This window comes from Trichosurus vulpecula, chromosome 1, assembly GCF_011100635.1.
Source record: "Trichosurus vulpecula isolate mTriVul1 chromosome 1, mTriVul1.pri, whole genome shotgun sequence".
Taxonomy (NCBI): domain Eukaryota; kingdom Metazoa; phylum Chordata; class Mammalia; order Diprotodontia; family Phalangeridae; genus Trichosurus; species Trichosurus vulpecula.
In genome coordinates, this window is record NC_050573.1 from 206,903,604 (window position 1) to 206,968,971 (window position 65,368).

At 36.3% G+C, this 65,368-nt stretch overlaps 2 pseudogenes; both read right to left on the reverse strand.

Annotated features, from left to right (window-relative positions):
- Window positions 1–18,893: 18,893 nt before the first annotated feature.
- Window positions 18,894–41,167, reverse strand: LOC118835780 (annotated as a pseudogene).
- Window positions 41,168–49,450: 8,283 nt separating this feature from the next.
- Window positions 49,451–50,670, reverse strand: LOC118833580 (annotated as a pseudogene).
- Window positions 50,671–65,368: the final 14,698 nt, after the last annotated feature.

The window sequence follows — 65,368 nt, forward strand, 5'->3', positions numbered from 1 at the left end:
AAATTCAAAGGTGTACAATCTGGCATCACCTTACCTTTCCAAATGTCTCTAATAATACTTTCTGCCATGCATTCTTTGTTCTTTGAAGTCTCTCTAGTGCCCTACGCCTCTATGACCATACTTGGAATGTATTCTTTCATCTTTAATCACCAATAGAATTCCTACTTGTCCTTCAAAGTTTAACTCAGTGCAGAGTAGGATTCAGCAAATATTTTTTTAAAATGAAAAAAGCACCCCCAATTGTTGTAATCCTTTCCCCTATAAACCTTCCTTTCTCTACATCTTCCCTAAGTCTTTGCCATGAGCTACTTTTTAACTTTGAAAATAATAAACCTCTATCAATTTGTAAGCTTCAGAAGAATAGGAAATGTGTCTTAACTTTTTTTCTCTGCCCAGTAGAATTTAACATATGACCTTTGTACATAATTGGTGTTCACAAAATAGAATAAAGTCACAATTAAAAGCAAAACAAATTGATATGTTATTTGGTTTTATAGCTATTTATCACATATATTTTTGTTGGTGATAATCATAGTGATGTTAGAAATATAGAAAGCTAAGAGTATTTGTCACAGAAAAATACATGTTTTCTTTGTTTTAATGACAAAGGAGCCATAGAGTTGGTAATTGTACGTGAGACAACTACGGGAAAAGAATTGAATAAAATACAGTTTGATTTGTAAAAAAAAAAATCAAGGCTGAGTTAATAAAAAATCCAAAGAAACTAAAGACTTAATTCTTCTTTAGACAAAATTCTTCTTTATGTCAAAGTTCCAAATGCTCACCAAGGGACACTTGAGCACTGATAATATTATTTAAATAAGAGAAAGACTAAAATGCAAGTAAAATAAAACTTCTCTTATGTGACTGTGGAATAACTTTGTTTCCATATGGCCATAAATCAGCTTCAAAGTAGATTATAATGGCTAGAATCATAGATATAGATCTTAGGTACCATCCAGTCCAGATTTTTTATTTTGCGTATAAGGAAACTGAGGCTTAGAGAAAATGAGTTATGTTAGGAAATGACTAAAGCAGGACTTGAACTAACTTAAACCTGATTCTAAGGCTACCATACCACTTGAATATTTTATAGAGTGAGAAGCACAATTTGTTAGTGCAAGAATGTCATTGGGTACTGTTGAGGTGGGGTGGGGGGTATTGATAGAGGCAGAGTTCCAGTGTACTGGATTTATACAACTATAGAATATCTGTAATTCCTAATACCATAATTTATGGCAAGAGTTAAAATCAGATGTTAATCTTGTTATGCCTAAGCAATCCTAAGGCGATTGGAGACCAAATCTATTGCCTATCACTAAGCTGACAAAACCATTTTCTTGAGTGGGGCTTTGCTAGTGTTAGTTTGCAGAAAGAGATGGTTTTGTCTTAAAGGAAATGGGCTCTCCTGTATTGTCAGACACATTTTTTAGTATAAATTGAAATTTGAGTAATTGTTCTTTTCTGTAGGACTCAGTAATCTAACTTTTTAAATACTTAGAAAGTTTGTAAATTTAATCCTCTGGGAAAATAGTTTACATATTATCAACAATGATAAGGTATGCAGATTTTTTGAGAGAAAAGACTCTGAGACACACTGCCTGGAGACTATTTTTTTGAAACAACATTTGATTTATGTACTGGAAATATTTCAAGGAAATTTTAGTTTTCAATTTCATTATGGTATTTTAAGTAGCACAAAATGAACTTTCCTTAATGAGTTCTACAGTATTTTAGATTGTGTAAAACATTGGGAAGCACCCAAAAGATATTTTCTGTGACTCTGGCATGCACACATACTTCCATACTTGAAGGATCGATAATTTAATCTATGTGGATACACCCTCTATCCAAGCAGATCCTAGGTCTGCTAAAGCTTATAGTCTTTTGCTCCAAAAATTGCTTTGACTCCAAACATTCATCATTTAATGACTAGCCTTCTGTGATGTATTACACCATAAAACAACTTTTACTATTAAATGTAGCTGAGCATGGTGGCACGTAACTGGGATTCCAGCTACTGAGAGACTGAAGCAGATTGATCATTGGAGCTTGAACTAATTCTGAGCTGAAATGAATTCAGCCTCAAAATACCGAGCCTCTGGGAGATGATGGTGGGACCAGTTGTTTGGGGAGGAGTGAGCTGGAACAAGTCAGAAAGTATGTCAAATCCCTATGCTTATCAGAATATGACCCCATCTATTAGTAACCCCCAAATTTCTCAGCCTTGGCAAGATAGAGTCATATGTATGTATGCATATATGTATGTATGTATCTATGCATGCATTTTGTGTATCTGCATTGTGTCTATATGCATTGTATACGTAAGTTGTGTAATGCATGCATATATGTGTGTAATAATGCATGTATTCCAAAAGTCTTAATGTATTATATATGTATACACATATATGCATACTTGTATTAAATGCATATGAAATGATATTTTATGACTGAATGACTATAGTAGTTTATATTTCTGAAAAGTAATATAACTGCCACAAAATATTATCTGCAGGGAACACAGAGAAAGGTGAATGATATAGTAATAATATTAACCTGAAGACTGAGTAGAAAGTTATTACAAAAATATGAGGCTAGTATAACACTTACCAATGGTTGTTCAAGGTCGTTTGGAGGAATTTTGTTTTTAGAACACCATTTTTTGATTCCCCAATAAAAACAAACAATATAATAATGGTGCATATTCTTATATTTCTTTAAAAGGTTGAAGTGTTTTTGAATGTTGTCTCCACAACAACCTTGTGTAAAAAAATAAACTTTCATTTTAAGAAAACTGTCCAGGCCAGCCACTTTCATTCCTTCATTCTTTTCCAGGTTATTCTCTTGACTCAAGTAACTTTTTCCATCATACCCCAACTCTTGTCTTTCCAAATTATAATGTAAGCTTCTCAAGGTCTTTCTTTTTGTTTGTATCTTTATTCACAGTACTTAGCACAGTGCCCAGCACATAGCAATCCCTGAAGAAATGCTTGCTCATTTGATTTTAGATAGATGAAGTGAATTATATATTGTAATAAAGTTAGTAAGTATCAAAGCTGGGACTCAAATCCAGGTCTTTAGCTTCTATGATTATTAAAACACACTGACTTCTAGGCTAATAGAGAGGAACAGACTAGGCAATAGAAGAACCAGATCATTGTATTTGTCCTGTAAATTGTGTGGCCTTGGGCAACTCCATCATTTCTTTGTTTCTCAGTCTCAGAATTACATAGCACAGAATGTTAAAGTTGGATGAGTCCTTAAAAATCATGTTGCCCAGTCTCTTCTTTTAGAACTACACCATGTTTAATAGTAGTCAGCCAACATTCACTTTTCTTTTTAGTAATATAAGACATACATAGAGGAGGAGCTTAAAAAGGAAATTAAATCATTGTTGACTGTAACTATTTTGGTTTTTCTTTAGCTGCCTTGCTATGATTCTCCTTTTGTCTCTCTTTACTATGAACAAAATTAAAGATGTATACCTTGTCATCACCATTTCTTACAGAAGTTAAGAAAATTAGATAGCTAAAGGCCAGACTATATTTCCATGATTACCCTATCAAGGTGAAATGCATACCCTGTTGGAGTATCTAGTCACTTGGATCTAACCATTTTTTACCTGTCCCTGTCTTTCTATTTGTCTCTGACTTTGTTTCTCAGTCTATCTCTGTCTCTGTTTCTCTCTGTCTCTCCCTCTCCTTCTCTCTCTCTCTCCATATTTCCACTCACTCTCCAATCTTTTAAAAAACCAGGATTCTCAGTATTTATCACTTAAAGAGCAAAGAGATATGGAAACTGTGATTCCACTTCTTATTTCTTTATGCTATTCATCTCATCTCAATGGACTGCTTATTTTTTTCTATATCAATTTTTTGGGTAAAATGGGATTAATAACACAGACCTTTTATGTTGGAGAGTTTAATGAAATTCAAATGAAGAATAATTTTCAAAGATTTTGTTTATTTTTAATTTTAATTACAATAATCATCGAATTCAGTCCTTTTTTAAAAAGTAATTTAAAGAATCTATAATTCCTCGCTAGTCCCATATAAGAGATGCTCAATAAGTACTGATTGAATTAAATTATTTGAGGTATTTTTCCTTACTCATAAAATACATGTCATTTCTTATTCCTATTGCTTTTATTATTGAATATTTGTCTTAATCTTTGCTCTGAGCAAATTGTACCACTCTCAAATTGGCTTTCGTGCTCCTTTATAGCTTTTCAGGAGGTAAGGTGAAGAATGTCACACTTCCCTGCAGGCATAGGCAGAATAATTCATCCCCAGGGCCCTTTTAACTGGGCATAATTCCTGAGATTTAGCCCTTAAAATGAATGAGCCCTCTCAGGTTGGGTGGTGCCTCAGCAAAGCTCAGTAGGAAATAACCTGTTCCTGTTACTTTTCAGCTAAATATGTGCCCTTCTTGCTCTATGCTGTGGCCCATCTGTGATATTTTCATTGTGCACCTCTGAATTTATCATAATGTTATTGTCTTCAGTGAGGTGTAAGCCTGTTTACTCTCAGAAACCTTCTGGAGTGCTGGAAGGAGGTTACTCTCTTGTGCCTTGAAGAGCGTACAGCAAATTTTCTGGAGACAAAGGAGAGCAGTCCCATAGTTTCCCAAGTTATTGTCACTCCTTACTTTATTATGAGCTTTATTTTATTTCCTAAATGAGCTAAATGATAAATAAAGTTACAGAAGTATTATGGTGTTTTGGATAAAACACTAGATTTGGAGTCAAAGAAATCTTCTCAGACTATTACTAACTGGGAAGCCTTTTCAAATATTTAGGTAAAATTTTCTTCATCTGTAAAATGAGTGACTTGGACACAATAGCTTCCAAGGTTCATTCCAGAGCTAAATGTATCCCATGAAAATAAATGATGGTCTCTTCCTTCTTCCTTTCTTTTCCTCTTCTTCTTCCTGGATCTCTCTATCTCACTCAGGCTGGAAGTACAATTGGTAACTACTGGGCCTGGCCTGGGCTGGTTCATTCTTGGAGTTCACCATATTGGTGTAAGACTGAGTGGGGTACCCCATCAACTTTGGCCTTACTGCTAAGAACTCATGAACTCAAAAAACATATCTGCCTCAGTCATTCCAGTAGCAAGGACTACAGGCATGTAATTTTACACCCAGCTCCAGATGCTATTTTGCACTTAACTCAAATGAGGAGAGCTGTTCAAACTAAAGATTCAAATGATCTAAGCCATTCTTTTGCTCAGGGAATACACCAGGTATAGATGAACATCAAGTCCTTCGCCTTTACTTAGAGGGATCCTGCCCTTTGGTCCTTCTTTGTTGCTCTAGCCAAGTATTTTTTGCCTTGAGCCAACACAGATTTTTCCTATGTTTTGCCTTCAGTTTCCAGATATAGGTAGGTGGTATCTTTGATCTGTTCTCCACAGCCTCCTGCTGGTTCTGTCTGGAATGGCCTCAAGTTATTATTCTCTTGGTTGCCTTTGTCTGTTTCCTGGGAAATCAAAAGTAGCAGGTCCAAGGTGGGTGTGGATGAAGCAATGCAGTACATGGTTACTCGAATGAATATTTTCTAAAGGCAGCTCTTGACTTGTACTTTGCAGTTCCCTAGCTCCTGAGAAATTAAAGATATATTTATTTTTTCTGGCACCTACATTTATCGAGTTCTCCACAAGTCTTTAAACACAAGTGAAGCTTGTACTATATAGTATCCCAACATGTTCTCTCTTAGTGTAGGTAGCGTACCTGCATGAAAGGGAATAAAACAGCATCATGCTTTTCTGTGTTAGACATGGCAGTCTTACAAATGGTATTGCTTATAGGGAAAGCTAACTTCTTATGGGAATAAATTTTAATTTTTTTACTCTTTTGTATCTGTTAAGAGTTTTCTCAAAAAGGTAATGATCATGGACATTTTTGGGGAAAGCATTATTTTACTTCTTACTAGAATTGCCATTCAGAACAAAAGAGAAACTGAGTAAAGGATGATTTCAGGGTATATCTAAAGGAATTAGCTTATGACCTTTGCATATATTCTCATTGTTGGAGTAGGAAGAATGCTGGACTTAGAGTCAGAAGGACCTGGATTCATATTCTATCTCTAGTACTTACTAGCTGTGTGACTCTGGGCAAGTGACTAAGCTTTTCTGGGCCTCAATTTCTTCATCATCATAGTGAAGGAGTTGGGATCAATGATGTTTAAGGTAACTTCCAATAAAGCTCCTATGATACTATAGAAAAATTAAACACAATATTCCTATAACTCATAATGATATTTACAGATTTATCATTATTTAAAATTTATCATTTTTTTTTAGCAAACTGAAGATCTACAGAGCTGTTGTGCTGATTTCATTATTGTATGCCTGTGAAACCTGGACAGTATACCAGTACTGTGTCAGGAAACTGAATTGCTTTCATTTGAATTGTCTTAGGAAGATTCTGTAGATCATCTGACAGGATAAGGTACTGGACACTGAGGTCCTTTCTTGAACTAAACTGCCAAGCATTCAAACTCTGCTTTAGAGAGTGTAACTCTGGTGTGCTGGCCATGTTGTTCAAATGCCAAATGCGTGTTTGCCTAAAAGACTATCTCATGGTGAACTTACACAAGGTAAGTGTTCACATACTGGTCAGAAAAAGAGATACAAGGGTATTCAAGGTCTCTCTTAAGAACTTTGGAAATGATTGTGTGACATGGAGACACTGGCACAGAACCACCCAGCATGACATACCCTCATCAGAGAATGCGCTGTACTCTATGAGCAAAGTAGAATCAAAGTAGCTCAAAAGAAACATGAGATGTGCAAATTTAGAGAATCCAAATGTTCACATGTGTTGTTTGTGCCTGACCTGTGGTAGAGCATTCTGATCTTGTACTGGTTTGATCAGTCACAGTCTGACACACTATAACTCAATTCTAACATAGTGGTGTCATTTTGGTCTCTTCAAGAATGAAGGACAAAAACCATTATCCTCAGCTCTAGGCCCTGAGAATCAGAGTTCTTTTTTTCCCTCCACTTCATTTCTTTTTAATGTATTTTTTTATTTTAGTTTACAACACTCAGTTCCACAAGTTTTTGAGTTCCAAAATTTTCTCCCCCTCCTCCTCCCCCCTCTCCCCTAAGACAACATGTATTCTGATATAGGTTCTTCATATACTTTCACATTAAATTTATTTACACAATAGTCAAGTTGAAAAGAAGAATTATACCCAATGGAATGAATCACAAGGAAGAAGAAACAAAACCAAAAAAGTATTGCTGAGAAGAGCCAAGTCTATCAAAGTTAGTCATCACAGAGACCATGTGTCTGTAATCATGTATAATGTTCTCCTGGTTCTGCTCCCTTCACTCAGCATCAGATCATGTAGGTCTTTCCAGGTTGCAAATCAGAGTTCTTCCTGTGGTAGCATCTTGCTGTCAGTTCCAGTGGTAATCTTGCCCTTATTAGCTAGAGTTCTGTCACCCCCAAGAGGGGTGTGTGTGTGTATGTGTGTGTTCCTGTGTATCAATCTCTTTAATTATACTTTTTTTTGAGATTCAAAAAATATTTGTTAATCATCTCAGTAGGTAAGGCACTCACTCTCTTAGGTACGGGGGAGAGGGATACACAGATTGAATAAGACACAGAATTTACAATCTAGTAATGGAATGTGATAGGTTGCACTGCTATATTTGGGTGGGGCCAGGAAATTCAGACTGCCTATGAATTTAGTCAACTACCAGCTAATTAGCCACTGGTTCACCTTCTTCCCTCCACCTGCTCTTCTTAATGTTTCATCTTCTGAATCTATCCAGTTCTCCACAAATACACAGAGATCAAAGGGGATACTTCAGGTAAATTTTGGTGCTTTTAGGGGTGACGGTGGGGATGGCAGTAAAGCATCCACAGTTATCCAGATATCCAGACATATCTTTTCTGAACCAATGCATAAGGCTCTGGCTAGAAGGAAAACATATACAATCACAATCCTAGGTAAAGAAAGATTAGCCAATAGGTTTTACTAGGTAAAATTTTCTGAGAAAATGAATCTTTCAACCACTGGCATTTATGTAGTACTTTAAAGTATTTTAAAGTGTATAAAAGTGTATAAAATACTTTGCAAATGAAACCTGTAATAGAGAGGATAGGTTTTATATGAAGTCCTACATTTCTATTCTTAATTGTATATGGAAATGATCATGCTTGTTAACTAAGTGTTCCAAGTTCATTATGTTGTTTGAAAGTCAAAAGACTTGGGAAGTGGCTAAGGATAAGGATTAGAGTTGTGATTTTTTTGATGTAGGAAATTCCAAAATGAATGTAAACTCCATCTATGGATGAAGTACCTCCTCCGGGAAATAGTATTAGAGAATTATCTTGAAAACTGAGAGATTAAACAATATGTCTAAGGTGATAGAGTCAGTACTTGGCAGAGGAAACTTGAATCTAGGTCTTCTTGGCTCTAAAGCCAGAACTCATACAATAAATAACACCTTCCCCATTTTTGCAGATGAGGAAACCAAAGCTCAAAGAGCTTGTGTTTTACCCAAGGTTGTACTCTTGGTAAATGTCAGAGATATATATTTAAACCATAGTCTTCCTTAATCCTGCATTCAGTCCTTTTTCTACTCTACTGCACTGACCTACTAAAAGATAGTCAGCAGTTATGTTGGAGAATATCCAATGAATCAATAAGAAATAACAGATTCTGTCTAGATTTATAGATGTGAATACACCAACCACACCTGGATGAGTAAGAATACACTTCATCTAAAATGGTTGTTATAGTGAGTGATGTTTACAGGCTCTATGTTTTTACATAGGCCTCGGAGAGCTCACAAGCACTGACGATCTTTGGGACCTGGGAAAGTCCAGAACAATAAACAGATCATTTCTGTAATTAAGTTTATAGTGTAATAAATGCTATTGGGACTATAATTCCCAACAGGCACTTGACTGTATGCTTATTGCTTTTCTAACCAATCTAAAATTTCAGAGGAAAACTCTACACATATTTGATATAATCAATTTAAGAAGGCAATTAAAATAAAGATTAAAATTGGTTCAGACCAATAATCTATTCTGTTGGAAGTTATATCTCTGACAGGAGTAGGAAACAGAGGCTATCTCCAAATTTAAACTGGAGAAATCCTAATTCTACTTCAATAAAAAACTTCCTCAGTTTCTCTATCTTTACAACATAAAGAGGGAGAAGGAAAAGGAGGAGGATAATTTCTTGGTTTTTAGACTAGCTAGCTTTGAAATAACTGAATTATTGTACCTTCTACTTGTGCCAATTATCAAAATCTTCTATCCTTTTTTTTGAAATTTCCTGACCCCCAAACCCACCCAAATCACTTTATTTTCCTTCTATATGGTCTTCCGGGGGGTTACCTTGAGAATGTATTCTTTTAAATTTCCCATTAAAAAGTTAGGGTCCACGTAACAGCTGGTGTACTTCAACTAGGGTTGGTCCTATTTCACTGGCTACAACACTTTCACTTACCTCAAAAATGCCCATGCATGCCAAGCATAATGAATTCATATGCCTAAAATGCTTTATGAAGCTTAAAGAAAATGTGCTATAGAAAAACTAATTATAGTTGCATTTTAAATGGAAGGTATAGTTCACAATGGAATATATCCTATAACTTTGAACATTCTATATGTAGAAAGAGGAAGATATTTAAAAAAACTGAATGCAGATAACATGCTTTTCTAACTACTAAGTTGTGAGTTAGAAAGAAGCAAAAATGAAGTCAGATTATAAAGGTCCACCACATTTAATTTCTGAAGGGAAAGAAAATTAAAGGCAGAATATTGGACCAGATGTTAAAGGTGTTTATGATCTTTGTAACAGCAAACATTTTGGGGCTTATGAGAACTGTGACTTTGTTTCAGATGCAACTGTTGATTTATGGATTTTTTTGGTGGGGTGAGTTGAAGGGGAGAGGAAAGTTAGAAAATAGTGGATTTTTTTTTATTTTCACTACCTGCACATATAATTGTATTTATTAGAGCTCTACAGTAGCCTTGTTCCAAGGCAGTTCACAAAGATTTTCAGACTTACAATATTTGGTGCTGCAAAGCTGGAAATGAGAAAAAAATATGGAAAGAAAGGTTTAGGGTAGAGTAAACACCAGGAAACTCAGATCTAGGGAAAATAATGTCTGGACCTAGGTTTTGGAAGATGCTATTTGTGATGAAGTAGAAAGAACAAACATTCATCTAACTCCTTTGCTTTTGACAATTCTACTCACAATACATGCAAACAGAGTGGTCAACAGACAGGTCATAGTATCTTACATTTAGAGCTAGAAAGGGAAGTTGTCAAGTCTAATACCCTGATTAAAGTAAGTGAAGATTCAGAGTGTTTAAGTACTTTGGCCAAGGCCACAAAGATAATAAGTAGCAAATCTGGGATTTGGAATCAAATCCTCTGATCTCAAATTCAGCACACTTTATCCTTATACTCTGCCTCTTATAAACTGCTTCTTAATGTAATAGGAAGCTTAATTCTCTTACAAATATTTGATCTTGTAATTTTGGTGTCACCGAAATAGAGATCCCAGACATAGAGGATACTGTGGCAATTCATTTGCATAAACTGTAGTGTGTTACATAAAGAATCAAGCAGCTAATTTGAGTTTTATATCACCTCTTTGTGATCTCCTTCTAAGTCTAAACTCTCTACTTTGAGACTTCAAGTTTTAATGTGTAGAGAATAGTTTGGATGCATAGATTCTACTTTGGCTCTATTACTATGAGGGACAAGTTATGTCTCCCTCACTAGGTTTGTTTCCTCACTGGCTAAAAGTCACATGACACGCCATATTATGAACTAAATACCAGAGATGCATTGGGATAGAGTAGATGAAAGCATTGGACTTGGACCGAGAACACTTGGTTTTGAACCCCACCTTTGAGATTTAAATGGCTGTGTTACACTGGCTAAGTCACTTCATCTCTCTTAGCCCATTTCCTAATTTGTAAAATGGGAGAACAATACCTTCAGTAACTACCTCACAGAGTTGTGAGGCTCAAAAGAAATAATGATAAGTGCTTAATAAATGTCAGCTAATATTAAGGAATTTCTAGAAATCCTGTAGGAATATTTATGATAATATTTATAAAAGATACCCAAGTTGGTGGCAATTAGAAACTCGAGCAATGTGGCATATAATCACCAATCTTTGAAATGCCTATAGTACTATTTTAATATAATTAAATAATTAATCTCTCTCATTTATTTTTTGTCATTTTTTTGTATAATGGAAGGTTCATAGTCACTGGCTGGTGTCTGTCTCTGTGTTCTGTCTAGCACCATTGTCTGTGAATAAGTGCATAATAGCATGTTTTGGTTTTTTTTTGTCATGTGAATGAGGTCTGGATTTGGAGGTAGATGAGCTGGCTTCCAATCTCATATCTTCAATTTCATAATTATCAGGTCTATGCTGATGATTTTTCAGCTCTACTTATCCATCCCTAATCTTTTTTCTGCTGACCTCTAGACTCAGATGCCTATCAGACATCTTAAGTAGATATCTCACAGATATTTTAAAATCTAGATGTTTAAAACTGAACTTACTATCTTTCACCAAAATTCCTTTCATCAAGGCAGTTAATTGGCATAGTGGAACAGAGCACTGAGGCTAAAGTCATAAAAACTTCGTTCAAGTCTGGCCTCAGACACTTGCTAGTTGTGTGATCCTGGGAAAGTCACTTGCCTTCTTCCTCAGTTTCCTCAATAGTGATATAGGAATAATAATAGCCTCTACTTCACAAGGTTGTTGTGAGGATGAAATTATTATTGGGATATTATTGACATTATTGATATTATAAGATATTATTGGGAAAGTGCTTAGCCAAATATCTAGCACACAACAAGAGCTCAATAAATGCATATTCTTCATGTCCTTCCCCTCTATCTAGCTTCCATCTTATTTGCAGGGCACCATAATCCTCCCAGTCACCCAAGGGTCCCAATCTAAGTGTTACACTCAACTCTTCACTTTCTTTCAGTTCTACCTCTCTCCACCCCCAAACCCATATCCAATCTGTGACCAGGTTCTGTTGATTTTACCTCAGTAGCATCTCTCACATATGCCTCTTCTTTTCTCTGACACTGCCATCAGCATGCACCTCATCACCTTATGCCTGAACTACTATAAGTGCCTACTGGTAGGTCTGCTTGCCACAAGTCTCTCTCCACTCCAATCCATCTTCCATAGGAGGACAATCTGCCCCATTCTACATTCCCAGTATTATACCTTAGACCTCTCTCCCATACGTACCCTTAAGTCTTTTTTTTTTTAATTTTTATTTTTAGCTTACAACACACGGCTCTACATAATTTTGAGTTCCAGATTTTCTCCCCTCCCTCGCCACCTCCTCCCAAGGACATGGAATTTCATATAACTACCATGTATAACTTTGCATTGAATTAATTTATATACTAGTCAAATTGTGGAGAAGAATTATGACCAATTAAATGAATCATGAGGAAGAAGAAACAGAACCAAAAAAAAAACCCAACCCCAAAACAAAAACAAAAGAGAAGGAAAAAAAGGCGAGCATGTAGTGTGCCTCGATCTGCATTCAAACTTCACAGTTCTTTCTCTGGATGTAGATAGCATTCTCCATTGTGAGTCCCTTGCACCTTGTGTTGCTGAGAAGAGCGAAGTCTGGCAGGGTTGGTCCTCACAGAATCCATATATCTGTGGTTGTGTACAATGTTCTCCTGGCTCTGCTCTGCTCACTCAGCATTATGTCATGTAGGTTTTTCCAGGTTGTTACAAAGTCCGTATCATCCCCATTTCTTATGGAACAATAGTATTCCATTACCTTCATATACCACAGCTTGTACAGCCATTCCCCAATTGATGGGCATCCCTTTGATTTCCAATTCTTGGCTACCACAAAAAGAGCTGCTATAAATATTTTTGTACATATGGGTCCCTTTCCCTTTTCTGTGATTTCTTTGGGATACAACCCTAGAAGTGGTATTGCTGGGTCAAAGGGTATGAACAGTCCTATGGCCCTTTGGGCATAGTTCCAAATTACTCTCCAAAATGGCTGGATCATCTCACAACTCCACCAGCAATGTAACAATGTTCCAATTTTCCCACATCCTCTCCAGCATTTATCATCCTCCTGCTTTGTTATTTTAGCCAATCTGACAGGAGAGATGTGGTATCTAAGAGTTGTTTTGATTTGCATTTCTCTAATCAGTAGTGATCCAGAGCATTTTTTCATATGCTTATAGATAGCTTTAATTTCTTCCTCTGAAAACTGCCTGTTCATATCCTTTGACCATTTCTCAATTGGGGAATGGCTTGTATTCCTATATATTTGGCTCAGTTCCCTGTATATTTTAGAAATGAGGCCTTTATCAGAGATACTAGTTGTAAAGATTTTCTCCCAATTTTCTGCTTCCTTCCTAATTTTTGTTGCATTGGCCTTTTTTGTACAAAAACATTTCAGTTTAACATAATCAAAATTATCCATTTTGCATTTGCATTGTACCCTTAAGTCTTATGACATTGGCCTCCTTGATCCTCAAACAAGATATATCTGATTCCAGGGCCTGTCTTTTTTTCCAATAATGTTCTACCTCCTCATCTTTCCCCTAGCTTTCCTGGCTTCTTTCAAGTCCCAGAAAATTCAACCTCATACACACACACACACACACACACACACACACACACACACACAAACCTTCCCTTTTCCCTCTCTGTTCTATGTCCTTACCTCTTGATCGTTTCAAATCTATCTTGAATATATCTTTTTTATTTGTACATAGTTGTTTGCATATTGTGACCCCCCACATTTGACTGTGAGATTCTTGAGAGCAAGGACTATATTTTATGTTTTGTTTTTTTTTTTTCTGTACCAAGTACTTAGCATAGTGCCTGACATATAGGAAGAACTTAATACATGTTTATTGGCTTACTAGGTAATTACTGTGTGAAACTGTACACCTTGCTTCTCTGACCTATAAAATTTGGGATGTTGGACCAGATTTTCTCCCATTTTCCTTTGAGCTTTAAATCTATGATCCTAAATTCCTATGATCCTAACAAGGGCCTATGCTCCTGATGATTTTAAAAATGTGGCCAGCTCCCTAAGGTCACATCCTATTTGCAGACTCTTGAGGGTTTGAATCAGGGAAGTTGCTGATTTTTATCATCTGGGTAGAATTTAGCACACCTAATGTAGAAGTGGGTTTTTTTGTATTTTTACAAGTAGCACTTTTGTGAGATTTTGTTGTCTTTAACTTGCACTAGCTCTATGAAAAAAAATCTATAATCCTAGAGAGATCAATAAATAATTCCCTTAATAGCTTTTGTAGTCACCTGCCACAATTCTGTAATTATTTCACAAATATGCATTTGCTTTTGAGAATCAATTGCCTGTTGATTAAATTTTGCAGACCGTGCCGTTGGACTGCCTATAGCTATTTCAAGTTGTTTTTTTTTTTTTTTTTAGGGATTTTACTATTTTTTTCTCAAGTTTTTCTGTCAGATATTATTGATGGCCTACAGGAAATGAGGCCAACTACATGTATTTTAGATTTAATTCCCACTTGGCTACAGAAGAAGACTTTTCTGGTTATGGGTACAATAATTCAGGGAATAATTCCTGTGTCCTTGGAACTGGGAATTGTTCCATTAGATGTCAAAGAAGTCTTAAATAACTCCTATTGGTAAAATGGCTTTATTGATGTTTCCAAGCTGTTTTTAATAGATTCATCAGCATGTTTGAAAAGTATCAGATTACAAATTTGATTTTCATGCATTAGCTATCAATAAAATTTTAAAAAGTCATTATACTGTGTAATAGCATTTGTATAACATTTCAATTTACAAAGGCCTTCCACATTCATTTTCTCATTTGAAGTACCCAACAGTTCTTTGGTGTAGTTAGGTAGGTAGGAAGGGCATAACTCAATGTGGTATTTGAGTATAGGAACCAGTGCAAAGAATTTGAAACTATTCAATGGGATAAAATTAAGCAGCTTTAACTCTAACTGGTAGGGCTCTGGCTATTGAATCAAGGCGGAATAAAGTTATGAATAAGTTATGAATTTGGAGTCAAAGAATATATGTTGGATTCTAATCCTAGCTCAAATGCTTCCCACCAGTGTGACTTTTATATATGACCTTAGATTTAAAATAATCTTAAAGTGACCTATACAGTCTTGTCTAGCTCTAAATAAATGAGGCATTTTTAAGGTAACTGAATCGATGACTTTAGGCATTTGAAAAGTGTTTCATTTACAAACATAGTGTTATAGTACAAAGAGTGTCTCATAATTGCTAATACTAAATTGAATTTGCCATTTCTTGAACCATTCTGTAATATCTGAAACTGTCAATCACAAACTCCGCTGAGGATATGTCCTCCTTCATTTTCAGTTATTCTCATATGTCCCTAGATGGGTTTCCCTGAGGTTAATGGAGCACAAGAGAACATTGAGTTACAGCATAGCATTGGTGTCTTCTGTACAAACTCATGCCCCAATTTCATTGACATGACATTTTATTCCTAATTTTTGATGACAATTGTTTATGGACTATTTGGACATGGTGTTATAGACTATTTTGATACCTCTTCTCTTTCAAATATTGCATTACTTTCATTTTAATCTAAAACAAGAACGTAAAGCTTTTCCTTCTTTGAACTATTTCTACAGTAATACAGCACAAAGTTATAACAAATCATTTTCTTTTATTTCCCAATTTTTATTTTAACTAGCTGCGCACAGGGAACCAGTCTTTTTGCATTATCTAACCTTAACAATGAATTCTAATTTTAGTTTTCATTATTATTTCTAGGTGTTGACAATATCAAAATTATGGACATATATGATTTGTGGATTTTTATCCTGACTACAAAAGGTCATCCCATTTTTTTTAAGTGAAGAGAGTCATATCAAGTACTTTTTACTGACACTGCTCACGAGAGAATTCTTAAGCAAGCAAGGGATAAAAGGGACCCTAAAAGCCAATTTGTACGTTTTTCACAGGATATCAGTGATTAGGCAAAATATTATCACAAAAATATCTGAAATAATAGTACATATATATATATGAAATTAACATAAATATATGATAAAAATCCATTGTCCAGGACACTTCAAAGGATATTGGATAGAAGTTCTCAAAAGAACAAATAAAAACTTTAAAATCCATATGAAAGATGCTCAAAAGCACTAATGATGAACAGAAATAAAAATAAATTATATTTTAATTTTTACCCACCAGAAACTGAAATAATATTGAGGCAGTTATGGTAAAATAGCCACACTGATTAACTGTTACTAGAATCATTAATTTGTTCTTCCTGGAAAACTATTTTAATTGTATATTTTTATAAAAATGAATAGTCATATGTATTTACCTAGGAATTCTATTCTTATACATATACCCAAAGTGTGTTAAAGGAAGAAAAAGTTCCTTTGTATTACAAAATATTCATAGCAATACTTTTTTTATTATAGCAAAGAACTGGGAGGAGGGAGAGAAAAGCTACATGTAGTTTGGGGAATGGCTAAAACATTGTGGAATATGAATGTAATAAAATAGTGTGCTATAAGAAACAATAAATATGAAAAATACAGAGAAACTTTATATATTTCAACCACATAAAGTGAAGTAAGTAGAACCAGCAACACACACACACACACACACACACACACACACACACACACAACAAAAACAAAAACAAAAAAACAAAAAACAAACCTGAAACTAAATGTTACGCAATTATAATGACTAAGGTTGTTCTCTGGAGAAGACATGAGGAAATGTAATTTCTCTTCTCAGAGGCAGATAATAATGAATGTAGCATATTGCATATATTACCAGACATCATTGATCTATTGGTTAATTTGATTGCTTGTCCCCCTCTTTTCTTTTTTCATTCATTGATACAAGGGATGGTTCACTGGCTGCAGGAGAAATAGATTTCACAAAATGACATAAAATTAAAAGACATTAAAATTAAAGCAAAATTTGACTTCTATATCCAGTTGAAAGTCAAAAATCCAACCAACTGACATTTTAAACTTCTTCTTTTATATTTTTCTTTCTTTTTAACCATAAGACATCATAAAAGCTAACTAGATTGATTTTTTTTTATTTTTCCCACAGAGTTGACTACTTGTATTTGGTATCCTGGGCAAATGTAATATTATTAGTTAACAGCATTTTCACTCTGGAGATTTCACTTGACCACATGCCAGTTACTGATTCTGTCCTCAAACATTAAAAACACAGGTGTGAGACTGTCAGTGGTTATATATTTTTGATTGATTACTACATTACAATTTCATTGTATAGGAAATATCTCTAGACAGGCCATTGCCTTGCCAGATGGATTTAGAATCATGAGTGATTTTTTTTTCTTTTTTTTACCTCCAGTCTGAAGGGAGGGGTGACAGTGATGGTGGTGTTGGTAGCCATTATTCTTTATTACTTGAGGTTTTCTTTACTACAGTTTTATAATTTCTTCAAGGACTACTCTGCACACAATTTCTTGTTCTACTCAGTGTTTTATTCTCATCTTAGAATATTGTTGCTGGCTTCCTAAATGTTTTGCATTGATTAGCTCTTTCCTTCTACCTTCATGTTTGACTGCCCAATGTTCTTCTTTTCATTCCACTTTCACTTTCCCTCAGACTCAGAATGGGTTACCTGATTTTCCTAAGCAATTCTTTTTTTGTGTGCTGGCTCTTTTAGCTCTGAATCTGTTATTCACCATTTTTAAAATCCAAAGTTTTATACTAATTGTTTCTTAAAAATCTTTGTGAAATCTGACTTTAACTTTTTTTTTCTCCAAATACCTCTTAAAGTAACTGTGAAATGCTTCAGCATCTTATTATCATGGAATCCTCTTCTTTTTGGCCCATAATGGAATAGACCAGACTATTAATGTTCATGCTCTCTAATTGCAACTTGCTACTTGCATGTGATAGCTACTACATAGTCTTGCTCTTTCTGCCTCGTTAATTTCCTAGATCATGCCCTACTGAGTCTGTTCTAAAGCTTGTCTTCTCTGTTTAACCTCTTAATCTTTCCCATTTATTCCTTTTAGCCCCGATTCCAAGCTTCAGTGATTAGGTCTATATGGATTATCCCCCAATTTGCATCACTAGTCCTAACCTTATCCTCTCTCTAAGCTTAATATTCAATCTTTTAATAGCCTATCTGAATATACTAGTAATACCTAATGTTGAATGTCTGTCATTCTTCTCATGTGGCAGGCTAACAGCCATTGAGTGGTCTGCTATTCCTCTTATTCCAGTCAGTAACCAAACAAAGGCTTAACAGCTCTTCCACCAAAAATTCTCCTAGTATTGAATCTTCTTTTTGATTCTCATTGCCAACACACAATTCAAACCTTAATTAACAAGAAACTCCTGGCAGGTTGTAGGAACATAAATAACAAGATGGTGGACTCCAGGCCTCACTAACTATGCCCAAACTCTCGCATTGGAATTATGTGCTAGAGGAAGTACAATTATCGCTCAGCCTACAGGATGAAAAAGCAAAAGAGCAGAACTTAGGGGTGAGAAAGCTGTGGCCTCGAGGCCACATGTGGCCCTCTAGGTCCTCAAGTGCAGACATTTGACTGAATCCTAACTTCAGAAAACAAATCCCTACCCCCACTTTTTTCCATGTAAAAACTGTATTTCTTTATTCTGCACACTTTAATTTCAGAACAAAATAAACATTAACAGCCCACAATACACAACATCCTACAGGGACCCTGTAAGCCCTTCCCTAATACACTGGAAAACAGGAGGAAAAAAAAATACTAGACATTGGCAGATAGAGCCAGGCAAGGACAGGACCTCTACTGCTGCTGTGGGAAAACATACAGAACTATATAGAGTGTGGGGGTCTGGTGCAGAAGTTCATCTAATCCACCTCCTCCATGAGGGATGCATCTTCATCTCCTTCAAAAAAGGGGATCTTATCAGGAACAGCAGCACTGGGTTCTTCTGCTATCACCTAATCCTCATCAATGCCAAGACTTAGCTTAATCATATGGTAAATTTGATTTGAGTGAGTCTGGGGATCTTCAAGGGATTACCCCAAAGATAGCAAAGCTGTTTCAAAAAGCAGCACTACCAGGCCTTTCACAGCCTTGTTCTTCTTTCAGCCTCAGCCTTCTGCCTGAAAGTCTCCACAATGGGGTTATCTGGGTTTATTTCCAGGTGCTTCTTGGCCATCATGTAACCCTTTGTAGAGTTGTCTCTCAATAACTGGGCCTTCATGATGCATTGCAACAGGATGAGGATACCAGCTAATTGGAGATTGTCACTTTCTCGACCTTCTTATCCAGAATTTCCTTCATTAGCTTGCACAAGTTCTCAAATTTTGCCTTGCTCTCCTCCATCTTTTTCTTTTCTTCTTCATCCTCTGGAAGTTCTAACCCTTCCTTAGTAACAGAGAAAATGGTCTTCCCATTGAATTCCTTTAGCTGCTGCATGCAGTACTCATCAATGGGCTCTGTCATGTCTAGTACTTCAAAACCGCATTTCTGTACCTATTCCACAAAAGCAGAGTTGGCCACTTGCTCTTTGTTCTCACCAGTGATATAGTAGATGAATTTCTGGGTTTCCTTCATTCTAGACACATATTCAGACAGGGAAGTAATCTCCTCTCTTGCCTGAGACGTGTGATAATGTAACAGTTCAGATAGATGGCACCTGTTGGCTGAGTCCTCATGGATTCCAAGCTTCAGGTTTTTTGAAAAGGCCCCAGAGAACTTTTTGTAATTCTCTTTGTCTTCTCCCACTTCAGAGAAGAGCTCTAGACACTTAATGACAATGTTCTTATGGATGACCTTCAAGATCTTACTCTGCTGTAGCATCTCTCTGGAAATATTGAGGGGCAGATCCTCAGAGTCTACCACACCTTGGATAAAATTAAGACACTCAGGAATAAGCTCATCACAACTTTCCATGATGAATACATACCACACATACAGTTTAATGTTGTTCTTCTTTTTGTTTTCAAAGGGATCAAAAGGAGCCTGGTGAGGGATGAAGAGCAGAGCTCTGAATTCCAACTGACCTTCCACAGAGAAATGCTTTATTGCCAAGTGATCTTCCCAATCATTGGTGAGACTCTTATAGAACTTGCCATATTCCTCTTGGCTGATGTCATCAGGGTTACATGTCCAGATGAGCTTGGTTTTGTTCAGCCCTTCCTGATCAATGTATTTCTCCTTGATCTTCTTGGTTTTCTTCTTTTTGTCCTTGCCTTCATCTTTTTCATCAGATACTACATCTTCAATCTTGGGTTTCTCCTCATCTTTAGCTGGATCTTCCTCTTCTTTCTCTTTGTCTTCCTTTGTCTCATCATCACTGATGTCCTTCTCTCCTTTTTTCTCCAAATAAAGTGTGATGGGATAGCCAATTAATTAAGAGTGTTTCTTTACACCCTCCTTGACCCACCTCTCTTCCAGATATTCTGTCTGGTCTTCTTTCAGACATAAGATCATTTTGGTTTCCCTGCCAATATGCTCACCATGGTCAGCACAGACTGTGAAAGAGTCACCAGCAGAAGACTTCCAGTCATACTGTTCATCATGATTGTGCTTGGTGATGACAACTACCTTCTCTACCACCAAGTAAGCAAAATAGAAACCTACACCAAACTGGAGAGATCTGTTCCAGCTTGCAAATTCTCCATAGAAGTCTTGGTGCCAGACTTAGCAATGGTTCTCAAGTTATTGATCAAATCAGCTTTTGTCATGCCAATGCTAGTGTTCACTAAAGTCAGAGTACCTTCCTGAGGGTTGAGGATGATGTCAATCTTTAGCTCTTTACCACTGTTCAATTTAGAATGATCTGTCAGACTGTCATAGCAGACATTGCTCAGGGCATCAGAGCCATTGGAAATGATCTCTGGAAGGAAGATTCCCTTATTAGAATAAAAGGTGTTGATAATCAAGAACATAAGCTGGGCAATCTCTGACTGGAAGGCAAACTGCCCAAGCAATATGAGGCCTAGTGCTGAGTAATTTAGGGAACTGCAAGGCTAAAGAATATCCTTCACATCTTCCCCTAACACTGCAAAATATAACAAAAGACAGGGATGGAAAGAATTAGAAATAGGAATGGAAATGGGGAGGTTCAGTATGAGTTGCTGTACTGGCAAAATGGAAAGAAGACTAAAATCTGACTGGGGCTGGGTCTCCTTCTTCTACCACCCAGCCCCCTTATGTATGGTGAAATGTGAGTAAGGTTGGTGAAAAATTTGTTCCTCAACATTGGGAAGATGCTGAGGCAGTGTTGCTAGGAAGCCTTGAGAGAGGGAAGATATATGCGAAGATAAAGGGGGAGGAATGAGGAAATGAATAGAAGTGAAATGTAGGGGGCGGAGCCAAGATGGCGGCTGGTAAGCACGGACTAGAGTGAGCTCCGTACCCGAGTCCCTCCAAAAACCTATAAAAATGGCTCTGAACCAATTCTAGAACGGCAGAACCCACAGAACAGCAGAGGGAAGCAGGGCTCCAGCCCAGGACAGCCTGGATGGTCTCTGGGTGAGGTCTATTCCATACAGAGCTGGGAGGTGGGAGCTGGGAACGGAGTGGAGCAGAGCCCAGCCTGAGCGGCGTGGACGATCCAGACCAGAAGCCGGGCAGAGGGGGCCCTAGCGCCCTGATTCAGTGAGCTGCAGCAGTTACGAGACTTCTCAACCCACAAACACCAAAAACAGTGAAGGTTAGTGGGAAAAGCTGCGGGAGTGGAAGGAGTTCGGGGTTCGGCTTCCAGCCCCGGGGGCAGCGGAGGTGGGGCAGCTACAGCTGTTGTTACTTCTGGCTCCAGGCCCACCTGGTGGGAGGAATTAAGTGGCGGATCAGAGCAGGAGTGCAACAGCCTGCTGAAGATCTGAGCCCAGTCTGGACTGGGGGTCCTTGGGGAAGGAGGAGTGCGGCTCTGACAGAGCTGGCACCTCCCCCCCAAACGTAGAACATAGAACTCGTTAGTCTACAAGCAGTCATACCCCGCTGAAAAACTCAAGGGTCAAGTTAGTTGGTTGGGAATATGGCCAGGCAGCGAAAACGCTGCCCAGATTCAGTCTCAGACTTTGGATTCTTTCTTTGGTGACAAAGAAGACCAAAACATACAGCCTAAAGAAGACAACAAAGTCATAGAGCCTACAACCAAAGCCTCCAAGAAAAACATGAACTGGCCCCAGGCCGTAGAAGAACTCAAAAAGGATTTGGAAAAGCAAGTTAGAGAAGTAGAGGAAAAATTGGGAAGAGAAATGAGAAGGATGCGAGAAAACCATGAAAAACAAGTCAATGACTTGCTAAAGGAGACCCAAAAAAATACTGAAAAATACACTGAAGAAAACAACACCTTAAAAAACAGACTAACTCAAATGGCAAAAGAGCTCCGAAAAGCCAATGAGGAGAAGAATGCCTTGAAAGGCAGAATTAGCCAAATGGAAAAGGAGGTCCAAAAGACCACTGAAGAAAATACTACTTTAAAAATTAGATTGGAGCAAGTGGAAGCTAGTGACTTTATGAGAAATCAGGATATTATAAAACAGAACCAGAGGAATGAAAAAATGGAAGACGATGTGAAATATCTCCTTGGAAAAACCACTGACCTGGAAAATAGATCCAGGAGAGATAATTTAAAAATTATTGGACTACCTGAAAGCCATGATCAAAAAAAGAGCCTAGATACCATCTTTCAGGAAATTATCAAGGAGAACTGCCCTGATATTCTACAGCCACAGGGCAAAATAGAAATTGAAAGAATCCATCGATCGCCTCCTCAAATAGATCCCAAAAAGAAATCTCCTAGGAATATTGTTGCCAAATTCCAGAGCTCCCAGATCAAGGAGAAAATACTGCAAGCAGCCAGAAAGAAACAATTTGAGTATTGTGGAAACCCAATCAGAATAACCCAAGATCTGGCAGCTTCTACATTAAGAGATTGAAGGGCTTGGAATGCGATATTCCGGAGGTCAATGGAGCTAGGATTAAAACCTAGAATCACCCACCCAGCAAAACTGAGTATCATGTTCCAAGGCAAAATATGGAGTTTCAATAAAATAGAGGACTTTCAAGCTTTCTCAGTGAAAAGACCAGAACTGAATAGAAAATTTGACTTTCAAACACAGGTATCAAGAGAAGCATGAAAAGGTAATCAAGAAACGGAAATTGCAAGGGACTTACTAAAGTTGAACTGTTCTGTTTACATTCCTACATGGAAAGATGATGAGTATGATTCATGAGACCTCAATATTAGGGTAGTTGAAGGGAATATGCATATATATATATATATATATAACATATATATATATATGTTTATGTATATATATAAGTGAATGTGTTGCTATGTATGTATCTATGTGTATATGTATGTATGTGTATGTATATGTATATATGTATATATGTTATATATATGTGTATATATATATATATATATGTAAAAGAGAGAGAGCAGACACAGGGTGAGTTGAAGATGAAGGGAAGATATCTAAAAGAAATAAAATGAAATTAAGGGATGAGAGAGTAACATACTGAGAGAGGGAGATAGGGAGAGATAGAATGGGGTGGATTATCTCCCATAAAGGTGGCAAGAGGAAGCAGTTCTATGGGAGGAGGGGAGAGGGCAGGTGAGGGGGGAATGAGTGAACCTTGCTCTCATCAGATTTGGCCTGAGGGGGAATACCATACATACTCAGTTGGGTATCTTACCCCACAGGAAAGAAGAGGGAGGAAGATAAAAAAAAAATAAAAGGGGGGGGGTGATGGAGGGGAGGGCAGATGGGGGTGGAGGTAATAAAAACAAACACTTTGGAAAGGGGACAGGGTCAAGGGAGAAAATTCAATAAAGCGGAATGGGTTGGGAAGGAGCAAAATGTAGTTAGCCTTTCACAACATGAGTATTGTGGAAGGGTTATACATAATAATACATGTGTGGCCTAGGTTGAATTGCTCAACTTCTTAGGGAGGGTGGGTGGGAAGGGAAGAGGGAAGAGAATTTAGAACTCAAAGTTTTAAAATCAGATGTTCAAAAACAAAAAAAGTTTTTGTATGCAACTAAAAAATAAGATACACAGGCAATGGGGCGTAGAAATTTATCTTGCCCTACAAGAAAGGAAGGGAAAAGGGGATGAGAGGGGAGGGGGGTGATAGAGGGGAGGGCTGACTGGGGAACAGGGCAACCAGAATATAAGCCATCTTGGAGTGGGGGGGAGGGTAGAAATGGGGAGAAAATTTGTAATTCAAAATATTGTGAAAATCAATGCTGAAAACCAAATATGTTAAATAAATAAATTGCATTTAAAAAAAATAAAACAAATGTATAACATGAAAAAAAAAAAGAAGTGAAATGTAAGGGGGGGAAAAAGGCTAAAAGCACCTTAGATCTTAAGGGGAAGAAAATTTGGTCCAAAATCTAGAGCATGATTAAAACATCATGGACTAAAGTCCACAGTCTTCCAATTGGTGCATCAATGTATTTTCTATGAAAAAAAAAATGAAGTTCATGAGTGGAAAATTAAAGGACGGTAAATTTAGTCTCTCAACAAGAAGAGAAACTATTGGAGAATGAAAGAAGTCAAGGAAGAAAAGGATTGATACAAAGGGGAATGAAAGACAAATCCAAATGGACAAATATTTCCAATTGGAGAGTAGTCCCATGTAAGAAGAGTAATGTATCTATAACTGGAGATGGGGACGTTGAAGGAAATGCATTATAGGAAGACCCCTTCCTCTGAAAAAAGGTTGTTCTCCAGTAACAATATTTCCAAGAAAAGGGAAATTGGAGCTCCTAGGGGCAACTGACACCCAGAATGGTAGAACATGGATGAAGAGATAATGCTGTACAACAAAAGCAAAGAGAATTGCCACGCAGAAGGCACAGTATGGAACTGGACATCATATGCGACACACTATAATTTTTATGTTGGAGCAATGACTTTTTTCTTCAGTTTTTCCTCATGAAGTGACATTAATAAGGGTGAGACATAACATAAAACAGTGATAATAGGGGAAGATATACGTAGTAAATAACATGGAAATTGGTTGGCAGAGGGATCTTAAACTTGGTTCTTTAGAAGCTTTAATTTCCATGAGAATCACAAAGAGATTAAAGTAAAAAAAATAAACAAGTATATAAAAATGAATTAAAGAATTGAAACTTCAGAATTATAAGAAAAGGAAAATTAATGAAAAAGCAAGGTAAAGACGTCATCCTTGGAAAAAAAGCAGAGATAAAGAAAAAACAATTTAAAAAGAGTGGAAAGGTGGTAGGTGGTGTGCAATTTTGAGCCAAACATTTAATTAAGAGCAGAAAAAAACCAAGGGAAAAAATCTCTTAAAATTAGAAACCAAATAAAAGAAATAAAAAAAAATAAACCATTACATAAAGAAAAACTCTAAAATTATGAAAGGTTTTGACAAATAACAGGTATGAGAGGGGAAAGAGCCTATGGCAATGTCTTAGGAATCAAGATAGGCTCTTAGCACTTATTCAACCAAGTGCCCTTGAAGAGTTTGGCCTTTGTTTGCTTGATTAAATTGAGTCCTTGATGACCTCCTTGCCTCAAGGGAAAGCCTAGTTTACATGGGTTTGAGTGACATGTTTGTGACATCAGAGGCTTTTAGACTGCATGGGTTTAAGTCCCATTTTTGTGATGAATTTAGGTCATGTGGGTGAATTGCATGCGTGACTCACTTTCAGCCTTGAACAAGATATATAAACCCAGAGGCTGGCTTTCTCTTTTGGAGCTCTGAGCCGCAGCAGGAGTGGTGCATGACTCTAGGCCAGCTGTTGTTATGAGCTCCCTGGCTTTGATATTGATGTTTCTCTGGTAACTGTATATTGTGATTTTGTCAGACAGAAGTCTGTCTGTTGATTTGTCTATATTTGCTCTGTTTGTATTTGCTCTGAAGGTCAGGGTGCTGGCTTTCCCCCTGAGCTGAGTGAATGACATTTGTATGTTGGATTAAAGTAAGATGGTTAACCCCTTAACATTGCTCTCCTTAGTAAAGCAGATTAAAAGAACTTGGGCTTGCAGCATTCTTGTTGTTGGGCTTGTGTTGGTTTTTCACCCTCACAGCAGCTGCTAGCCAAATTGTTGAAACAGGCAATAGGGTGATGGCAAAGTCAATGAAGTAAAGCTAATTATAGAGGCAAAATACTGACTTGAAAAAGGAGACATCTAAAATGCAAAAAAAATCATATATACAAACATGTATAAATGCATATGTATATATGAAATATGTATGTGTATGCACACGTATAATATAGCTCCAAATAAAGTTAAGCTTAAATCTAACTGATAAATTTAATATAAATGGATTAAACAATCCAATAAAACAAAAATAAGTGCAAGAATGAAATAGAAAGCAAAACTCCCAAAATATGTTGTTCACAAGAAACAAACCCAAAAGGCAAAGAAATATATAGAATAAATATGAAAGGGTAGAACAGAATTGATTTTTATTGGGTAACTAAGAAATGATGGAGTTGCAAGCATATTGTCAAAGGAAAATGAAATAAAATTTCACAAAATAAACAGAGACAAAAAAGAGAAAATTACATTATACTTACAGAGATCATGACAAATTGATATCCAGATTAAACTTGTATACTCTAAGAAGCAATATATTTAAATTTATAGGACCAAGCTGAATTATAAAAAGAACCACAGACTAACAAAATAACACTAGGAAGCATTAATATCCATTCAACAAATGTAATAGCAAGATAACCAAGGGGAAAGTATGAAATTGAACCAATTCTCAGATAACATAGCCAAAATTGTATGTTTTGAATGGGAAGATTAAAGAATACACTAAGTAGTCCTTTGTAAAGACTTCAAATTTAGGAAAAAAAAAACATCATATTAGAAAACATTCCCAAATCATGTGATTATTTTAATAGATGCAGATAAAGTTTTGACAAAGTAAAGCATTCATGCTGAAAATTCTAAAAAAGTATTACATGTGGAGACCTATATACTTAAACAGTAGATAAATATAATAGAGTAGATGAGAAGGAATCAAAAGTAATTGAATTTAAAAAAAGCATGTTTATGAAACCTCAAATATAAATTACTCAAGAACTCACCAATTGACAAGAGTTTCTTGGAAAAGTGGAAAGAAGTCCAATAGAAATTTAGCCTTGACTAATATATTACTCTATATTCCACACAAATTCCAAATTGATATATGTGAATAATATCGGAGATAGTAACAGAAAAATAGCTAGAGTAGAAACAAATAATACATATATATATATATATATATATATATATATATATATATAATTATATATATGTGTATACATATACATATATATAATTATACATATATATTTGTACCTACAGATAGAAGATGAATCCCTAATCAAAAAAAAAAACTACTGGCAATTATAAAAATAAAATAGGTAATTTCATTTATATAGAATTGAAAAGTATTCCCAAAGAAAATAATAGAGTATAGATTAAGAAGGGAGGTTGTAAGCCAAGAGGTAGGAAGAAATCTTTGTATGTTTAAATTCACTAATAAAAGAAATGCAAATCCAATGAACTCTGAGACTTCATGTTTCAACAATCTGGCTAGCAGCTGCTGTGGGGGTGAAAAAACCAACAACAACCAGCTCACAGAATGCTGCAAGCCCAGTTTCTTTTGATCTGCTTTACTAAGGAAAGCAATGTTAACAATGATCTTACTTTAATACAGCATACAAACACCATTCACTTAGTTCAGGGGAAAAAGCCAGCACCCTGAACTTCAGAGCAAATACAAACAAATTACAAACAGACCAAAAAAATTCATAGTTACCAAGAAAACCATCAACATCTGAGTTCAGTAGGAAGGCCTTTACAGTGGCTGCCCAGAGTCCTACACCTCCAGTAGTGAGAGCCTTCAGCAAATAGCTCTGTTCTCCCTTTTCATACAGTTTCTGAAATCATCAAATGTCATCTGAGTGACCAGAACTTAGTCTCCTATGACTGGCTCTGGTGTTAGCCCCACCTGGAGCCCCACCTTAGTTACCAAATCACACTCACATAGGCTTAGCACCTAATAGATAGGGGTTTGGGCCTGGGGCTTAGCACCTAATAAGACTCAATCAAAGACACTGAATTAATCAAAGGAAACAAAGGCCAAACTCTTCAAGGATCCCCAATACACTTCATCTCAGGCCCAGCAAATTGACAAAATGACAAAACACAGAAATATTCAATTTTCGATACTTGTGGAAATACAGGGATCCTACTCTTTGGTTGCTAGAGCTGTATATTACTCCAAAAATTCTGGAAAGAAGTTTCTCATTAAAAAAAATGTGATTAAAATATAAATACCCTTTTGCCTGGAGATTCCATTTTCCCAAATGTGGGGAACCTGTGACATGGAGGCCACATGTAGTCCTTTGAGAGAATTCAAATGCAACCCTTTGACTGAATCCAAACTTCGTAGAACAAATCCCCTTAATAAAAGGATTTAGAACAATTAACAATAAAGGATTTTAGAACTGTAAATTAAGGGGATTTGTTCCACAAAATTTGGATTCAGTCAAAGGGCTACGCTTAAGGACCTAGAGGGCCATAGGTTCCCCACCCCTCTATCTAGGCATATACTTCTGAGGAAGTCATTGACCAAAAGAAAGGCTCTATGTAGACCAAGATATTTATATCAAGACTTTTTGTGGTTACATATAACAAGAAACAAAGTAGAGAACTATCAATTGGGGAATAGTTAAACAGATTGTGGTTCATGAGTGTAATGGAATATAGAACTGGCAAAAGTGATGAATACAGAGAAATGTAGAAAGATGTGTATGAATTACTACAGAATAAAATAAGCAGGCCCAAGAAAATATACACAGTAACCACAATGATGTACGGAAAGAGCAAATAAAAAAGCCATTGTCACAAAATTATAAATATGTCTTGAAAGAAAGAACTTCAGTCGCTTTAAAGAGGAGATATGAGAAGACACCATCATCTCAACTGATGGGCATCTACTTTCTTTCTAATTCTTTGCTGTCACAAAAATACATTACTATGGCAAAGAATGTTGTTCTTGAATTAAGGGAAGAGCTGAGATCATATCTGTGACTACGTGCAAAATAATGAGTTTCTCTGAACTTCAGTTTTCTCATCTGTAAATTGTAGATGTTAATAGTGCCTACCTTAAAATGCCACAATGAGTGACAAATGAGGAAATGTAGGTAAAGAGCTTTGTAAAACTCAAATCTTAAAATACTATTTTTACCTATTACTTACTATATATTGTTTCCTTAGAATACCTAGCAGTTTTCTGAGCATACAGTAGGTTCTCAATAAAGCTGAAAAATATTTTTTAAAGGAGGAATGGTTTAATATTGTCTGGGATGAAAATTTACTATAAATGTTTCTTTTTTGTCCTATTGACCATAATTTACAGAAAGCAAAAATATAAAATAAAATCATAACCCAAGCTGTGAAGCAATACATCATCCTGAAGGGCTTTAGCTAAACCGTGTGTTTTTAAATATGGTCTTAAAGAGTATTTTCTTTCTTGAGGGAGGTCTTGAAAAAAATGTTTCTTTTCTCTGCCCATTTTTCGTTATGTATTTATATCCTGAGATGTATATATCCTCAAAAAACACATGATTCTTTTTCATAGTGCAGAGAAATGGATATTAAAGGCTTTCCAAATTTCTAAATGTAGGTCTTCCTAAATCCTTCTGCTATGTATCTTTTTTTGCCCACATGATGTTCCAGTTATCAGTAACTTGAAAAATTCATACATGTGAGTGAATTTGTCTAACTAAAAAATTAAATGAAAGTGTTCCATACTCCTATCACATCATTAGAATATACTATGTTATTTAAAAAATAGTGAAAGATTGCTTAGAGTTCTTATGGATAAAAAAAAAAAAATCAATGCCCATCATTTCTATGTTTAAACAAACAAGGAGGGAAAAAAACTACAACATAATAAAGGAAATAACAAGAACCCCTGCAACAACCACAATAGCAGGAGCAGCAACAACAAGTATAACTACACTTGGAAAAATCTAATGAAGAACTGAAAATATCTGAGAGCAGCATCAGTCACTTAGCTACCCTGCCCTGAAGTCCTAAATTATGAACCTACATTAACTCTTGGGTTAGTAACTCCTTTACACTACTCAAAACAGAAGCTATCCACCTTACCAACTCCATCTCACCTCCTGTTAAGAGTTTAGGTAAGATAATAGTGTCTAAGGCTTTATTTTACCTCCCTTCCTATTGCATGTATCAGCCCACAGGCCTCAAATAAGTGGATTTCAAATACCTATTTTTGCATGGTCTCCAAAGAGGGAATTCCTTTGTACTCACTAATCCAAGCCAAGTGGGGAGCAGAGATGCATCCTCTGCCCTGCTGGAGTGCATTGCTGCTCCAGTTGATAAAAAACCCAGGTGATTTTTAGCCTGCCCAGACATCCTCAAAAGGAACTTTCCAAAGATTCCTTCCCTCATTATTCCTAGCCCAAGGAGGTTTTTTGATAGAGGATCTCTCTATCCATATGCATATCTATAACTATACCCATACCCATACCTATTTCCATAAATCTAAAAATCTATTTTTCTATAAATAGTTTGATACAGTGATCTATCATTTTCCTATACATATCTTTTTGGCTATGTATAGCTATACACATAATAATGTATAGATATACATATAGTAATTAATAGACACATGCAGCTGCTAGAAAAACTCTACATAGCTATCTGTCTTCCCATTGAAACAGCATCCTCAGCTCTTATATGGATCTATCTATCTATGTATCTGTCTATCTATCTATCTATCTATCTATCTATCTATCTATCTATCTATCTGTATGTCTATCTATTTAATCTCTATTAAAATACAAATATGCACATATAGAAATATACATATATAGTGAAATCTATAGCTATGTTTGCACACTTGAACATACATATATTTATTATATATTATTTGAGTGAATATATCATATATAATGCAATATTATATTTTATTAGAAATAGTGTATACTATATATATTATATGCATATATATGTACAGACATGATGGAATGGATAATATTCTCTCATAAGTTCATGTTGAATCATTAATGAATGGAGTGGAGGAAATGCAAAGGAATTAAGTCAATTATATCAGGACTTAATTTTAGTTTAAAAATAACAGATGGAATAATTAGAATAGTAGCAAAAATACACATCTAAGTATCTAAAATATCAATGGAAAATGTATATATCAGAATAAACAAACAAACAAAAAAGTTAAAAATTAAAGAAAAAGGCCAATCCCAATGAAACTCAGCAAACATCTCATGTGTATGTGCATGAAAAACAGGGGATTCTGACAATCAGCAAGGCAAATAAACATTAGCAAAAGATATAAGAAAAATAATTTTATATTATATTTGAGTATCAAAATAGAGATGAAATTAGTATGCAGATTAAATTTAAAGGCTCTCTTTTAATTTATAAAATATATAGTTTAACAGCAAGTAGAAATCTTAAACATGATTCAATAAAGCATAAATTTCAAAATTATAAATTAGTATTGATGAAGAAATTTTAAAAAATACAAATTAGAAAGCATTTGGTTTTCAAAAACAATAAAGGAAGTAGTTCTAATTTTGTAAAAAGTAAAAAAAAATTAAGGAATTCCCCCCTCAAGTTGCATACTCCACAAAAACAATATTATTTGATAATAGAAGAATTTACTTCAAAGACAAATAAGAAATAGAAGAATTCACCAGCAAAACAGTAACACAGAAGCAATAGAGGTAACCACATACATTAGAAACTGATACTCTAGATATGACTGAAAAAAAATAATGATATATTCAAAACTTACTATTTTATATTGAGGTTTTTATGTATTCATATGCCTTAAAACAAGAATAGTGGATATAAATTTTCTTAAAGGTAAGAAAAAATTAGTTTTTAGGAGAAAATATAAGTTGCAATTAGCCAAAATAGTAAATAACTCTCAAATACATCCTTTTTGTTTTTTTTCACTAATGATAGCTATTTATCAAAGATAAGTTGCACAAGTATGAAAAAAAGTGAGAAAGGGAATAAAATAGCAACGCTAAAAGTAAAACACCTATATCAATATAGAAGTATGAGAGATAAGCTCCAAAGAATATAAGATCCAATAATCACAAAATGGCAAATAATGCCCAAATCCTATATGTCTTACTTGCTATTTGGATTTAGAATAGTCCTGAAGATTAAAAATTTAAAACTGAATTTACTCTGTCTAAATTATGTCCACAACAACAAGAGAAAGCAAAATAAATTCATTTTGTCTATTACATTTTGAAGAGGTAGCATGGCATACTATGTAACAAACTGGCTTCAAAGTGAGGGAATCCTGGGTTCAAGCCCTGCCTCTATCGATGTGCTGGTTGTGTGAATCCTCTGAGACTCTATTTTGCAGAGCAGGTGCAAATCTGCATTGGTATAGGGAATCTCCCTCTCTACTATCTATCTATCTATCTATCTATCTATCTATCCACATATATGTATGCATGTGTATACGTGGATGTATGTGTGTGTATAAAACAGTTATATATAAAGAACAATATGAAATAATGGGAACATATTAAATTCTATTTAAAAACAAAAATAAACAAAAATGTAGCAGCATGTTGTTTTGTAGGAATACATCAATGAAAGGGACAATTTGATTAAAATTATATGATTGGTCTAAAATTTAATATGTAATGCTGTGTTCAAGAAATAAAAAGGGTTGCCAGTAATGATATCTTGTAAAATATAATTCAAATAGAAAGGAAAAAAAAACAACAAAAACTGAAAGCAAGGACCTTTGACAGTTAAATTCACAAAAGAAGATCATCAGTGATGCGTAAGGGTGGGGATCCACCTCACACCAACTAAATGCAGAAGGCCCAGACTTCTTACTGAATCAATCAATCAAAAGTTTAAACTAGGTGTTAATAAGTCTTAGAAACTTCCATTAAATCAAGAAATCAAAGGCATAGACTGAGTATGAATGAGTCCTTAATTTGGGAGGAGAGAAGTGCTTTTGAGTTGAAATCAGATTCCACTATTTTATGCCTATGTATATATGAGCTGGAAGGCAGTGAAGCTGCAGGAGAAGCTTAAGGAAGTATAACCTTTGGGCTTTTGGGGTACCAGAGTGGGAGAAGGGCAGATGAGGTGCAATGAGAATGTCATAACCCCTTCCTCCAATTGACTGAATTGCAACTTTTGTGTGAGCTCTGAAATGTTGAAGACCTGGACTTTCTACCAAAATGAATAGCAGTGTTTGATGGCCGGGGTCTGCATCAGGATCCGAAAGAAATGATGAAAGACAACCTCAGGACTCTATAGAGGTTCTGACCCTAGGAGTCCAGTAGAATGCCACACATAAAGGCAACTTCATGAGGACTTCACAGATGGAGGAAAAAGATTTTCGGTAATCAGATGCTATAAATTTATCCTTAGGCCACATGTGATCTTTAAAGTTGACCCCAGGATCCTCAAAGACCTTGTGTTTGAAAGGTGATGGTGTACGCCAGATTTGTTATAAACTACTTAGTTAATAACTATTTCTAAAAAAATGAAGGGACAGGAAATCACATTTGGAATTAGGATGTCTATAATTCAGAATTATAAGGATTTTGCACAGAGGCATGGAGTAGTAAATTGTCACATTATCCAAACAAAAATAACATTTATTTAGTTATCAATCTCTGCTGTGATGACTATCTTCAAGTATTCAAAAAGCTGTTATGGGGAAAGATCAGATTTTGTATGCTTGGCTACAATCTGAAGAAATAAAACCACTGGGTAGAAGTTTCAGAGGGACAGGTCCATTTAATATTAAGAAAATTTTCCCAATAATTTTAGCAATCCAAAAGTGAAATGGGCTGACTGAGGAAATACTTGGTTTCTGAATCTTTAAGCAAAGGCTGGATAAACTCCTCTTGGAGATGATATAGAAAAAGGTATTGACTGAAGCATGTGATGGACCATAACAGAACTGTCAAAAATGTAACCTAGCAAAAACACATTAAAATGGAATTGGTAAATATTTAAAAAAATAAATAAAAATATGGGATAGCTAGGTGGTACAGTGAATAGAGTGTTGGACCTGGAGTCAAAAAGACCTGAGTTCAAGTCCACCTTCAGACACCTACTAGCTGTGTGACCCTGGGAAAGTCACTTAACCCTGTTTGCCTCCATTTCCTCATCCATAAAATGAGCTAGAGAGGGAAATGACAAAGTACTCTGGCATCTTTGCCAAGAAAACCCCCAATGGGTTCAAGAAAAGTCAAACACAACTGAAATGACTAGACAACAGTAACAATGTTAACATGTGGTTTTCCAAGTCAATATGTTGCCCTCATGGGTCCTTATGTGTGATCTGGTGGAATCAGTTTCTATTTCGGTTTGACACCACTGGACTAGATGACCTTAATGTCTTTTCCAACACCGAGATTCTATGATTCCATGAGTATTTGGTAGGGAATGGAAATGAATCATAGGATATTTTCAGCAGAGGATTGATATTATCAGGTCTGGACAATAATATGGTCCACAGATTTAATATTAATCTGACAATATCGAGGATCAATTAAAGGAAGAGAAAATCTGAATTGTAGCCAGGGCACAGATAAGAGTTGTAGTTGTATTTCAGGTTGTTGGTAATGAGAAGATTTATGAATATGATGGCAATAATAAAGAAAAGATTATTTTTATAATAATTTGTGGGGGAGAAGACTGATTATATACGTATTGGATGGACTTAACATAGGACCAAGTAGAGTACAGATTCTCTCTACTTAGGACTTACAACATGGTGCAATCTTAAAATGTCATCTATGTTCCATAATATAAAAAAAAAAAACATCGGCACTTGGATAATGATAGCTAGATGGCACAGTGAATAGAGTGCCGTGGGGTCATGAAGAGTCAGACATGACTGAAATGACTGAACAATGATGATAGTATAGAGTGATAGCAATTTTGTGAAGTTTTTGGTTGTGGATTGGAAATATAATCTTGTTTCAAAGGTATTTGAAATAAATGCATATTCATTCTTTCTAAATATTTGTCCTCTAAAGAGTGAAATAAATGGATACCAAATTCCTGCTTATACGCATGTAGAAATACTAAGTCAGAAAAAACCGGCAGTTCTAGAAGAACTCTTTTTGTTCTTTCCTTCCTCGCTGCAGAGGAATTAAGATTTAGCTCCACATGATTTCCTTGACACCTGCTAAACCCAAATGCCAAGCTTTGGATGGTAGATTTCCACTGGTAGCACAGTTGATTGCTAGCTTGTTCATTTGGTCTTTTTGCCTTTCTATTTGTGGCTTTCTAAATGCTTGGATACTTGTAGGCTTTTTCATGAATGCATCATGGGCATGAGCCTGATCTCATTCGGTCTTGCTAAATATCATATTTTCTTATGAATTTATGAAGGGATATGTTTATCGTGAAAACTTTCAAGTTTCCTTGTAATATCTGAACTTCATTATAAACGTCTTTTCATTCCTTAAAAATTTATTTAACTATCTAATGCATTCATATCTCTCTGTTATGTGCTGTGTTAGGAGTAGGGGAGATTAGGAGTCAAAGGATGAAACCAGGAAACATTAGTCAAGGTCCTTGCCTTAAACAAACATAGGGAAAGATAGAGAGAAAATTTGGAACTCAGAATCTTGTGGAAGTGAATACTGAAAACTGAAAATAAATAAATTTATATATGTGTGTGTGTGTGTGTGTGTGTGTGTGTGTGTGTGTATAAAGAAAATGTCATGTAGGAAAGTTTGGCTAGAGTGTAGAGCAGTTGTATGAAACTCAAAGAGAAATGGGAGGAGGGGAACATCACTAAACCAAACATAAGTTCCCTGCAGACTGCATATTGACTTAGTGTTAAAATGTAATATTATCTATTTTATTGGGTTTTGTAAATTATTTCCCAATTACATTTTAATCTGGTTCCACTTGGAAGACTTGCCATCATGGTTAACACCTCTGGTGTAGAGTGTGTGTCTTTGTGTGGGGTAGAGGTGGTATGTACATTTAAATCAGCTTGGAAATAGAAGCTGGAGTCATATTGTGAGTGTTTTAAATAGCAGAGAGCAATTTATATTTCATCTTACAGATAACATGGGCACCCCTGGATTTTTCAGAGTTGGGGAGTGTGTCGTGGCGAGAACAAGTAACACAACATTCTGACATGACCCTTGATATTTATCTTCAACAAAAAAAGCAAATGATCTTTTTAATTTACTGTTTCTTCACAATTATGAAAGTCAAATGGGAATGGCTGGTGGTTTATAGTTGTGTTGGTAAGCAAAATGGGCTCTTAGCACTTAGTCCAACCAAGTGCCCTTGAAGAGTTTGGCTTTTGTTTCCTTTGAGTAATTCAGTGTATTTCATTGAGTCTTACTAAGTGCTAAGCCCCAGGCTCTAACACCTATTAGGTGTTAACCTAACCTATGCGGGTGTGAAACTCCCAGGGTCCTAAGGGGAGGTGCTAGCTCAAGAGCCAATCATAGGAGCCTAAGTTTTGGTCATTCAGATGATGTTTGATGACGTCTGAAATACTATAAGAAGAGAAGACAGAGCCATTTGCCCAGGGCTCTCACTTGTGCTGGTGAGGTGATGCAGAGTCTCCGGGCAGCTGTAGCTAAGAGACCTCCAGCTCATAACCCAGATGTTGGGACTATGTTAAACTCTGGTAACTATGTATTGGGATTTGAATAAGACAAGGTCTGTCTGTTGATGTTTGTGCTTTGTTTGTATTTTGCTCTAAAGTTCAGGGTATTGGTTTTTTCCCCTGAACTAAGTGAGTGATATTTGTATGCTGGATTAAAGTAAGCTTGTCAACCCCTTAACGTTGCTTTCCTTAGTGAAGCAGATCAAAACAACCTATGCTTTTGCAGTGTGCTGGTAGCGTTTTTGTTGTTGGGCTTGTGTTGGTCTTTCACCCCCACAACAGCTGCTAGCCAGATTGTTGAAACAATAGTTTATTGGATTGGCTGTTGTTTATGTCATATGGTCAAAGCTGGATTTTTTTTTTCATTTCTATCTACATGATTTAACTTACATCTTATATAAGATTTTAAAAACTGAAATGGTATTTCTTGGGGGTAGTGAGCCTGGCTTTTTGTCCCTTACTTGTGGGGGCTTTTGTAGAAAGATTTCCCTCTATGGTTCTCATTTGGGCTAGATCACCTCAAAGGACCCCTTCCCAATTTTATCTTTTGTGTTTTTTTCATTTAATGAAAACAATCCTTGATTGGGACTGTTACGTTTCAGTCATGGGGCCTGCATAGTTTTTAAGTCCTGGAATTGTGGTCATTTTATGCATTTAGAGGATATATTTCTATGGCATCATAATTTCCCTATGATATTTATTCTAGTTTCTTATTGTTACTTGTTAGATTGTTTTTATTTGTTTTTGTTTGTCTTCATTCCCCTCCATTTTGCAGTTGCTTTAAATGAACTCATTTACTACATTCTAAATATTTCATTTAAATTGCAGTGTTCTATAATGTAGTTATAGACATACCTTGACCATGATATTTGAGATAAAAAGCCTGTTATTTAATACTGAAAGTTAGAGAAGCTTCCATCCCAAAGTCTATAAGCTAAACAAGATTGTCTATTGTGTTTATCATTCAACTCTATTAGGGATCTTTCATTTGAGCCCTGCTCTCCCCCCTTTTAAAGTTGTTATTAATTATTTCACAAAGAGAATAACATCAGATTTGAAAGAGAATTTCTTATAGCTGTTTCATCATTCAAGTGACATTTTGCCACATAAAAATACTTTATGCCAGTCTGCGTGTGAACATTTATAATTGCATTTACCAACTTTTTTAAAAGAATTTTGGGATAGACATCCCTAAGTCAAATATTCTTGGTTCACTAATCAATCCACTTGTCAAAAAATGTTTTTCACTGGCAGAATAGGCTGAGAAGTTTTGACAAACTGCATTAACTTGGAAACATTGATTAATGTTTCTGAGTTAGTAAATTTGTTGAGTGCTATAACATGGCTTTTCATAAATTTCATAGAAAAGAAACAAATCAATAATACAAATCAATATTTGCATCCTATTTTTTGTCTTATTATAATATACAAAAAGTGAAAATGTTTCTTTGGAGGAACTCACTCATGCTTCCTATCCATTTTTATCAAAAGAAAAATCCACTGTTAACTAAAAACTGTATTTCCCAATGAAAAATTTAAATAAATTAACAAATTATAGTTGCACTGCTTCGTGAACTATTTTCTTTGTTATTTGTTGTTCTTATCCTTCATTCTTGAAGAGGACCATGCCATGAGGAAAGTGATGCCATGACTTGCAAGTGAATTTGATTTAAGTGAGGGAGGGTTGTGCAAAGTTACCAGCCTCACTTTAGCTTCTGGAACTCTCTGGGCCTATTGGCAAGATATTCTTCATGATGACTGGAGATGGCCCCCATTTGTATACCAGTGATGTAGTAACACATTCATTCATACAGGTGTGAAGGCCCTGGGCCACAGTAGTGAAGGTATTGGACCTAGAATCTGGAAGTCCTGAGTTTGAATCCTACTACATATACTTGGTAACTGTGTGACACTAGGAGTTATTTAAGCTTTCTGGGGCTCAGTTTTGCTATCTGTAAAAAGGGAGTGTTTTACTCATTTATTCCAAAGGTTCCTCCCATCTCAAATAGTGTATTTCTTTATAGGAATAACATAAAAGTACATGTCAGCAAACATACACATATGCAGATTTGTATATATAAATGTACATACATTTAAATCAACCTATTATCTTTCTATTCTTCTTCTCTATGTATAATTTACTATACCATAACATCAAATAACATGACATGACCTAATGTCATATGACATCACATGAAGTGATATCATATGACACAATGTGACACAATGTAATATATGACATGAGATAATATAACATAACATATAACGTAATGGTGATTTATTAAAAGACATTCAGGAAATTAATTTTGTGGCAATGAGTATATCAATATGCACTGGCTATTTTGATTTCTGGCAATGAATCCTTTAGTTTGTTAATAGAGAATTGCTACATTCTGAATCACTACTTCTAGGATTTTCTTTGGAAACTGCATCAAACATCAGGGGAAAATAAACATCATAACATTCAGAATATTAGAATGAGTGAGATCATAGAAAAAGATGCATTTTATTATCTAATGAAATGACTTGCTATTGTATGCATTTATTTGATAAAATGGATAATATTTTTGTACAGATGCATTTTAAGCCTTATTCATTCTGTGCTACCTCATAAATTTTATACAACTCAGAATACAAATGCCAAGAAATAAAACCTTTAACAACATTATCTCTGGACAGAATGTTATAGAATGGCCATGAAGAAGACAAATGCAGGAAGCATGATTACCAATTAAGATAATATATTAAAAATAGGTAAAATAAATTATATTATCAGTGACATGGCACAAACTTAAAAAGCTATCTGGATTTTATCCAGTGTTATCTTTAACATTTGGGAAATTTTAGAAGGGCATGGGTAGGAACTTCAATGCTGTCTTCTATTTAGGATAAATGATATCTACCTAGCATCTATTTTTATCCTATTACTAACCTGGGAATAAAAAATGCTTTATTTTTTCTGTTTCTTACATAACTAGTAAGGGCAAATTGCTCTTCATATTATAATGTGTAAGAAAATTGTCTCTCCTGTCATTTAGCTTATAAACAAAAATATGTCAACATTTTATGAATGTTTGTATTGTACTTTTATTTTCTTACATTATTACAATTTTTCTTTATTAATTTTTCAATTGATGAGATATTAAGATTGTTCTTTAAAAATGTTACTTGAAAGAATGTGACAATTTCTTTTTTTTCCCATTCAATCATCATTAGATTTACTTAGGATTTTTTCCCCTGGGGCTAGAGGTAATGAGGCATAATATATAAAACAGAGGTACTTTGTTGGCACAGAGGATAGAGTTCTTAGCCTTGAGTCAAGAAAGAACAGAGTTCAAATTCAGCCTCAGACATGGCATTACTTACTAGCTGTGTGATCCTGGCAAAGTTGCTTCAGCCCCATTTGCCTCAGTTTGATCAATTGTAAGTGGAGATGATGAAAATAGCACCTACTTCTCTGGATTGTTATAAGGACCAAACAAGAGAATACTTATTTAAAATGCTTAGCACAATGCCTGGCATTTAACAGGCATGCAATAAATGATATTTCCCCTTGTTTCAAACATAGCCTGATTTCAAATCAGAGCAATTGCGTTTGAATTCAACTCTAATATAATTATTCCTGTTGGTTCTCCTTTCATGTATTAATATGTTGCTTACATATCTCATTTGAGAATCAAAACAGATACAGTGATTGCCATTTTACAATGTGTGATCTCAGGCAAGATGTTTCATCTCTTTAGATTTCGATATTATTGTATATAAAATGAGAGATGCTGATTATGTGACTGCAAGTACATTCCAGCTTTAAATGCTGTGACTCAGCATTTGGAAATTTTTTGGCTCTTCCACATGTGTGATATTATTTTGCTTTGATTGGTGTTTTCAGTTACACATGAACAACTTGAAATGGACTCCTTGGGATATTTTTTTAAATATTTAATAGAGCTTAATATGTATTAAATTAGAGCAATAAAGGTGTCTTGAGTATTTAATCATGGGGTATAGGATGAAAGTAAAGTATTTGACATCAAATCAACGTAGAGAAGAGCCCAAGGGTCATTCATTCAATTTGGTTTTAATGCTATAAATATTTATTAAAAAGCTTTCTATGCTGAGTCATGTTTTTTCAGACAGGAATAGTCTAATCTAATCTCACCTGGGCCTTCACTGCAGCACTTAAGGAACTTAGCATAGTGACTGGCACATAGTAAATGTACTTTATAAATGTGAGTTATATATTATTATTATTATTATTATTATTATTATTATTATTGCTTTCCTGAAAGAAAATAGAAGACATTCAGCCAGTCAGGCAACAAGTACTTATTGCATGTTCACTATGAGCCAGCCTCTGTAAGTGCCTGAGTCCATTGTAAGTTTCCTCTTTTGCCCATTTCTCACCTTGTAATCCCTCTACATCGATCCACATTTTCTTCTTTATGCTACTTGTAGAAAAAGAACTGTCTTTTCTTCTTGCTAAGACCATGCCTTCTACTCATGCCCTGGATTCCATTACCTCCTATCTCCTCTGGGACCTTGATTCTCAATCATTTCCTTTCTTTTTGTTTTGTTTAATTTTTCCTAATTCATTATCTCCTTTCCTGCTTCCTACAACCAAATATATCTTCCCTATTACACACACAGAAACACAAACACGCACACACATTCACCTTGATTTGACTTTCTATAAACTTTTTCTTTGGCAGCTGTTCACAGCTACATTCCAAGAAAGAATTATTTATATCTGATGCCTCTAGTTTCCCACTTCACACTCTTACTTGCCTTACAATCTGACTTCTGTTATTTAATTGTTTCAGTTGTGCCTGACTCTTTGTGAGCCCATTTAGGGTTCTTTCGGCTAGAGTGGTTTGCCATTTCCTACTCCAGCTTATTTTACAGATGAGGAAACTCAAGCTAAAAGGGTTATGTGACTTGCCCAGGGTAACACAGTTCATATGTGTCTGAGGTCAGATTTGAACTCAGGTCTTCCTGATTTCAGGTCTGGTGCTCTGACTTCTGACCTCACCACTAAACATAACCTTCTCTTTGTCAGACAATGATAATCTTTAACTATGATATATAATTACTTGACAATTACTTGTCTTAATCTTTATTCTACTTTAACTCTCTATAGCCTTTGCCATTGTCACTCACTTATCAGTCTCCACTCTCCCCCTTGATCATTTCATCAGCTTCCATGAGTATAATGACAATGTCTATGCAAATGTACATGTCTAATCCTAATCTCTGCACTTTCAGTCCCTCATCACTAGATGACTGCTAAAAATTCCATCTATGCCTAGAATTACTATAGACACTTCAAGATTTATATATCCAAAACAAAATGAATTAACTTTATCTAAATGTATCCCTCCTCCAACCTTCTCCTCATTTTGGTGATGTTGCTGCCATGCTTCCAGTCACCTAGGCCACACACACACACACACACACACACAGCAGTTACCTACAACTGTAGTATAATTGATGATATTCCCTATCTTCCCTATATCCAATCAGTTATCTAAGCTTAATATATTCTATCTCTACAATGTCTCATATTCATCCCTTTTTTCTCCATTACCAGAGTCACTATCCTGGTTCAGAATCTCATAGCTTTCAACTGGACTATTGGCAATATCCTCCCTCCTTACTGTTGTTCTTGTTTCTAGTCTCTGCCTCGTCAATCTCTCTTTCCTATACTTGCCAAAATTATATATTCCTAATTCACAATTTCAAAATTGTCACTCCTGTACTAAAAAATAAATCCTTGGTAGCTCCCTATTGCTTCTAGGATAAAATACAGACTCTCTAGTCTGGATTCAAAGTTATATTTAAACTTTCTCTCATCTACATTTCTAGACATATCACCTTATTCTTCAGTCTAGATTTCAGTCAAACTCACCTTATTCATTATTCCCTGAAAACAACATTCCATCCTCTCAATGTATGGAGACATTGCTTTCCCCCAAACCTAGAATACACTCACTGTAGCCTTACATCTTATAATACATAGCTTCTTTCAATATTCAGCTCATATACCCCCTCTGATGTGAAGATTTTCTTGATCACTTTCAAGGAGTAAGAGTGAAAATATGATCATAATGGAGAGTAGGGGAAATTGTATGGTGACTTTCATTGAGTGTGTAGCTTGCCTTTCTGCCACAGCTGAGTAGAATATTACACATTGCCATATTACATATTGGAACTTGAGGAATCCGCTCTCCACACTCCAGGTTGTTAGGGAGAAATAAGGATCTTAAAATAAACACGAACAAGGCATCAATGGGAAAAAAAGACAATCTAAAGTTGAGAATCCCGAGTCTTGTCAGGATGATTGAAAATAAAAGAATGTTGTAGAGAGGAGGAAAGAAAGAAAAAAGCATTCATTAAGTGTCTACAGTGTTCCTGGCATTGTGCTAACTGCCTTACAATCATTAGCTCATTTGATTCTCAGAATAAACCTCAGGAATAGGCACTATTATTATCCCCATTTTACAGTGGAGGAAACTGAGGCAGGTAGCGGTTAAGTGATTTGTACAGGGTCACACATCCAGGGAAAGTCTGAAGCTGGATTGAACTCAGGCTTTTCCTGACTTAAGGCCTGGTACTCTAACCACTGTACCACCAAGCAACAACTAGGAGGTGTAAAGGAAAAGATATTTGTGTAGTTAAGCTTAAAAGATATTTAAGCCCTTGAAGAGAAGAGAGATGATTCTCAGAAGGGGAAGAAGCTTCTTGTCTTCTAGATAATGATATAAAGAATAGCCATAAAGAAGGAAGAATTTCAGTCAAGTGTAATAACAATGTTGTTAGCAGCGGCTGTGAAGGTGAAAGACCAACCACCATACCAACAAGAGCACACGGGAGGGCTTCTAGCACAAGTCCTTTGATCTGCTTTTCTAAGGAAAGCAACTTTAAGAGGTTAACAATCTTACATTAATTAAACATATATATATATATATATATATATATATATATATATATATATATATATACCATTCACTTAGTTCAGGGGGAAAAGCCAGCACCCTGAACTTCAGAGCAAATACAAACAGAAATTAGAAACAGATCAACAGACAGGCTTTTAGTTGTCTGACCAAATCAGATTACATACATAGTTACCAGAGAGAAGCACTATCATCTGGGTTTTCAAAGCTTGGGGCCCCCTCCCTCTCCTACTGCTTCAACAGCTACCCAAAGTCTTGTCACCAACACTCTTTCAATGAATGTGCCCTCAAAGGCAAAACACTAATCTCTGAGTTATACTTCTTCAGGGTCAAAGGGCATCACAACCATGTGACTCAAACCCATGTGAACTAGGCCTTCTCTTGACCTCAGCAGGTCATCAAAGACTCCTGATTCAATCAAAGACTCCTTAGCAATGAGAAGTACTCCAAATCAAAGACAATAAGATATCCACTTTTCTTGCCATTACATTTGAAAGGCAAGACTCATCAAGGTAATTGATGGCCTTAGCATTCCAAAAGAGAAGAACAGCAAAAAAGTCCCACCCTAATTACTGTAACATTGAGAGAGGCAGAAATTCACAAGAGATAGAAATCCAATAAAATAATCAACACTTAAGCCCGTTGTCTTGAGAGTCTATACACAAATTTTGGAAATTTAGGCAATAAACAAGATGAACTAGAGACCCTCACACAAAGACATAAATATTATCTTGCAAATAACTGAGTCTTGACATGAAAATCACAACTATTCTTTGGTTCTGGATGAATTTCAGAAGAAAGAGGACAGATAAAATGGAGGGGGTTTTGTATTATATATTTAGAATGTATACCACAGGTCTGTTTGAGGGGGCAGCGATTATGATAGAGATCATTTGGGTGATGGTCAAAGAAGGTAGGAAGGGATTACACTGCCTGGATGGAAAAAAAATAAAAGCTGTTAAATTCTCATATTATTCTTATTTTCACTGAAAAGGAAAATTATCTTGTCACTTAAAATATCTAACTGGGAGTTGATACCCAAGATAAAATAGGAGACAGTAAAAGAGCACTACTTTATTAGGTTTCATAGCTCAGGTTAAAGCAAAGACCTGGGTTTTGAATTTAAAGGAAATTGGTACTCAGGAAGCTGATACCAAAAAAAGGCTTCATCATTATTCAGCACAGCAAGCAGACAAAAAAGCATATACTACATGGCATAGATAAACAGAAAGAGGTTTCTCCCCACAGATACAAAAACCTCACTCAGCACAAGGAGGTGGGAGATGTGTTGGGGAGGAAACTTGCTCAAAGTTTGGGTTCAGGTGGAGAAAGTATACATCTTTTTTCTTCTTTTTTATTTAATTTATTTCCCCCAGTTGCATGTAAAAATAATTTTAACATTAACAAAGTTCCAAATTCTCTCTCTTCCTCCCTCCCCACAGACCCACATTGAGAAGGCATACATGTGTAGTGATGCAAAATACCTCCATAATAGTCATGTTGTGGGGAAAAAAAAAACACATGGACAAAAAAAATCTCAAGAAAAATAAAGAAAGTAAAAAAGAATATGCTTCAATCTGTTTTAAGACACAATCAGTTATTTGTCTGGAGATGGGTAGCATTTTTCATCTTAAGTCCTTCAGAGCTGTCTTGGATTGTTGAATTGCTAAGAATAACTGAGTCATTCACATTTGATCATTGCATAATATTGCTGTTGTTTTGTACATAGTACATTTCGCTTTGCATTAGCTCATATAAATCTTTCCAGGTTTCTCTGAGAGCATTCTGCTCATCATTTCCTATAGTACAACAGTATTCCATCAAAATCACGTACCACAATTTGTTCAGCCATTCTCCAGTTGATGGGCATCCCTTCAGTTTCTAATTCTTTGTCCCCAGAAAAGAGCTGCTATAAATATTTTTGTACATATAGGTCCTTTTCCTTTTTTGTCTCTTTTTGAGATACAGACCTAGTAGGGGTATTGCTAGCTGAAAGGGTATGCATGGTTTTATATCTATTGGGCATAGATCCAATTTATAGAATGGTTGGATCCATTTGCAACTACATTAACAATGCATCAGTGTCTCATTTTTTCCCACATCCCCTCCAACATTTCTCATTTACCTTTCCCATCCTATTAGCCAATCTAATTGGTATGATGAAGTACCTCAGAATTTCTCTAATCAGTAGTGAGTTAGAATAATTTTTCATATGGCTATAAATAGCTTTCATTACTATCAGAAAACTGATCATACCTTTTGACCATTTATAAATTGGGGAATGGCTCTCATTTTTATAAATTTGACCCAGTTCTCTCTATATTTGAGAAATAAAGCCTTTGTGAGAGAAACTTGCTTTAATTTTTTTTTCCACAGTTACTATTGCTGACTATTCCTCCTCCCCTCATTTATTCTATTCTTTCTCATTCCTTTCATTCTGTCCCTCCTCAAAAATAGTTGATTGAGGGAGGACTACACCCTGCCCCAATCTGCCCTCCCTTCTATCACCCCCCACCTTCTCTTATCTACTTCCCTGTGGGGTGAGATAGATTTCTATACCTAATTTAGTGTGTATATTATTCTATCTTTAAGCCAATTCCGATGAGAGTAAAGTTCACTCACTTCTCCTCGTCTACTCCCTCTTCTACTCCACTGTTAAAGCTTTTTCTTGCCTTTTATATGTGAGATAATATACCCCATTCTACCTCTTCCTTTTCCTTTCTCCTGGTACATTCCTCTCTCACCTATTAATTTTATTTTTTGAGATATCATCCCTTCATATTCAACTCACACCTGTGCCCTCTGTCCATATATATTCCTTCTAAATACCCTGATAATGAGAGAGGGCTTCTGAGTTACAAATATCATCTTACCATGTAGGAACATAAACAATTTAACTTTAATAAATCTCTTAAGATTCCTCTTTCCTGTTTACCTTGTTGTGCTTCTCTTGAATCTTGTATTTGAAAGTCAAATTTTCTGTTTAGCTCTAGTCTTTTCTCAAGAATGCTTAAAAGTCCTCTGTTTCATTGAATATCCATTTTCCCCCTGAAGGATCATACTCAGTGTTGCTGGGTAAGTGATTCTTTTTTGTAATCCTATCTCCCTTGCCTTCTGGAATATCATATTCTAAACTCTTCAATTCTTTAATGTAGAAGCTGCTAAATCTTTTGTTATCTTTCTTGTTGCTCCATGATACTTGAATTGTTTCTTTTTGCTGCTTGCAATATTTTGACCTTGGAACTCTGGAATTTGGCTATAATATTCCCGAGATTTTTCATTTTGGAATCTCTTTTGGGAGTGATCAGTGTATTCTTTCAATTTCTATTTTACCCTCTGGTTCTAGAATAGCAGGGCAGTTTTACTTGATAATTTCTTGAATAATGATGTCTAGGCTTTTTTTGGCCATGGCTTTCAGGTAGTCCATTTTTAAATTATCTCTCCTAAATCTATTTTCTAGGTCTGTTTTGTTTCAGTGAGATAGTTCACATTGTCTTCTATTTTTTCATTCTTTTGGTTTTTTATTATTGTTTCTTAATTTCTCATAAAGTCATTAGATTCCATTTGCTCCATTCTAACTTTTAAGGAATTAATTTCTTCAATGAGCTTTTGGACCTCTTATTCCATTTGGTCAATTCTGCTTTTTAAAGCCATTGTTTCCTCATTGGCTTTTTGGACCTCTTTTACCATTTGGCCTAGTCTATTTTTTAAGGTGTTACTTTCTTCAGTATTTTTTGTATCTCCTTTACCAAACTCATTTTTTTTTCATGATTTTCTTGCATCATTAATTTCTCTTCCCAGTTTTCCTCTACTTGTCTTACTTGATTTTCAAAATCCTTTTTGAGATCTTCTATTGCCTGAGGCCAATTCACGTTTTTTCTTGGAGGCCTTGGATGTAGGAACTTTGACTTTGTTGCCTTCTATTAAGTGTATTTTTTGGTCTTCCTTGTCACCATAGTTACTTTCTAAAGTCAGTTTTTCCCCCATTGTTTGCTCATATTCCCAGCCTATTACTTGACTTTTTAACTCTTTGTTAAGGTAGGGCTTTGCTTCCAGTGTGGAGGTTGAACTGTCCCAAGCTTTAGGGTTTTTGTGGAGCCGTTTTCAGAGATAATTCTAGGCACCCACACGTTTCCACTTCTTCCAAGGTGGTATGATCTAAGGAGAGGTGTTTACTACTCTCTTGACCTGTGCTCTGGTGTCTAAGTGACCACAAGCATTCTTTTCTGTCCTGGAACTGTGTGGAGGGTCCCCCCTCCATGTGGCCATAAGCTCTGCTCTGCTAGTGCTCCTCCTTGCCCTGTAACTGCTACCCAGGACTGTGACATGGATCTGAGTAGGGGCAAAACAACAAAATACTGCCCTAGTGATAATCTCTTTCTGACCAATTGTTCAATCCTTTTACAATCTGTGGCCCGAGAGCTCTGGAAGCAGCTACTGCCACTTCTGCTGCTGATTCAGTAGCATCCAAGGCCTGCTCCTGGTTTGCTGGGGCCAGTGTTGTGCTGCTGTCGTCTCTGCTGGATTGTACTTTACTCTCACCCAATGCTTTGTGGGCATTAAGACCATTTAGGCTGTGACTCCATCTTAGAATTCTATTATTCTAACATCAAACAATATAAAGTTTACAATTATCACAAGTACCAAATCTGCTTGAAGAATTTAAGTCACAGCCACAATGGACTACAAATTACAGACTATTAAACACCATGGAAAATGGAAAGGTACTATAAAATTGTACTTAGTAGGATATACCAAGTTTCAAAAAAAAGTGACAAGAACAGAATCTACAAACTACAAGCAATTGTGCTCGATATTCTTGGGGAAATGCTAGAATGGAGAATTAAAGAGATATGTATTGAACATTTGGAAAAGGAAGTGGTGACTACAATGAGAAGAATGGCTTCATTAAATACACTAGTCATGCCAGGCTTACTTCATTTCCTTTTCTGACAGGATGACTAAATTAGGAGGTGGGGTGAATGCTATAGATATTGTGAAGAAGATGGATTGTTATGGGATTAGATAATAATATAATCATCTGAATTCTGAATTGGTTGGATGGCTTAACTCCAAGAAGAGCTGTTAGTGGTTCCACGTCACTGTGGCCTGTGGTGTTCTCCAGAGATTTCTGTTTGCCTTTATGTTACTAGACATTTTTTTTGAGCTGGCACTTTAATTAAATGTTTATTTAACAGGCCAACCTTCTCCCCTACCCAAAACTGGAGTTTCTTCTTATTTCCATGCTGAGTGGGGGGTAATGACAAAAACAACTGCTATCAAAGCTAAACAGACCAAACTCTTTTCAGAGAGTAGGGCTAACAGTGCCTTTAGCTTTGATTTTTCTTTCTAAAGTCAATTATATACATATACATATATATGTATATACACACATATACATATATACGCATATATATGTGTATATATATATATATATATATATATATACACACATATATCCACATTTGTTAGGACTAGGGTGGTACTCTGTTGCACATACACACATACAAACATATGTATGTATATGTAGACACACACACACATATATATACACATGTATACACACACATACATCTACTCTACCTCACAACAATGGTTTAAATACACTTAAAGAAGTTCAAGTGAAATCTGACAACAGGCACACCCAAGAACCACAAAGGTGAGTTGAGCTGCTTCTGGTGCTCTCATTGCTCCATCTTCTGGACACTGGTTGAGTCTTGAGGGAGAAACTTGCCTAATGCCAGGGAAAGAGACAGGAAGCACTGCTTGGTCCTGTTAGAAAGACTGTGCACAGGAACTAGCAGGTAGAAAAGTGGTGTCCATTAGACATTGCTAAAAGTGACCACCCTAGGGAGGACTTTGCCCTCCAGCAACTCTAGACTGGCAGCACCCCCGGTACTCACATGGCTGACTTTGTCCACAGTGTTCCATTTGGCGCAGCAAGTGATAGTATCTTCACCACCTATGATAGCAATGCATCCACTCTTGGTGGACTCCACCACATTGTTCATTAGCTCTTTCTTTCTCCAAGCAAAGGCTTCCAACTCAAATACTCCAACAAATCTGTTCTACGCAATCTGTTTGGCCTGGTCCACAGCTTCTGTGTACTTCTTGCTACTCTTGGGGTCACAGTCCAAACCCATTCATCCAGCAGGGATGCCAGAGGCCAATGTGGCTTGGCCAGTCTTGGCATTCTCATCAACTTTGTCTGCTGTTTCAAAGTCAGCAGGCAATGTTATCTTGACACCATTCTTCTCAGCCTTGGTGATCAAGTCTTTGGAAAACTTGGCCCCCTCTTCATCAAAGAGAGAAGTTCCAATCTTCATATTGTTGAGCACCTTGAGGAAGGTGAAACCTATCCCACCACCAATGACCATCTCATTGACTTTGTGTAGCATATTGTTGATCAACTGGATTTTGTCAGCAACTTTAACTCCACCCAAGATAGCCAGGAAGGGCCTCATGAGGTTCTCCAGGGCCTTGACAAAATAAGGCAGCTCCCTTTTCATGAGGAAACCACATGCCTTCTGGAGCAGATTCACTCCCACCATGGAACTGTGGGCATGGTGAGCAGTACCAAAAACATCATTGACATAGACATCCCCCAGCTTGGAGAAGGATACTTGGAAGGCTTCTACTTTGGCTGACACAGCTTTGATCTTGTTCCCAGAAGCATCTTAGCCTTTTCCTTCTTCTACATGAATTCTCCAGCAAAACCTTTAAGTGGGTTAGCACAGGCTTGCTCCACTTTTGGACCCACACAATTCTTCAGAAATCTTTGCCCAGCAAGCTTTTGAGCTCCACAGCCATGGGCTCCAAGGAGTCAGGCATGAGGATACAATCAGATGGGCCTAAATGACTCACCAGAACAACAGACTTGGCTCCATGATCCAAGCAATAATTGATGCTAGGAAGAGCAACCTTGATTCTCTGGCTATTAGTTCTTCTTTGTTCTTCATGGGAACATTTAAATCAACCCTCATGATAACCTTTTCCCCTTCAGGTCCACCTTGACCAAGTTCAATTTGTTCTGAAGAGACATGTTAGCAGAGATAGTGGGCTGTCTACAGCTGTGGCTATAGTTATAACTGGAGCTTGGGCTGCCAGAGCTCTGGAGTGTTCTGCACATTGGAGTCAGCACCTACTGCCAGACATTTTTTTTTAATCAGTGATTGATAAAAGAATAATTTGAACACATTAATTGAAGATGATGTAAAGCTGAGAGGGATAACTAAATGGATGAGAGTAGAATCAGGATCCAAAAAGATTTTGACAGGCTAGAGAACTGAGCTGAATTTTATAAGCATCAGTGTAAAATCTTCCATTTTGGTACCAAAAAATCAAATTCAAAAGTATTCATTGGGAGAAATGTGATTAAATAGCAGTTGTTCTGTGGGGGAAAATAGTTGTAGGGTTTGTAGTAGACTGCAAAAACTGAGTATCAATCAACATCATAAGTAATCCACAAGAGCTAATGGGATTAGAGGGGTACAGTATCCAATTGATAGTCTCTTGTATTCTGCTCTTGACAGACTTTATTTGTACTATTGTGCTCAGTTTTGGCACCATGGTTGTAAAAGGGCAAAGAGGGACTATCGAGAGGATGTCAACCAGAATGGTGAAAGATCTTGAATACATGTCATATGAAGACTGTTTGAAGGAACTCAGGATTTTTGGTCTATCTCTGTTTGAAGATTTGAAAGAGTGGCATGTAGATCAAGGATTAGATGACTTCTGCTAGTCTCTAAAACTTCATAGGTGAAAGTCATAAAGAGGCAAATTTAATTCTGATATCAGGAATAGGAAAGGAAAGGAAAGAAAAAAAGAGAGGAGAGGAGAGCTAATGAAAGGAGAGGAGATGAAAGGGGAAAGGAAAAGGGAAAGGAAAGATCTTTCTAAAAAATAGAATTGTCCAAAAGTGGAATGGGCTATCTCTGAGCAGGTGGGTACTCATTCCTTGGAGATTTTCAAAGAGAGACTGGACAATCTCTTTGCCTGTATGTTATATAGGGAATTCCTTCCATTTATGGGTTGTGCAAGATAGATGTCCACTGGGTCCCTTCTAGTTCTTGAATTTGGTGATTCTGAAATCCCCCAGTTGTTAGGATTCTCCATCCTTAAATAATCACATTTTGAAATTAGGGATGGCTTTTCATTTTACCTTTTTTTTTGGTAAAACCTTAGCACAAGGTTCTTAATAAATAATCATTTCCTTAGATTGAATTTATTTATCTGTCTATGCTTTGTATGACCTCCTCCCCACCTCTTCCCCTCCCTATCTCTAACAAATATAACAGATATTCTCTGAGGTCATATACTTTTGTATTGTTGTTTTTGTGGTCCTAGCAAAAACAACTCTTGTGGCACAATTCCAACATAGAACACAGGTGCATAATAAATATTGGTTGAATTGAATTGCCTTTATGGGAATTGATAGAAGTGCTATGTGCCCAACTATTCCCCAGCTCCTCTTGTTACTGAATTTAGAGTAAATGTGTTTTTACTGCACTATGAAAGACTTAACCAAGTTGTTCAATAAATATTGTACCTGTGGGAGAAAGAAAGGGAAGAAAGGAAGTCCCTAAGAATGGCATTGATGTTTTTTATTTTGATTATTTTATTACATTTTTATCTTTTTCGTAGGGAGATAGACTAAGTGGTATCTCAAGGTCTTTTCCATTACTGTGAAAATGTATTTCTAATTCAATATAATGCAATTCAGCAAACTTTGATTCATTTCCTATAACGTGCCAGGCATTTTGCTATATGCTGGGAACATAAGGCAAAAAAATTTGTCTCTGACTTCAAGGATCTTTCATTGTCTAGAAAGAGAAAGGAGAAAAAATATACAAAAAGACAAGTAAATAAAATATATGTAGATTAAATGCTCTTGTTCAGTTGTTTCAGTCATGTCTGACTCTTCCTGATCCCATTTGCGGTTTTCTCCACAAAGATACTGGAGCAGTTTGCCATTTCCTTTTCCAGTTAAATGAAACAATCATTTAGGGGTAGGAGAGAAGAGCACTAAATACTGGGGGGAAGAATCCAGAAGGATCATGAAAGATCATGCTTCAGAAGAGGCACTTGAACTGATCTTTAAAAGGAAGGATGGATTCTAAGTAGCAGAAGTGAGAAGAGAAAGCATTCTGCCTTAGTGGCAGCTTGTTGTAAAGACATAGAAATGGGCAATAGGTAGTTGTGCATGGGGAATAGGAATTACACCTGTTTCTCAAGAATATGGAATGTATGAGAAAGAATAATATGAAATCAATGGGAAAATATGGGTTGGAGCCCATGGGTTAGTTGTGAGGGTCTTTAAATGAAAAAAAATTCTAGAATCAACAGAGATTGACTAAGGATTTTTGGAAAATTTAGTAAATGCTCAAACCTGGGGGGTTAAAAATAAGAATTTCCAAGTTGTACAGAAGATGCATAAGAAACAGGAGAGACTTGGGACAGGGATGCCATTTTGGAAGCTATTTCAATGGGTATAATGTGACGAGGCAATAAACTAGATAAGGGCCATGTGGGTGGACACAAGGCAACAAAATGTTGCGTTCCATTCCATTGATTCCTTGTATTGAGAAATATTTCCTATGCTGAAAGTTCTGGTGACATATTGAGAAGCAATTGATGACAAAAAGACATATACGTCAAAAATATATTTTTCATTTGCTTATCTATAGTGCTTGAATATTTAAAAAGCATTTTCCTTACAATAACACAACTATGATTATACCCATTTTACACATGAGGAAACCAAGACATATTTTAATCAATCAGAAAGCATTTATTAAATGCTTCCTATGTGCAAGACACTACTAAATTTTGGGTATACGAAGAAAGGCAAAAACAGTTCCTGCCCTCAGTGAGTTTATGTTCTAGTGGATGAGACAATATGTAAATTGTTAACTACATTCAAGAAAAATAAAACAGTGTAAGTGAAAGGCATCTTTAGAAAAGAAGGATCTCAGGGGAACAGGGCAACCAGAATATATGCCATCTTGGAGTGGGGGGGAGGGTAGAAATGGGGAGAAAATTTGTAATTCAAACTCTTGTGAAAATCAATGATAAAAACTAAATATGTTAAATAAATAATTTTAAATTAAGAATAAAAAAAGAAAAAAAGAAAAGAAGGATCTAATATCTGGGGAGATAGGCAAAGGTCTCATGGCAAAGTAGTGCTTGAGGAGTCTTGAAGGAAGCTAATGGTTCTGAGAGAAAGAAGTGAGGAGACAAATTAATTCAGGCATGGGAGATCATTGCTTCAAGGGCACTGAGGCTAGAAATAGTGTACCATTTGTGAGGGATAGCAAATAGGATCATAGTGTTTTCTAGAGGAATACTATGGTATGAAGGGGCCAGGTTATGAGGAACTTTAAATGCTAAACACAAGACTTTATAGTTGATAGTGAAAGTAGGTGGTTTAGCTATTTTTACTGACACAACCAGAAAATGTTAGGATCTTAGCTTTTCAAGTATTTCCCCTACATATAATTGTCATACTTTTATGACATAACCATTTTCTATGAGGAACTCTCCTCAATATGGATTATTTTCATAAAAATACTTTCTGTGTTATAAGCATCATATTAAAGCTTGAGAGATTGAAGAAAGTCAACATATTTAATAACATTCCATTCCATTCATATAACAAGGATTTTCTTTAATAAAGACATAGCATATAGAACTGAAAAAGATTTTTTTAATTATATACTTAATCTTGAGAAAAGTCTATGTTTTCATAAAAATAGAAGTTGGTTGACTTTCTAGACAGAAATAGTTATTTCTTTTGCAGCTATTAGAGGTAACCTTGATGTAAAATATAGAAAGAGGGTCAGGGTCTGCGTGCAAGGTCCTCCTACAATGGCTTTGTGACCCCTGGTTAAGTCCTTTAGCCAGTAAGTGCTCCAGGAGTTTTTACAAGAATATAAGTTGCAGAACAGGTGCATTAGTAGGAAAAGTTTCCTCATTGCAAGTCCCTTCACCCAGTGAAATCATAGGTCAGGTTTAACATGCACATACTCAAACATACACACATACAAGCTTATAATATGGAGGAAGAAAACCCTAATTTTACCCATTATTTATGTTTATCATAGGGATGAATTCGATTTCAACCTAAAAAAGCATGGAATTCTTCTATATCCCTACCTACTCAGGCATGTCGATTGCTAGCTTTTCCTTCTATCCCTCAAAGCCACTAGATTTGAACTCTGCCAAGGAGTACATCAAGTTTGACAAAGTCAGTGTTGGCATCCCAAGGCACAGAGCCAATCCAGCACTCCCGAACAAACTGATTCAGTTGTCAGAGTATAAAATGTTAAATGAAAAACCATGGTAAATAACAAAGAAATCATTCATTGGGTTAATTGTTGATCAAAACAAGGCATCATTTTCAGGATACCAGTATCATATGTCATAGATGTGTTTATAATTGATAAAATGTTTTCAACATTAATATAGAACTTAATATATTTTGGGATATTTTCAAATTGTCATGCCATAATATTACCTTTGTCTTCTTGTAAATAACATTTTGGGGAAACAAAGGAAAGTAAAAAAAAAATTCTGTCTTTAAAAGTGTATTTTTAAGGTATGATTTTGCTTTGTTATTGGCAGACAGTGAAACCTTGAATTCAAAGGTTTACAAATCTTCTTTTCATAAAGACTGAACTCAAAGCTAGGTCATTCACCAGCCCATCTACCATATGTCGGATGGTGTGACAGAATGAGAACACTTATAGCCCAAATTAAAATGTCTCATGGTACTTTCCCAAGTGAATCTGAAATGGAAAAAGTGAACACCAAGGTCAGAGAAATGTAACCACTTGAACAAGCTGTCAAGTAACCTCCAAGGATCAGGGTCCAGATGACTTCTATACAAGTAAAAGAAGTCGTTAAAATTAGGAAATGCAATTTAAATGTTGCTTGGTGAAGCCTAAAATAAGTAGATGGGAATGAATATTTTCTACCCAATGAAAATGACTTTTTTTATTTCTTTTCCTTACATTCTTTTTTATTTTTTCTTTTCTTTCATTTTTTCTTTTTTTCTTACTTTCCTTTTATTTGTTCTTTTTCTTCCTTCCTTCTTTCCTTCCTTCCTTCCACAACCAATTTTTTCCTAGGAAAAAAAATCAAGAAACTAGTGTAACTTTAAATGGAGACTGCAGTCATATTGTATCAAATTGGGGAGTCTTAGAAAAGGTGATTTTAGGTTTGCCAGAGAGTCCATCCCCTCATTCTTACTAGAAGTAGGCTCCCTTTCACCTGATATTTACAATTTTATGCATCTCTTTCGAGATCATTTTGCATTTTCTGATTGGTAAATTTGCTCATAGGATCTTTGGGGCTGGAAGGGAGCTTAGAGGCTATCAAGATCAACCTCTTTCCCTTAATTTGCAAATGAAGAATTTGAACCCCAGAGAGATTATGTGACTTGTCCAAGGTTATAAAACTAGTGAAAGATGGAAGCAAGATGTGAACTCAAGGCCTCTGATTCCATGTGGAGTATCCTACCCAGTGTGCCATGCTACCACTTTTTTTTATTTTGCTTTAAAAATGCAATCACAGACCCTGTAACTGCCTTTTATTTTCCCTATTCATGGAGATCATTCTTGACTCAATGGGGCAAAACATGATTGTTTCCTTAATACATAAAAGAGTGGGCATTCTGGCCAAAGGGTCTGTGGTTGATTTTGCTGTCTTTCAGTGGTCTTTTGGACCTCCTTTTCCATTTGGCTAATTCTGCCTTTCAAGGCATGCTTCTCCTCATTGGCTTTTTTGGAGCTCTTTTGCCATTTGGGGTAGTCTATTTTTTAAGGTATTATTTTCTTCAGTATTTTTTTGGGTCTCCTTTAGCAAGTCATTGACTGGTTTTTCATGATTTTCTTGCATCACTCTCATTTTGCTTCCCAATTTTTCCTTTACTTCTCTTACTTGCCTTTCCAAATCCTTTTTGAGCTCTTGTATGGCCTGAGACCAATTCCGATTTTTCTTGGAGACTTTTGATGTGAGCTTTTTGACTTTGTTGACTTCTTCTGGATATATGTTTTGATCTTCTTTGTCACCAAAAAAAGATTCAATTGTCCGAGTTTTTCACTGCTTGCTCATGTTCCCAGTCAACTACTTGACCCTTGAGCTTTTTGTCAGGGTATGACTGCCTTCAGAATGACCAGTGCTTTGTCCTAAGCTTCAGGGGCATCGCATTGCTGTTTTCAGAACTACTTCTACACAGCAAGCTCTGTCACACTAGTGCTCCTCCTCCTCCAAGAACTGCCACCCAGGACTGTGACCCAGATCCAAGCAGGGCAAAGCAAGAGAGCCCTGCCTCTGTGCCAGCAAAGTGCTCCCTGCACTTCCACTCTGACCCTCTGCTTGACTTCTCCCACCAGGTGGGCCTGGGGCTGGAAGCAACCTCAGCTGGAGCTCTGGAAGCAGTCACAGGAACTTCCTGTTACTGCCACTGCCACACCGCACCACCTCTGCCACCCCCTGGGGCTGGGGCCTACCATGCACTCCTCTCACCCTGATCCAGCAGTTTTCCCACTGACCTGCTAAGTTGTCTTTGGTGTTTGTGGGTTGAGAAATCTGGTACCTGCCACAGATCAGTGATTCAGGGCCCTACGGCCTACTCTGCCCCATTTCTTCAGTGCCTAGTCTGTCCTGGTGTGGTCCATGTTGGGCTGTGTTCTGCTCCCAGCATGGAGTGATAGGCCCTTCCCAGTGACCATCCAGGCCATCCTGGACTGGAGACCTGCTTCCCTCTGTTATTTTGTGGGTTCTGTAGCTCTAGAATTTGTTCAGAGCCATTTTTTACAGGTGTTTGGAGGGATTTGGGGGAGAGGTTAAATGAGTCCCTGTTTTCCAGCCTCCATCTTGGCTCTGCCCCTTGATTCTGCTGTCCTGGCCACCATTCAGTTAGGGGTAGATGTGACCAGTGAGGGTTGAGGGCTATGGATAAGGAAACCCAAAGAATGCTGCTTTCAAAGAAAGAGCTCAAGAATTGTTCCTGGATAGTTCAGACACTTTCTTTTAGAGTCGATTTGGCCTTCTAGTTGTTCTTCATACAAAACATGCTATCATTCATCTCCCTTGTTTTGCACACATTTTGTCCCACACTTGAAATGAATGGATTTCTCCCTTCTGTTTCTCAGAATTCTTAGCTTCCTTCACAGTTCAGCTTACATTTTCCTTCTCCTTAGAATTGCTCCTTTTTTGTTTTCTGAATTTTCTTCTGGAGACTGGATTTATTTCCTCTATAGGATAATAGTCTATGGAATGATAATGACACAAAGATAATAATAACTAAAATCGAAGTGCTTTAAATATGTCATATCAGTTGGTTCTCATAACAACCCTATATGTAGGTGCTATTATTATCCCCATTTTATAGATGAAGAAACTGAAGGTTAGATCATATATTCATTTTGTATGAAACTTTTAAAGTCCACTTTCCTAAATTTAGTATATATGCCACAGTATGCTTGACCTTCCCTTTGTCTATCACAGACTCTAGGAGGGAATGATCTTGTGCCCCTAAATTTGGTAGTGAGAATCCTATCAGGTATGGAAATTCCTTTGTTGGTCCCTGTACCTTTTGAAGGCTATAATACCATTAAGGCAAATTTTTTTTTCTTTTTCTTATTTATTTATTTATTTATTTTTTTAAATGCAATTTATTTATTTAACATATTTGGTTTTCAGCATTGATTTCCATTAAGGCAATTTTAAAAAAATGACAAGGTCTGTTTTTAACAGAGAAAGTGAGAGTTGATATCTTAATAATTGAAGTCTCCCATTCCTACTATGTTACCTCTTTTCTACACTTGTAATCTCTTTCCTGAATACTTTCTTTGTTTCTTCTTGCTGTACTGGTGGAACTAAAGGATGGTATAGTATAATGAATATCATTCTGCTCTGACAATCTTTTTTTTTGGTGGGGGGAAGGTAGGCCACTTGGGATTAAGTGAGTTGCCCAAGGTCACACGGCTAATAAGTGTATCAAGTGTCTGAGGCCGGATGTGAACGCAGGTCCTCTTGACACCAGGGCCAGTGCTCTACTCACAGTGCCACCTAGCTCTCCCATGATTTGATAGTCTTGAGGCACAGTCCTACAACCTACACCTACCATGATGAGTCACCACTGGAAAGACCACTTTGTTTTATTTGTGGTTTATGTATTCCGTAAGACTCTAGGTGTTGGCCACCCCATGAGCTCATTCATCCCCTCTAATGGGCTATGATGAAGACCTGGAAATCACAATCTTTATCTAAAGAAAGTCACAAAACAAACAAACAACAGCAACAACGAAACCTTGATATTATCTCATCATGTCTTTTTCTCTCACTACAGATTACACTTTAGAAAAGCAAGCAAATTCTTTAATTGGCATCATTCATTTCCCTTTCCCCAGGGTTGACTTCTATCCTCCCCCCTCCCCCGACTCCATACCATTCCAATGCCTCCCCTTCACTACTCTAACCCTGCACTCTAACCCACCCCCACACACTCTCTCTCTCTCTCCCTCTCTGTCTCTCTCTCTCTCCTTCTCTGTCTCTCTCTCTCTCTCTCTCTCTGTCTCTGTCTCTCTCGCTGTCTCTCTCTCTGTCTCTCTCTCTGTCTCTCCTCTCTCTGTCTCTCTCTCTCTATCTGTCTGTCTGCCTCTGTTTCTGTCTCTCAGTCTCTCCTCTCTTTATCTCTCTCTGTCTCTGTCTCTCTCTGTCTCTCTCTCTCTCTCTCTCTCTCTCTCATGCACACACACACACACACACACACACACACACACACACACACACAGAGATGTAGAGAATGAAAAATCTTTCCCTTCTCTGTTTGCCTCTAAATTATATGTGGATACAACATGCCTCTATCTCCTGCCATCCCTCTCCTGACTCAAGCAACTTACCACTCTATTACTGTCCCCCCACCCCAGACATACATGTATTCTAATTAATAAACTAAAAGTATTTACTTATAAGGGAGCAAGAAACTTATAATCCACTGCTTTTCCTCTTTCTCTGTAGCATTCCTATGACTTCGAATGCCTATGGAATAATCATCAGTTATTAAAATTGATGTTTCTTTAATATAAAGTCTTTTCTCTTGACCCTTGCAAATTCCATCATTTGAAATTGAAATTCCAAAATTTCACCACTGCATGCTCTGGACTTTTAAGCAAGGCCATTCTCCCCTGACCCCTCTCTGGTGCTGATTTATTGTTTTAATATCAGTACTTTGTTGTCATTTTCAAAATTATAGGAAGCTTTCTTGTATTTTTAATACAGTGTGGTATTCAGAATTTTTAGGTTACAGTTCATTTCTGGAAGACCCTCTGATCCTTAAACTCTCTCTGCACATTCTATCTCCAAGGATAGTCAAGAAAGGAACATAGAGAATTCATATGTACAAATATCACTTTTATACTTTGCAGCTCCAAATTTGTCATTCTCTTTTCATATACTCTGCAACTTTGATTCCTAAGTCATATTCCAGTATTGTTTTTCATTAAAGCTGATTTGAGTATTCTGATTTTTAATACATTCTTTTAAAATTTTATTTCTCATTTAATGAGAGGCAGCATGTAATATGTGTAGTAGTAGATACAGCACTGGTCTTGAACTCAGGAAGACTTGGGTTCAAATCCTGATACATGTGCTACTTGAACAAGCTCCCTGTGTGACCCTGAGAATATCACTTTACATCTCATTGTTCTACTCACCTCTCTCTGACTTGAAGCTTCAGATAACAAGTTGACCTGAATTGTTAAAGGCTATTTTCTTGCCAATTCCTCATACTAATGAAAATAGAGCTTCAGTCCATATCCCTATTTCTCTTTTGAACCAGTATTACTTTTTTCCTTCTTGTTTTCTCAAAATTTCTGTTCATATTTTTCATATTCAAGTTCATATTTTTTCAGAGTGTTTCTGAATCATTTTTTTTCCAAGTGCACACTTGTTCTATGTAATATATCATTTAAAATATTTTATTGTTATCAATATTATTTTATCATCATGAGTCTTTCTACTGGTTTATCTGCTAGAGAGTAAGCTTACCTTCAGCCTTTCTTTCTCTCTTAAACATTGTGTCACACATCCTTTTTCTTCTATTCACTTTAGGTTATCTCTGTCTTAGCATTTCATTCTTGCCCCCTCCTCTTTGTTTTTCTGTTGCTGAGGTATAGGATTTTTCTTCTAGCCTCCTTTTCTTGTAGCTATAGTGGCCTTCCTCTCTTCCTGAGCAGAGAAAATACTGTGGGTAGGATGATGACCCCAATTAGGCTTCTGTTTCCTTATTCAATGGGAACAGGGAAGTAATTTTCTAGTTATCTTTGTGACTGGGTTCTTCTGTAATACCACACCTACCCACCCAACCATATATAATGTCTTTCCTTGAAATAACAGGGCAAAATCAATGTCTTATGCTTCTCATATGTGGGGGTTGGGTGAGGGAAGTGGGATAAAAATCTGGTAGGGACTCATTCATCTGGACGTGAAACAAAGTCCTGTAACTCTGAATTGTACTAGCTACACAGACGGGCCTTAAGGAATGGACAGTGAATGAGAGTTTTTGGAATAATTATTTTATGCGAATTTCACTTTGTACAACATTTCTTTGTTATCTTATGGAATCAGCTTTTAGCTGTTGTAGATTTGGTGCATATTTCCTTTTTATAGGTATTTGTTGGTGTTTTTCTTCAGATTGGAGAGTCATGGGTAAAACAACTACTCTGCTTTCTTGTCCTTTACATGCCCTTACAACAAACCTTTGTAACAGTGTATCGTTGTGGTTGGAGCTCCAGCTTTGGAATCTAAAAACCTGAGCTTAAATCCCAATTGTGTTATCAACCATCTTACCCTTAACATTTATCTGTCAATTTAGGTGGTTGAAATAGATGGATTCCAATGACTCTTTTAGCTCTAAATCTTTTATGTCTTGTCAGATTTTGATGTCCTATCAAAAGTAATATCATTCATCCAGTAATTCAGATGAGAGTTTCTTAATGAATCAAATGACAAGAAAGCACTTTGTCTATATGGTGCATGGTGTCTTTTGTCTTGCTATTGTGTCTGCCCTGAGAAGTTTGGGAGTTTCTAGTTTTCATGATAGCTATCATTTAGATGTTTACACTCTTTTTGGTATTTGTTATATTAAAAATCCAAATCATCAATAATTTACTATATTTTTCCCTTCTTTTTTTCTGGATGCTTGAGGAGTCAGATAAGTAGATCTGTAGTAATACTTTTTGTTGATAATATGATCAAAATTCAAAGGAAATTTCAAAACTTCATGAGCTTCATTGAAAACAAATTGCCTATACAGGCTATTGCCTACTTGGGCAACTGCCACTTTACTAGGGACAAGCTTAATTAAAATAACCTGACAATATTAAGTGTTTCAGACTCAAAAAATGTAAATCTATAATTCCTGAAGTCATGAGAGGCTTGGACAAAATGTGTTTTGAAGAGTAGTCTGGTTTATTTTAACACATGATAGTCAGTTTAATTAACCTATTCCTACTTTGTTCTATTTTATTTGCTATTCTTTTTGAGGTATTGGGATTTAATTAATTGAAAGTAAATTTGTTTCTTTGCAGAAATGGTTTGATTATTTTGACTGATCCCTAAATTAATTCAGGCAAATATATGGTCTATTCAGTTAAACAAGCAATGTTTGCCTTTCCTTTTTCTTAAAGAAACAAACTAACAATTATCTGGTTGGTTGACTAAAATGAATGACAAGTTCGGCCAAAATGGTAGAATCATTGCTATATGTGGATATAATTTAAAACTTGTGGATAGTATCCCTTTCTGGATTTATTCTATATTTTGACTTGGGAAAAATTAAAATTATGTGATCCATAGTCCTATTTTATTTTCTTTGTATGTGTCTTGTATATATCTATATATGTGTACACACTATCCACCCTATTTCACTGTAAGTTCCTTGAGGGTAGAAATTAACAGAGTGCCTGACATATGATACCTACTTACACAATGAGTATTTAATGATTGATTCATTGATGCATATTTTACATTGAAAATTAGCAACAAATGAATCCACAGGTGTCTCTAGCACATCCATTATTGTATTAAGGGAGCAGAGATTGCCCAACATAAAAATGTTATTTTTGCAAGCCTTGAATAAGTAAAGTTATCATGAGAAAACCTTATCATGACTTTGTGTTTGGACTAGGAATGTATAATATTAGTAAATATCATGGAAAAAATGTATTGCTATACCAAAAAAGAAGAGCTGTCTAAAATTGAACTCAGTTGCAATTTCTTATTAAACTTGTTTTCTACTATACCCCTTCCTGTTTCATGTTTCTCTGTTTTTGACCTCTCCTATAGAATAAATATATTTTATTGTAAAAGATTTTTGAATAATGTAGGTTGTGTTACATTTAAAGCGCAGTTGACATGACAGTGGATTGAGATCCACCCTAAGAATTAGGGTTCAATTCCTGATTCTAATTTGTTGTTGGAGCATTTTAGTCAAGCTTCACTCTCTGTTGCCCAGTTTTGCGGTTTTCTTGGCAGGGATACTAGAATGGTTGGCCATTTCCCTCTGCAGGTCATTTTACAAATAAGAAACAGATGCAAAGAAGGTTAAATGATTTACCCAGGCTCACACAGCTAGTAAACATCTGAGGCAGGATTTGAACTCATGAAGATGAGCCTTTCTGATCCACTGTGCCACCTAGCTGTCCTTATTCTGATATATATTGGGTATAGGATTATGGACAAGTTAGTTAACCTTTCAGTTGCCCAGGCAACATTAACATTATAGGTTGTAGATTCATTTTCAATCTGCATTGGTGAAAGGAAGTTTCCTCATTGGAAATTACCTGAACCAATAAAATAAGAGATCTGGATTTTTAAAAAATGTATATCTATAATATTAGTATCTCTATTATAATATTAGTATCTCTAATTAGTATCTAGTATTTTATCTCTCTCCTATTATATAAACACCCTTTGGAAGCATGGACTCTAGTATTCCCCACCCTTATTGCAGCTGCAATTCTGCTTTGTTTATAAAGCACAATGCCTTCTTTGATATCAGGCTGGATGGTCCTGTGCCAGTGTCTCCCATATTTCACAACTCATTCCAAAGTCCTTCAGAAAGACCTTGAGAGTGTCATTTTATTCTTCTGACCTCCATGTGAGCATTTGCCTTGTGTGAGTTCTCTATAGTCTTTTAGGCAAACATACTTTTAGAATTTGAACAATATGGTCAGCCCATCAGAGTTGTACTCTCTACAGTGGGTTTGAATGCTTGACAGTTCAGCTCAAAGAAAAGACTTCAGTGTCTAGTACCTTATCTTGCCAGGCGATCCTCAGAATTTTCCTAAGATAGTGCAAATAGAAGTGATTCACTTTATTGGCATGGCACTAGTATATTGTCCAAGTATCACAGGCATAAAAAAATGAGGTCAGCATAATGACTGTGAAGACCTTTACTTTGGTAGGCTGACTAATATTCCTTCTCTCCCATGTTTTCCTTTGTAGTGACCCCAATACTAAGTAGTTCTGGGAACGTGTGCATCAACCTCATCATCTATGTGTACAACCCTAGAAAGTATATGGCCAAGGTAAGTGAACTTATCCATAGCATTCAAAATTTCTCCACTTGCTGTAATCAATGGTTCCACTTATGCATGGTGAAGTGCTGACTGGTGGAGAACCTTTGCTTTCTTGATATTAATTGTCAGGCCAAAATTAGCACAAACATCAGAGAGTCAATCCATATTCTGTTGCATCTCAGCCTCAGAGGCTGCATTGAGTGCATCATCATTTGTGAACAAAAAGGCACACAACCAACTGGCTTGTAGCTACAAATTAAATAACTTACCATCAGTATAGTAGCTGACCTTTATGCCATTTTCATGTCCATTAAAGGTGTCCCACAACATTGCTGAAAACCTCAGGCTAAAGAACATGGGAGCAAGTACACAACTCTGCTTCTCTCCATCGTTGACTGGGGAAGCATGAGAGCATCATCCATTATCCAGAACCTACACAAGCATGCCATCATAAAACAGGCACACAATACTGATTCACATCTCCAGGCAACCAAATTTCACTATGTTTTTTCACAAGCCCTCACAACTGATACTATCAAAGACCTTAGACCAGTCAACGAATATTGTACAATGGAGATGTACAGACCTCCATTATTCTCCTGGCATTTCTCCTGGAGTTGTTGGGAAGCAAACAGCATATTGACTGTTCCTCAGTCCTTTCTGAAGTCACACTGGCTATTGGATATATGACACTCTTCTAGGAAAAGACTCAGACAATTAGGTAGTACTCTGGTAAGAATCTTTCTGGTGTTAACTAAGAGAGAGACCCCCTGTCACAAGATAACCTATTTCTTCTTCCTTTTTAGAGATGAATAATGGAGACATTCTTGATTTCCTGGGGGCTAACCTCCTCTTCTCATATAACCTGCAGGATTTTAGTCAGCTTTTGTATGAGGAATGGACTTCCCACCTTGTAAATCTCTCCTGGAACAGAATCAGCACCAGGTATTTTGCTACACAAGAGGATCCTAATGGCATTCAGTACTTATTTTTCAGTTGGAAATTTGGCTAGGATGGGATTGACTTCAACCTGAGGTATATTATTGATAGCATCAGCATTGGTTGATAATGGTGTGTTGAGAACACTATGGAAGTGTTCAGCCTATCTCCATAGGATCATATCATTAGCATTAATCCATGTGGCTCCATCAA